Genomic DNA, 72089 nt, shown 5'->3' on the forward strand with positions numbered 1-72089 from the left:
TACATCTGTGCTTTATAAATGGAAAAAGTAAGGTATTTTCACCCACGTTCAGCAATACTTGTCTCTCCCTTGGAAAATATATTGCTCTCATTGAAAAGGCGAATACATGCCCTTATGATTCTCAAGCTTTTTGATCTTGGAAACATTTTGCACACTTAAGAATTATTAAGGACTCCAAAGAGCTTTTGTGTTTATGGCTTGTATGTATCAATACTTACTATATTTATAATGAAAACTAAGAATGTAAAGCTCTATGTATAAATTTATTTTAATGTAACAATAATAAACTTATTACATATTAATGTAAATTACATACTTTATGTGGAAATAACTATGTAATTCAAGACAAAACAACAGATGTTATAAAAAGAGTGGCATTGATTACATTTTTGCAATTTTCCCATTTTTTTACAAAATGGGAATTACCTGGATTCTTATATATCTCCTTCTGATTCCATGATTCGGGATTCCATATTATTTTCCCTTTCAATTAAAAAAAAGTTGCAAAACTTATAAAAGTCTACGGGTTATATAAAATATAAATACAATGGTTGAAATGACTATGTATAATGTGTTTTTATATAGTATATATTTTTATATTTTTTGAATAGCCATCTTTTAAGGGTTTAGTAATAATTCTAATAAAATTGTATATTTGGGGGCAAGACATTCCCTTATACAACATTGTTGCACAAAATTCTATGAGAATGCTCATAGAAGGGTAAATATTTTAATAATATAATATTCTTAGAAATTTAACAATAAGCACTTTACTTATTAATAAATATTTCTATGGTCTATAACTTGTTTATTGGTTCTAATATGCTGGATTCTATGATACTCTAAAAAGAACTAAGATTCTGAAGAAATTAATGTATTTTCAAGAAAAGTTTTGAAAGGTATTTTAATGAAAAATTAGATTTTTTAATATAACCCATGATATATTTAATATTAAATAAAAGTAATTTTAAATATCACAAATTCTATATATTAAATTTCACAAACATATATATTTAAAGAAAAACATAAAAGTGTCTGTTAAATCAACTCATTCATCTACCTATCTCCCTAAGGCTCATGTGTGGACATCAAGATTTAACAATGGGATTGACATCACTTGCTCCAGATGGACTTCTTGGGGATAAGCCCAAACTTCACATATGGTCTTAATTCAGACAGAGGAGGCTTAGTAGTTACAGCATGTAAGAGGGTCATGAGTTAGAATAAGATAGAAATGTTCTTAAATGGTTCAAAGAATTGTAACCAGATGCATATTCAGCATATTAATGATTTTGCTTCCAAGTTTAATTTTACCTGCAATTGTAATTGATTCTACAAGTTTTCCCAATCTCCCACTGATGTACTTGCCATCTGGAGATGCCACATATAGTGACAGTGTTAGCTTTGTGCATAATAAGCAATTGGAAAATGTGCAGAACTTAGTTTTCTCATTTACTACATACATGTTATTTTTAAACCTAAGGAATGACCTTTCAAGTATTCAAGTCATGTATTAAATTAGAGAAAAATATGTCCAAATATCTAGTGCTAATAGTACATAAGGTGACTTAATAGCAGTTTTTATAAACTATTGCCAATAGTCAATTATTTATAAAGCTTAATTGCAATAAATATTTTTCCTTACAATTAATATTTTATAATAAATTTTGAGAATATGATACAAAGTACATATTTTTGAATGTTTTTTTTTATTTTTTTCAACAAGATTTTTTTAATAAACATTCTTGTGTTGTGCATTCTTTATATAAACCACAAGGTTAGTATAGGCAACACATTTCAACTTTAAGGATTTTGAATGGAAAGAAATCTGCTAGATAAAACTACAACATATTCACTAATAAACTGTGCCTGTTTTTATTGATTTTATCTATATGTTTGACAAGTTACTACAAATATTAAATTTGAATAGGGAGCATACTTATATTTTCAAAGGCCTCCCTTTTAAAAGATTTGTACATATTAAGATGTCACTTGAGACTTGTGTTTGAATTCTTTGTGAATACTCAATGATCCATGAGGCTGAATTAAATTTCATGTAAGAAACTATCATATTCAGAGCAACTATATACTGTCGGTTAGACCTCAGTTTAGATAATTTCATATGAAAATCACTTCCAGGGTAAACTTAAAAGCATTTTAAAAATGCTTTGCATGAATTGTCACTATTATAATATGTATAAATTGAAGAGCATATAATGTATATTAATGATAGAGTCAAACCTTTTTTGACCTTTCCAGTTTGAGTTTGTTTGTAGTAACTAAATTCATTTCAGTCCATTCTGCATCATTTCATAGAACAACTGTTAGCTAGAAGATGCAGTGCAGTCACTTGAATTTCAAGGGAGATGCTGGATCAAAATAGCTACGTCAGTATAATGAATGGTATGTTTCTTGAGTTTCTAGTAATATTGATGCCATAAAGATACTATATTCTGTTGTGGAAAATATATGGAGAAAAATTTTAAACTTTTTGTCAGTAATAATCTCTGGTCTTATGATTTCTGGTATCACTGGTTAAATGTGAAGGTGGTGGTAGAGTGAATTAATCATATATACCGGACTGAAATGAAAGAAGATTTTTTGTTTATTTATTTGTTTGCATATTTTGGAGCTTTTATAGGATGAGAATAATTGCTTTTCCAGAAACCTCTCCAATACTACTCCATACAAACACCCAAGAAGAGGGAGAGCTCTGAAGCCAGGGTACTGGATTTTGTGTCCTGTGTCATTTTTAGTAAGTGTGATCTTAGGCAAAGATTTGACATTTCTGTGCCACATAATCTTTTTTTGTAACATGAAGATGTTGGTAATGCCTTTTAAGATTTTTATAAAGGTTAAAGGTGCTTAAAGTGCATAAATACTTTGAGATTTACTGGTACATAGTAAACAATCAAGGGACATGTTATTTAACATATTCACTGGAAAGGAAGCCTTCAAAACAAGTACATTTTACACCATGAGTAATCTTGACATGTATAATTTCTTCAAATGCACTCAGACACACAAATGTGTGCAGTTCTGAAGACTTTTGTGTTTGTATTTTTTTACCTTAACTTTGATTTAAAGAAAACTGAGAAAAATATGAAGTGAATATAACGGTATTTTATCTCAGTCTGTGCATAGTAGTACTTTTCCTACAAAAGTGATTATTTAAAGTGGGTTACTCTTGCACCCTTTATTCTTGTGTGACAAATTACTACACCGAACAACCTGTAATCAAAGAAAGTTCGTACGAGTAGAAATAATAGCTGGATAAGATTATACTGATTGTTTGTTTGTTTGTTTACTTACTTAATTACTTACTTACTTAATATGGGAACCACAGGAAAGCAAGTTACTAAGCTTTTTAACTTGATTAGGGAAAAAGAGCATTAAATGTGAAAAAATCCTAATCTGTTTACCATTGCTACTCTGCATGTAAATGAAAGATTAAACAGAAGTTTCATGAGTAGATATTTTATAATCTATAGGTCTAATTACAATAAATTTAGAAAAGTCAGAAGTGTAATTTGAAAAAAGAATTTTCATAATTACTAGGACATGTAGATCGCCTGGGCTTCTTAAAATATCAGATGCAGTGGGTACTGTTATGTGGATGGGGTTTTAGACAGCATAATGGCACTTTGTGACTATGTCTGATATTTTTACATCACAAAAATTGGAAGTGAATGGATTTTGATTAGTTGCAAAATTATAAAAAGGGAATACAGAAGATAAAGGATTAAATGATGTCTGGAAAGTTTAGAATAATGTAGTATATGTGTATTTTTTAAATTTTTATTTAAATAGAATTCACATACCATAACTTTTACCATTTTAAAATGTTCAACTCACAGATTTTTGATATATTTGCAAACTTGTACAACCATCACTGCTACCTAATTTCAAAATATTTTCATCACCCCAAAGTGAAACTCAGCATTGTTAGTCATGCTCCACTCTCTTTCCCCCGGGCCTCTGCAAATGCTAATCTGATTTCTGTCTCTATGGATCTGCTTACTCTGGACACTTCATAGAAACACTATCATACAATACATGGCTTTTTGAGTCTGATTTCTTTTACTTAGCATACTATTTTCAACAGTCACCAATGCTGTACCATGCGACAAAATATAGTCCTTTTTATGGGTATATAATACTCTGTTGTGTAGATATACCACCTTGCTTATCCGTTCATCAATTGATGGACATTTGGGTTGTTTCCACTTTTTGGCAATTACGTATAATTTTTCTGTGTATATTCATGTACAAGATGCTGTGTGGACATATGTTTTCCTGTTCCTATGAGTGGATTGATGGAGCGTGTATATAGTACCTCTGCTTTACTGTTTAAAAAATCTGCCAAATTGTTCTCCAAAGTGGCTGTACTAGGATTGCCATAGCAGAATACCTCCAACACAATGACTTAGAATAACAGAAATGTATTACCTCACAGTTCTGGAAGATAGAAGTCTAAAATCAAGTTGTTAAGAGGGCCATGTTCCCTTTGAAGGCTGTAAGGAAGTACCTGTCCTTGCCTCTTTCCACTTCTGGTAGCTCTTAGCAACCTTGGCTACAGGAAACTCAGTCTCTGCCTCCATCTTCTCAATGCTTTCTTTCCCCTCTGTGTTTCCTCTTTCCTCTTCGCTTTTTATAAGGATATAAGTTATAAAAGATTTAAGGTCTACTTTAATTTTTTTTAAGTTTATTTATTTATATTGAGAGACAGTGTGAATTGGGTAGAGGCAGAGAGAGACAATCCAAAGCAGGCTCCATAGTGTCAGTGCAGAGCCTGACGTACGGCTTGAACCCACAAACCGTGAGGTCATGACCTGGGCCGAAACCAAGAGTCAGATGCTTTCCCGACTGAGCTACCCAGGGCGCCCCTTGAAGACTCCATTTCAAATAAGGTCATGTTATGATGCTCTGGATGGACATGGATTTTTGAGGGGCACCATTTAACTCCCTGCTCTAGCTGAATCATTTACATTCCCACAAGCAAAGTATGAGGGTTCTTCTTTCTTAATATCTGTTACTCTCTGAATCTTCTTATAGCCTTCTTAGTGAGTGTGAAGTGGAATCTCACTGTGGTTTTTATTTACATTTTCCTGATTACTAATGTTAAACATTTTTTTTTCATGTGCTTATTGTGCATTCTGCTTTTGCTTTGTGTAGTGTTCTATAGGTATGTTAGGTCTAGTTGGCTAAAAGTTTTGTTCAAGTGTTTAATTTCCTTTTTCATTGTCTGTGTAGTTTTTCTATCCAAGTTGAAAGTGTAATATTGAGTGTCTAAATATTTTTATTGAATTGCCTAAATCTTACTTTAATTCTGTTTTTCTTTATTTCCCAATTCTGTTTTTAGGTTGATATATGTCTACAATTGTTATTTCTTCTAATAGATGTTTTATGTTTATAAAGTGTCCCTCTTAATCTTTAGTAACAAGTTTTGCCTTAATTGTCTGATATTAGCATAGCCATCTAGCTCTTTTTGTTTACTGCTTCAGTGATATATACTATTCCATACGTGTACTTTAAACCAATTTTTAAAAATCCTGTTTGGATTAACATCAATTTAATTTCAGTAGCGTACAAATACAGTGCTCCTCCATGGCTCCCTTAACTCCGCACTCCTTTGTGCTATCATTGTCATAAAAATGATATCTTTACACATTATAAGCCATCAAAACAGTTTTATAATTTTAAGGCAGCTTTGTGCAATTGTCTTTTGCATCATACAGGAAATAAAAAAAAAACTACAGAAATCATGTTTAAACTGTCTTTATATTTTTCTAAGTAGTTACATGTGCTTTTTATTACATTTGCTCTTTATTTCTTCATGTGAATTTGATTAACTGTCTGGGGTCCTTTCATTTATACCTGAAGAAATCCTTTTAATTTTGTGAATGTCTTTATCTGTCCTTCATTTTTGAAGGATAGTTATGCTGGATATAGAATTATTGGTTAAGAGTGTTTTCTTGCTTTTTGCTTTTTGGTTCCTCTCCCACCCCCTAGCGCTAGCCCCCAGGAATCTGAATATGTCATCCCATATTGGCCTCCATAGTTCCCGGTGAAAAATTTGTTGTTACACTTACTGAGGATTCCTTTACCACATGATGAATCGCTTCTCTCTTGTTATTTTTTAGATCCTCTGTTTGCATTTGGCTTTTAACAGTTTGCTTATGATGTGTTTATGTCTGAAACTTTAAATTATCCAACTTGAAATTCATTTATTAGAGGCAGAGATTAATTTTATCATGAAATTTGAAAAGTGTGGGGCATTTTTTTCAAATATCCTCTCTGCCTCTTGCTCCCACCCCACTCTCCTGGGACTCGCATCTTATCTGTGTTGGTATGCTTGATGCTGTCGCAGAAGTCTAGGAGACTCTACTCCTTTTTTTCGTTTTCTCTTTGTCTCTCACACCAGGTAATATAAATTGACCTGTCTTTAAGTTTGCTGATTTTTTATTATGCCAACTCAAATATAACATTGACACCTCTGGTAATTTTTTTAAAGATTTTAGTCATTATACTTTTCAATTCCAGAATTTGTTCTGTTCTTTTCATTTCATTTCATTTGTTATGTTCTTTTTCATACTGTTTCTTTGTTGTTATTCGCTATGTAGTGAGGCATTATTCTCACGCTTTCCTTTAATTATTTAGATAGGGTTTCCTTATGTTGTTATATTAGAAATAAATATTTTAATGTTTTTGTCTAGAAAATTAACCTCTGAATTTCCTCTTGTTTTTTCTATTGATTTCTTTTTTCTCTTGTGTATGAACATTTTAGATAGTAGATTCTTAGCATGAAACCCAGACATTTTAAATAATATAACATACAAACTCTTCAAATCAGTTTCCTCCCTTCTTCAGGAATGGTTAAATGTTTTGGAGTTCTTATTCTGTAAACTGTGTTATTCTTTGTCATGTATAATCTCTGAGTGTCTGCTCATTTAGCTTAATGATCAGCTAATGATTGAAAGGAGATTTTCTGCAATGCCTAAAACCACTAAGTCTCTTGGCTTTTCCTGACGGGTTCTCTTTCTGTGTTGAGGCATGCTGTCATTTTTCAGATAGGAATTTAGTTACAACTCTGTCTTAGCATTCACTTCCAGTTGGTGCAGATCCTCAAGATGAGCCAGAGATGAGAGTTTGGGGCCTTCCTAGGTCTTTTCCTGAAAATCATATAGCCTTATACATGTGCATTGAGTTCTTGAATAAATATGTCCTTTTTTTTTTTTAAATCTCCTTGGGACATCAGACATCTTATTTACCAACTTTACCTTTGAAGTTTTGAGTTTGTTGCTTGCCCTAACTGTTATTGCCACCTCAGGCAGCTGCTGTGTTAAACAATTCTTACTGATTGTTTTTGACAAGCACCACTGAGAACAGGCTGTTCACACTGGAGGGGCTCTAAGGCAAATGAAATAAAGGCAACCCTTGTGAGGGGGGCGGGGTGTTTCTAGGAAATTACCAGACAGGTTAGGTAATGATATTTCTCAGGGTGTGAGGATTTGGCGGGGTGTGTCCAATTCATTTCTTCCCCTTTCGGTGTCTGCTAGGCTTTTGGTTTTCACCATGAGTGCAGGTCTGTATATTTTCAAGGTTACTGGGGAACTGAAGAAAGGAAGATAGGAACAGAGCTGGTTAAACGCCACACAGCTTACTTTTCTCAAAGTGATTTTTCTTCAGTAAATGTTCCCTGGAGTTTTGCAAACCATGTGTTAGCTTTCAGAGTTCTGAAAAAGTTACTTTTGGTAATTTTTGTCATTGTTCTTACAGTTTCATAAGAGGGATTATTTTTGGAGTCCATACTCCATTATTCCCTCAGGCATCACCCTATACTACCCCGTATTCCTCCATGTGCTTCATGTCAATATTGTCAAGTAATTTTGTTTAGCTTAACCACCTTTATAATTTAGCTTTGTCAATAATAGACTGAGAGATTGTTAAGTGTTTCCCCCAAACACCTGATGTAACAAAATATAGATTGTGATAAGTTATTCATCACTCTGATATTCAAACAATTTGAGGGAGTTGAGAAAATTATTTTATAGAATCATCATTTTGATCACTAGAAGTTTATAAAGTTGCAGTATCATGAAATAATTATAGAAGCATTTAATTATAATTATTGAGATAATGATTGGTAAAAACTTACACACAATGTTACAAGTTAAAAACCAACCAAATAAGCCAAAGTAAACTAAAACTGGGACATGCCATATCAAAACCTCAATAACAATGAGTGTGTATATATTCCAAGACGTAGTATTACGGCAGAAAGGTTGAGAATCAGGAGCCCTTTGGAAAAAGTAGCAAACCAAGAAGAAGAATAGGCAAAGCTAGAGTAATCTATCACCCAGACCATATTTAGTGACGACTAAGGATAAGAGTTGAAGTGATTGGAGACAGAGTTTGGTCAACAGATAATTGTAAAAACAGTTCACTCTACTTCTGCCATCCTATATACCTTTGCTTTGGACTGATTTTAACTAAAATTATGTATAGATAGATTCTTGAGATTCTTAGATTCTTTAAAAAAAGGCTTTGTTCAGCAGCTGAAATTAATAAGTGTATATGTTTTGTTTTGGTCACTTTTTATTTAGGCTACCTTTGTGAACGTGAATGAAAACAGGTTAATTCATAGTGACTCTTCAGTCTAGCACAGAGATAACAACATATACTATAATCTAATGATAAAACTAAGAGTGGATTGTATTTATTGAACATTTGCTCTATGGCTGGCTATGCTTTAAATGCTTATCTAACTCTTCATAGGAAGTTCATGAGGTGGTAGGCGGTACGATTGTCATTATTTTATGGATATGGAAAATGGGGCTTACAAAGATAGAATAACTTATAAAACCAGCATTCAAATCCATATCTGCCTATTCCAGACCCTAAACTGTTATTCTCTATTATTTATGAACTTTCAAATCAAGTATTACAAAGGTATATGTTTAAATTTGAATTCATATAATTCATAAGGGGAAATTAATTTAACCCTTATTTCCACATCTGTAATTGTGGGAATATTCAACTTCACTGTTTCGTTTTGGAGGATTAGATAAGGTCATGCATATGAATTTTCAGACACAGTAAGGAGTTTATAAATATTTTTAATTTATTCGAAGCAATTTGGACATATGGGGGAAAAGAGAAATAGAAAAATTCAAAAAATTCTTAGAAAAAATTGATTGGAAACCAGTGAATAACTTTAATATTTTCCTCAATACTTCTCCAAAACTTATTTAACTTAAAAAGAACTTATTTATCAACCAGGCCCCTTGTCAGGAAAATAGATTGCTCAATGGATTAGTCAGTTGCTTTCTGATAATAATATTTTGCCTACCTCCTCAATTATAACTTTATTTTTATTGCTTTATTCTTAGGAACATGAAATTAGATATATATTTATTCTTAGATAATCAATAAAACCATTAAATTCTAGATTTATAATTAGTATCCATATATACCATAGAACCTCAAATGTTTGCGATTTACACTGATTTTTATATTTATTTGTTTAGTACAATGATTAAATAAACATCAGGAGGTTATATAACTTTAAAATGCGCTAGAGTTCATACAGGTAAAAGTTTAAAATTACATGTGTGTTATATATATATATATATATGTTTATAAGTATATGTATGCATATATGTATCTATGTACATGAATGTAAATATGTGTATGTGTATACATATGCACACATACATATTATGCATACATATGTGTTTTTACTTACAAACTATTTTTCCCTGTTTAAATAGGGAAAATTTAAAAGATTTTATAGGGCTTATGCCTGAGAATGTGGATTTACAATAAAATTTTCACTAGCACTTTCTATTGTTTGTCCTTGAAAATACTGTGTGAACTTTTTCACATTTAAAAAATAAAAGGGTAAAATTCAAGGGAATGTTTTTTATTCCAAAATTGCTGGAATATGCTGCTTGTTTTTGTTTTTGTTTTTTTGTACTTCTGTTTACTTGACATCAAAATGAGATGTCTTATTTTTCTATTAAATATGATAAATATTATTTGAGTTCAGCTGGACCAATGTCTAATCCTTCAACTTAAGAGTATAGACATCCTTACTTTGTCTTTTAAAGAGTGGGTCTGTATATTGCCATTATAGACTTCTAGGAAAACTAAAAGAGGTTCCTAGTCTTAAGTTTGGAATCTACACTTGACAGTGGTAAGAGAAGAAAACACTTTTCTTGTGTACTCTTGCTTTTCCTCCTTATTCCATTTGGATTTTTTCTGTAACAGATATTGGAAAATATGGGCATTGTGTGTGTGTGTGTGTGTCTGTGTGTATATGTAGTATATATGTATATGATAAACATGTTTATATAGTTTGTGTATGTATACAAATAATTCAAACAATATTTTGCCTCTTTATGAAGAATTATATGTGTTCAGTTAACTAAAATAGATATGAAAACATGGACAGACTCCATAGGCACTATCTTTTTTAGTAAATTCATGGATGGATGGATGGACCGATGTGCATATAAATTAATATAGCCATTGTAATAATATGTATAGGAAAATCCTGAGCAAAGATAAAACATGATTTCTTCTAGTCATTCTGGGAAGCTGTACTGAGAAAAAATTAGGCATCTTTCTCATCTCCTGGGCCACTTAAATGAAGATTGTTCTGTTATTCTTTGTATCACTTATATTCTTTATTTTTCATATTCTATGAATTATTAATATGTTGAAAACATAATGAAAATTTCATGGATACATTGAAAAAGTGTTTCTAGACTAACCATACAGAAACATATTATTCAGAATAGTGAGTTGCAAAATACACTTTTTCATTGTAAGCACTTTTAACAGCAGGCAGAAAATTATGTTAAAAATTTCCCCAATTTTACTTTATTGTTTTTAGTGTCCAAGAGAGTTATATGGTTATTGCTATTTAACATAGGATTACTAAAGCTGTGACTAAGTCTTATCCAGTCGTTTACACATTATTATATTCTCTGGTTGATTGGATAGAAATAAAGGCAAAGTTAGTGAGTTATATTAGACAATATTATTGGTTTTATTATTGTTTTGATACGTTTATGTCACTATCTTAAAAATTATCAGACTAAAAACAATCATAAACTTGTTCCAAAATGCAGTAACAGTGCAATAGGAAAATGTTAAGTGCATATTTATTAAATTACATTGGTTAAAAATAGCACTGCACTGATTATTGTGCTACATAATCATATTTCTATATTTATAAATACTTCTATATCCATTTTTCAATCTATCCATTTGCATCATTGTAAACAAAACAAGGAATAAAATCAGTAAGCCTGAGTACTCTGAGTGAAACATAGGAAGTATTTACAAGAAAGAAAATATACAAGAATTGACATATAGTGCAAAACATAAAAAATTAATGGAGGATAATGGCAAATGGATGATTTATTTATTTCTTTTATCTTATATTTTCATCCATAAAAACTCGATTTTAATGATGCCTATGAAGTGTCAGCTCACCTCCGTATTTCCTCTCCCCCAAAAAAGTAATGAAATGAAATATCATTACACATGGATAAAGAAATGAAATATCATTACACATGGATAATTATCCACGTTAGTTTTATATCATATTAAAAGTCTTTTCCTAACATGAAAGCATTCCTGGATGAAAGTGGGATCTATAACATAAAATATAGTGTGCTTGTGGCAGAAAGAATTGCCCAAAACAGAGTTTTTATTTGAAAATTTATGCCCAGTCAGAGACTATTTCCCACTCTTAAAATTGGATGTAGAAGGAATCATGTGACTAAGTCTTAATAATTGGATTGCAGATAGAAGCTACATATACTGATTCTAAGTCTGTTTCATAAAAATCTTTGACACTATTCTTTATACTCTCTCTTTCCCTTTTCTAGCTGGCTGTAGGCATCCAAAATGACTTTTAAAATCACCTGTTGCTAATGATAGAGAATTCATCCGTGTGAATTCCTAAGTGACCAGAGTAGAGAACCCCGTGTCTTCAACTGCCTGCTTTGAGTTGGACTTCTGGTGAGTGGAAACCAAACGTTCTATTGCAATATTGATGTTTCAGATTTACTCAAATACAACAGCTAATGTCACTGAATTAATACAGACTTAATGCATATTTGATATCTTAATAGTGTTAAGAAGAAACAGTATAACAGAGTTAGACAAGATAGCCATATTAGCTGGGTTTAGTGCCTAACTCTGCCAGTTACTAGTTATGCAATGCTAAAGGAATTAATTTCCCTGAGTTTCAGCTTCTTACTTGTAAAATGGCAATCATAATAGTAATAATAGTAATTGCACATACCTGAAAGTGAAATGTTTACAGAAACTTGGTACTAGCAAAGGTAAAGTGTGTTGTTCATTACCTCTCTTCTGAATTCCATACCCACATTTCAAACTCTCTGTAGGACATATCTACCTGAATATCATTTTGTTTGGCATGTCTACTACTTGCTCCTTTTGTTTGGTGGGCTTTATTATAGATTCAGCTCTGTTTTACTCTTCTTTGTGTCTTTTCTCTCACTCCTATACCTAGAGGTAGAGGGAGTTCCGGGTTGTAAGGAACATGGAATTACTCAAGCTATCTCAGTAAATAGTTATTATTGTGGAATTATTGTGTAAATCCCTGTTTCCTTCTTTTGCAAGCATCCAGTAATAAAGGTAAATATTTCATTTATCTTTATAGCTCCCCTTAATGGAATATTATCTGGCATAAAAAAAGGTTCTCAATAAATGATTAATCAATCAATTGATACATTATTTAAGGGCAAGTTTTCCTTATGGCATACTGGTCTAATATGGTAAGGAATTATTATCCCATAGAGACTCTTCTCACTTCTCAAAAAAAAAAAAAAAAAAAGGAAACAATCTCTGGAATTGTTAGGCCTGGCACAAATTTTTGAATTTGGTCATATACACATTTTATTGTTTCTTTTTTTTATGTTTCTTTTTGAGAGAGAGAGAGAGAGAGAGAGAGAGAGAGAGAGAGCAGGGGAGGGGCAGAGAGAGAGGGAGACACAGAATCCAAAGCAGGCTCCAAGCTCTGAGCTGTCAGCAGAGAGACAGACACGGGGCTCAAACCCACGACTGTGAGCTGTGAGATCATGACCTGAGCTGAAGCTGGACGTTCAACGGACTGAGCCACCCAGGTGTCCCCGCATTTTATTGTTTCTTAACTTTTTTCTTTTTTTTAAGTTTTGAGTTCCTAGTTAAATTTTTAATTCTTAAAGGCAGGGGATGTGTTATGTAGTACTTCTTGCCTGGAGGTCCATGGACCCTCAGAAACCAAACAGAATTGTGAGTTCAGAGGTCTACAACTCTATCCATTTTGAAAACTTTAAAATTAATTTATTTTATATGAATAAAGCATTATTTATTATTTTCCAGATTCTAGAATTGCTTTTATAATATCACTTTAAAAGATATTAGAATTATTAAAAAAACAAAGGCTCATTTAAATAAATCACTTATCATTGTGCATGGCCTATAATTAGCACTCAGTTAATGCAAAGTATTATTATGGTGGTTTTCATTTTTTATCATTTTCATTACTACAGTTGTAGTGAGTATTATTACTTATATTTAGATTTACCATTCAGTGGTTTAACAAACAAACAAACAAATCCCAAACACAAATAATGGTTTATTTTTCTTATTGACACATCACAAGATAAACATTAAGAAACTTTCCTAGATCTCCTTTACAGAATGTAGATCATACTATATTTGACCCACTTGCATTTTATTTTTTTCCAACCACTTAATAATGAATAAGGTTAAACATTAAATATTAAATGTGTAGTTTTAAACATTTATTTTACTGATAAATAAGATTGTTTTAATTTGAGTTTAAAATTATTTTGCTGTAACTCAGATTTTGAAACTATTTTTAAAGCAAAAAAGCATTGGAGTTAATATGATTTGCTCATAAGAAGTTTTGATTCAGGAGGCAAGAACATGAAAGATTTTTTAATGTAAATTCTGTATTAAATTTAGTGGGTGCTTTTATTTGTGATTTCATATGGTTCCACTGAAAAATAAAAATGAATACTATTCCATCATTTTGGCAGATGCTTTAATGCCAGCCATTTAACTATCTTCCTGAGATGGAATGCTTCCTGACCTTTACTCTTTCCACCAAAAAGAAATTGTAAAAGCCCAACAAAAATGTAATTTTCTGGCTTTATAATAGGTGAGGAGAGAGAAGAGTTAAGAGTAGCATCTGAAAATATAGTAGAAAAAAGTAGTATGAAGTGGAGGGTGTTTTTAGATTATCTGAAAGAAGGCTATTTTTGACTGATAACATATCTTGTGGTGGTCCATATTCAAAGTTTCATAATTTATATAGCAAGTCAGCTCTTAAAACTAGAACTGAGCACTGAAAATCCTCATTTTATCAAAGGTACCATATAAGATGGGCAATTAGCCAATTATCCCAGATCATTTTGATGTCATATCTTATTGACTGGTTTGGTATTGAGAAAATCTTTTGAGGTCAAATGTCGAGTTATAATAGGTTATTTGTGATACTTAATTTATTGAAACAATGATTGAGTGTTGCTATTTCCAAATGCCACTAAGAATCCTATGTAATCATCCATGATAGTTTCAAACTGTGGGTAAACCAAGATATATTATAGACAGTTTGAGTTAGTATTAAAACAATATCACTAATTTTTCTTCATGTGATTTTCTTTACCCACCATACTCTGCTCTTTAAATTTAAACCAGGGCATTTGGGGGAAACTCTCATTGTGTTTGAGAAAAATATGCTACCATTTAAGTCATTACATTTTTATTAGGTGAAAGTTATTTAACTGCCAATAAATTAATACTTCTCTAAAAGTAGATCAGTACTGTTGTGAAATAAGAATAAAACTAAGACTAGTGTGTTTATTTCCAAATAACCAAATGATGAAATCTGGTAGTTTTTAGATTGGGCAAACAATTACTTTGTATGTATTCTGCACTTATTTTTGAAATCCGTACTATGGCTGCAACAGCTAAAAATGGACTCTTAGTAATTCCTAATAGATCTTCCAATATGTATATATGGCCACATATATATAACTGCACTTTTTCACATTCTTAGAGGAAGGTATGCAATTATTCTAGAAAACTGAAGAGCTGGGGAGGAGATTTGGCAAAAGAATAACAATGAGGCTTTGATGCATGCACGAAATTTCTTCTAAATATCTTTAATTCCTTAGGTTATCTAAGTTACCTTATAATAGTCCTAGTTAAAAAAAATAGGCAGGAATTAGCAAATAAATTCTCACAGTTTGGAAGTCTGAAATAGAGTTCCATCATGATTTGTTCAGTCTTAAAAAATAAATTACACTTCCTGTAATGGTAGAGTTGCTTTTATTGGACTAACGCTCCTACTGATAGCAATAATAAACTCTGGAAAAATATTCAAAACAATTTTTGAAGGCTTTTCAAAAGCAGGTCAAAAGCAGGCAGAAACTTTAGTAAGTATAACCAACTCTTTTAAGAAGGGAACACATTGGATGAAGTCACATTTATATGGCTCTTTCCAGGAGAGCTCTGCTCAGTCCACATTGTGGAACACTGCATAGAGTTCAAGTAGAGACCCAGGGTTTTATTGGTCTAAGTTAGAGGATACAGTTTGGAGTCACCAAGTGTAGTCACACTTATAACTATACATTTAAATTCTGTACATTTTATTATATGAAAATCATTTCACACCTGAATTTAAAAATGAATTATACAAGTAGTAATACTCAATTCTAAAACTCCTTGCTTTTCAATGTATTTTTAATTGATAATTATTTTTACATTTTTTGCATGTTAAAAATTTTATTTTTATTTATTTGTTTTTTAATTTTATTTAAATCCAAGTTAGTTAACATATACTGTAATAAGTTTCAGGAGTAGAATTTAGTGAGTCATCACTTACATATGACACACCCCGTGCTCATCCCAACAAGTGCCCTCCTTAATGCCCATCACTCATTTAGCCCATCCCCCCACCTCCCCTCCAGAACCCTGTTTGTTCTCTGTATTTAAGTGTCTTATGATTTGCCACCCTCTCTGTTTTTATCTTATTTTCCCTTCCTTTCCCCTTTGTTCATTTGTTATGTTTCTTAAATTCCACATATGAGTGAAATAATATATTTATCTTTCTCTGACTGACTTATTTTGCTTAGCACAATACACTCTAGTTCCATCCACATTATTGCAAATGGCAAGATTTTGTTCTTTTTCACCTCTGAGTAGTATTTCATTGTGTATATATACCACATCTTTATCCATTCATCAGTTGATGGACATTTGGGCTCTTTCCATTATTTGGCTATTATTGATAGTGCTGCTATAAATATTGGAGTACATTTGAATCATCATTTTTATATCCTTTGGATAAATACATAGTAGTACAATTGCTGGGTCATAGGGTAGTTCTATTTTTAATTTTTTGAGGAACCTCCATAATGTCTTCCAGAGTAGCTGCACCAGTTTGCATTCACACCAACAGTGCAAAAGATTTCCCTTTTCTCCACATCCTCACCAAAATCTCTTGTCACCTGAGTTGTTAATTTTAGCCATTCTCACAGGTGTGAAGTGGTATCTCAGTGTGGTTTTGATTTGTATTTCCCTGATGATGAACTATGTTGAGCATCTTTTCATGTGTCTGTTAGCCATCTCGATGTCTTCTTTGGATAAGTGTCTATTCATGTTTTTTGCCCATTTCTTCACTGGATTATTTGTTTTTTTTTGGATGTTGAGTTTGATAAGTTCTTTACAGATTTTGGATACCAACCCTTTATCCTATATGTCATTTCCAAATATCTTCTCCCATTCCATAGGTTGTCTTTTGTTGATTGTTTCCTTTGCTGTGCAGAAGCTTTTTATCTTGATGAGGTCCCAATAGTTCAGTTTTGTTTTTGTTTCCCTTGCATCTGGAGACATGTTAATATATAGTAAACTGCTTTCTGGAAAATAATTGTATGGTGAAGTAGTGTACGGTGATATTGAACCACTAATATGAAAGATAGGGAAAATGCCTTAAGTTTCAATCTCTACCACTGACCTACCTTAGATGAAACACCTACTACTTCTTTACTTCAGCCTCCTAATCTATAAAGGATTGGTGTATTTTTGTTGTAAACTCTGTGTGTATTCTACATATTTTATAAGTATCTGATGTGTTGCACTTCTAATACATTATCATTAATTTTTACCATTTGACTAACTATATACATAGGACAAGCTGAAAAGATGAAATGTTGGCCCCCAAATTAACCCGGTGTACTTCATGCTACTGGTGGATAATTTCCAAGTCATTGTCACTAAACTCTTATTAGTCAATGTAGGAGAGAGATGGGTTTTCAGATAATCATCCAATTACCAAAGACTTCATTATTCTGCAGTAGTCTGGCATAAGGTACATACAGACTTGATGTGCCTTTAGAAATTGAATCAAATATTTATGGAAGTTAGAATGAATAACATCCTGTGTAAAAGATAATTATTTTATAAATATGGGAAAAATTTCCCAGAGTGAGCTGCCTAGAAATACTAATGATGTCAGAATCAGATTCATAAAATTATACAGTCACTCTCCATTATTCCTGCCTTCTGTATTTGAAAATTCACCTGCTGGCTGAAATTTATTTGTTACCCCCAAATCAATAAGTCATCTGAGGTCATTGAGGGGATATGCACAGAGGGATGAAAAATTTGAGTTGAGCTATGGGCACGTTCCCAGCTGAGGTTCAACAAAGTGTCCCTAGGCCTTCTGCTTTCATGCAGAGATGGTCAGAACATGGAGATGACGGGTGGAGGAAGTGCGGTGTTTGAAAGAGGCTCTGGTGGATGGGGTTTGAATCCTAAATCCGGCCCCTCTTCGAGGGGTGGCCCCAGACAAGTCACTTAAGACTTCTCTACCTGGTTTTCTCTTTTGCAAAATAAAGGCAAGAGAATCTACCAGGATGAGTTGATTTTGAATTTGAGATTATAATCTATGTGAAATATATATATATATATATATATATGTGATATGTAAATAATACATTTATATAATATATAATATTTATATAACAATAAATTTATATAACATATATAATATGTAAATTATATAATATATAAAATATATTTCCCTCACCTCAGGAAGAATGGTTTAGCATTTGCTGATTCAGTATTAGTAGTGACTTTATAGAGCGTAACCAGCATGAATAACAAGAATCCACTGTATTTTTAAAAACTTAGTCCATTAATGTCACTCTATTTTTTGATGTGTAGATTTTAATGCTCAATATGTATAAATCTTCACAAGCATATCTCCTTTAGATCCCCAATTTACTGAAAATAAAATATTCATGCTATTTCATTTATTTTACATAAAATAAAACACAGCATGACACAGTGGATATTTAGTGACTATAATTTGTAGGTTATAACAAATGTAAAGAGGAGTGAGAATCACCAAGAAAGCACCAAAAGAAGTAAAAATGTAACTCTATGAGAAAAAGAGACTTCACTTGTGATGATGCATCAGGTGTATAAACTGGCCTACAAACGTTTGTGTAATTGTTCCCAAAGCTACCCAGTATTTGAGTGTGCACTTTTCCACTTCCTGTAAGACAGGGTTATTTTCAGCTACAAGACTAATGTCTATAATCACACCACAAAAAATAAAATCACTCATTCTATTTAGCTCTCCTTAGGGAACTCTTAATATTGCTTTTACAGGTAGCAGGGTTTCATCCTCTACCAAAAATATAGACAGCCATACTTTATCCCAAGCAACTTATAAGAAGGTTTCCATGGATACAAAAATTTATTTTTCTGGAATTTTTATCACTCATTCAAAACCACCACTAGGGAATTAGAAGGTTGGAGCTAGTAGAAAACTTAGAAGACCATTCCAGATTTCAGTTACATCTCTTTTCTTACCATGGATAAGTAACTCTCTCCATGGATAGATAAGCAATGTAAGACTTAATTTATACAGTCCTTGTGTTCACTGCTTCCTCTTGCATCTGAGACCTTGCTATGGAGTATAGTCTAGAAACTTTCTTTCATAGTGCCATGTGTTTAGTTACTGTCCAATTTTCAGATATTTACAACTCTAAATTGTGTCATACACAAAGTCACTGAGAAAATGGGAGAATAAAAATGCCTCTCTTCAGTGATTCTAAATGGTGATATTTCATTGTGCAAAATGTATAATGCTGTTAATCCATATCCTTTATGTATCAGTTCATATAACTACTATCATTGTCAACTAATTATCTGTTTGCTTCCACTTTGCTCTTCTTTTACTTAAGCCTGTATTCACTCATCACCTGATCCATGTCTCTCTATTCTGATACATTCCAAATCTTTCTAACATGGCTATCTCTATGCTAATATATGATCCGAAGGGTAAGCAATGCAAGTTGTTGGCCCAGATTTGTGGTGTGATTCCTTGTATCAGTAGATCTAGTGATAGTCATTGAAATTTTTCTATTGCCAAATCTATGGTAGTTGCTGAAGTTATGGTGATGAGAAAAAAAATAACTTGTTCTTTGATTTTGTAATTTAATGGATACCTTCATTAACCAATTTATGGTGAGAACATATTCTATGAGAAGTTGACTTAGGAGGGAAAGTTGGAGATATTTCCTGAGGAAGCGAAGGTTGATGTGAGATCTGAAAACAGAGTAGGAATTAACCAGATGAGAAGGGTTTTCAAATCTTCCTCATAGAATTAACATGTATAAAAGCCCAAGGACTGGGGCTCCTGGGTGGCTCAGTTGGTTAAGCTTCTGACTTCGGCTCAGGTCATGATCTCACGGTCTGTGAGTTCGAGCCCCGCGTTGGGCTCTGTGCTGACAGCTCAGAGCCTGGAGCCTGCTTCAGATTCTGTGTCTCCCTCTCTCTGACCCTTCCCCATTCATGCCCCGTCTCTCTCTGTCTCAAAAACAAATAAACATTAAAAAAAAAAAAAAAAAGCCCAAGGATTGAGGAGATAATTTGAGGAGGTTAAATTAGGCTGGAGAGTTAAGCATAAATCAGATTATTCAGAGAATTGTTCTCTATGTTAAGAATTTACTATGTTTCCCCTAAGTAAAATAGAATATTAATAAAAGATTTGTTAGTAGTTTCTTCACCTCTGATTGATTGAAACTACTTTAAAACGTTTTCACATCTGAGAAAGCAAAACATGCTTTAAAAATTGGTGTATCCATTATGTAAGTGTATGTTTTTACTTCATTTTAAAAATCTGCCATATCAAATATGTTTCATGTCCTTTACGCTTTCTTTGTGTGAGGGTTAGATATGGTTAAGAGGAATAGGGCATTGCTAGCATTTTTCAGGCCCTTTTTATGAAGAAATATGACAGTCCACAGCAACTGGAATTTCTGGTGGCTTGCTGCCCAGGTGTTTGCTTAGCCTGATCTGAGGAAAGAAATAAATTATTGGATCTGAGTAGCTAATAGGTTTAGAAATTTTTAGGAAAGTGAAAATAGTGCTTCTTAAATATGAAAGGATCTTGTTGTATGCCTTAGTGAGAAAAACAAAGAATACTTTTCCTTAAAATAAGTTTGTTTTATTTGCAAAAAAACTAATGGATTGAAGGGAGCTACGTGCATTTTATCAATTTTATTTCAGTTATTATTTATGCCTAAATAAATTCTCCTTCACAACTGCGATTGACTACCAGCATTGAGAATGTTGCCAACGAAATGATAATTTTGACTCAAGCACTATAGGTAAGAGCAGGGTATGTGCTAAATTGGGGTTGGGAGGGGGGTTGAAGCATGGGACTAGAGGAGGTGGACTTGAGCTAAATGAAATAATTGAAAGAAAGACAAAGGTTATTTAAAACAGGCTTAACCATAGATGATGGAAAAAATCTAAGCAAAAGAAAAATAATCAAGAAAAGGTTGAAAAGAAAACAGCATGTATGTGCTTCTTGGAAGAACTACAATAACTACAATTTGAGGATCTATCTGCATAATATACATAAATATGTGCACATATATACATACCTAAAATTAATTAAGTCAAGTATTTTAGCAGATATGGAAGGAAAAAGACAAATGTTGCAATCAGAGGAAAAGTTTGGGTTTAAACTTTATGATTCATTGAATTAATCATTTATTCACTTCATTATTACATTGCTTATAATGTCTTGGGTTGTATACTAAAAAACAAACATAAGCAAAAATTACATTTCATGTATCTGAAAATTAAACCACAATATACCTATGAACATCAAAGGTCAGAAACTTGCTAGATGAAAATTTAAGAAGCTAAGTCATATTAAAGAGATATGCATAGCCTCCCCTATTATGAAACCCCCAGCCAGAGTGATACATTTGTTAAAACTGATAAACATACATAGACACATCATTATCACCTAAAATCCATAGTTTACATTAGGATTTACTCTTGGTGTTATACATTCTATGGATTAGGACAAATGTATAATGATAGGTATTCACAATTATTGTATCTTAGGGAGTATTTTCACTCCCTAAAAATGCTTTGTGTTCTGCTTAGTTATCCCTCCACAACCCCTCTCCCCTAACTCCTGGTAGCCATTGAGCTTTTTACTGTCTTCATAGTTCTATGTTTTTTAGAATGGATATAGTTTAATTGTATATATATATATATGGTTGGAAACATGCAGTGTGTAGCCTTTTCAGATTACCTTCTCTCACTTAGTAATATGCATTTAAATTTCCTCTGTATTGTATCATGGCTTAGTAGCTCATTTCTTTTTAGTGCTGAATAATATCCCATTGTCTGGATGTACCATGGTTTATTTCTCCCTTCACTTACTGACGGACATCTTGGTTGATTCCAAGTTTGGCAAATATGAATAGGGCTACTACAAACATCTGCGTGCAGGTTTTGGTATGAATATATGTTTACAACTTCTATGAGTAAATGCCAAGGAACATGATTGCTGGCTCACATGGTAAGGGTATATTTAGTGGTGTAAAAAAACACCAAACTGTCTTCTAAAGTGGATATATAATTTTTTCATTCCCATTACCACTAAACAAGAGTTTCTGTTGTTACATCCTATGAGGATTTTTTTTTTTTTAATTTTTTTCCCAACGTTTTTAATTTATTTTTGGGACAGAGAGAGACAGAGCATGAACAGGGGAGGGGCAGAGAGAGAGGGAGACACAGAATCGGAAACAGGCTCCAGGCTCCGAGCCATCAGCCCAGAGCCTGACGCGGGGCTCGAACTCATGGACCGCGAGATCGTGACCTGGCTGAAGTCGGAGGCTTAACCGACTGCGCCACCCAGGCGCCCCCCTATGAGGATTTTTAAGAAATTCCCAACACTATTCATTTTCTTGATCCTTCACATTAAAAGGAACCAAAAAAAGCAAAATAAAAGCAAACTCTACTTCGATGAGATATAATCTATCTACAAAGAAATGCTTATTTTTTAAGTTTGATGAATTTTGACAAACTTTTACACCTATGTAACCACCACCATAATCCAGTTAGAGAATATTTTAATCAACCAAGATCTATTCATACATTTCTGCAGTGAACTCTACTCCAGTCCCAGGCAACGTCTGACTTGCTTCTGTTACTATAAACTAGACTTCGTATTTTGACACTTTTGTAAAATTGAATCATACAGTATGAACTCTGTTAAATCAGACTCCTTGCATTCTGTTTCTGAGATTCAGACATTTTGTGTGTGTATCAATAGTTCACAACGTTTTTTTTAAATTGTTCATTAGTATGTGAATACAACACAATTTGTCTATCCATCTACATCCTGACATATATATATATATATATTTTCAGTCCAGGGCTATTATGAATGGAACTGCTATAAATATTTGTATACAAATATTTTTATGGACATAAATTTTCATTTTGGGAGGAAGCTAATATGTCAATGTGTGAATGACTAAACCCTTTTAATTACATTATCTTACTTTTGTAAAACTCTAATCTTGGTTGTTTTAAAAATAGAGTTGGACTCATAATTCAACCTTGATAATTCACAAAATGACTTCATTTTTCACTTAAAGTAAAATGGAGCCTCTTCATTTGGTTTTTAATGCTTTGCAGGTTTTGTCTCCAACTGCATGTAAAGTTATAGTTTCATCCCTCTTCTCTCTGCCCACTGTGCTTTAACTGTCATTGCTCCTTTATTATAAGTTATTTCTCACATGGGTCTTTGTGTCAAATGGCCCACTTCTGAGAATGCTCTGCCATCCTATGTTTGCCTGACTGGCCTCTTTTTTCCTTCACATCTTACCTTAAATAGCATCTTAGCAAGGGGACTTTCCTCCTTTCAATCACATCAGCTTAATGTCTTTCATTGTGCTTTTTATCTTCTGATATATTTGTTGTTTGATTGTCTATTAGTTTACTGTAATGTTTTACCTACTAGAACTAATGCTCCATGAAACAAAAGATTGTATGAATTGTTTACTGTACTGTCTTTAGTGTTTATGACATTCCCTGGACCATAGTTGTTCTTCAGTAAATTATTTAGAGAGCAACTGAAGAACATAACATAAGCTGACTCTTAATTTATGACCATAATCCTCGTAAGGACCGGCAATATGGCTGTAAATTCTTAACAAAATATTATCCCACATTCTTTGTGGCATAGACAACTAACTCTCCCTGTATGAATTCTTGTCATTATCCTTTAGTATTAGAATCCCCCTCCCTAAATTTTAAATAGGGACATAGTTGCTTAGCTTCATTGTATTTCTCAGGCTACTCGTAGAGGTAATCACATGAGCAATTTTTGGATAGTGAAATGCAAACATATCCCCAAAGACAAATTACTCTGGACTTTCACTTTACCCATTCTGGCATGATAGACAGTGATAATGACTTAAATAATAGAGAAAGCTATGTATTGAGGATGGTAGAGTTGTACTTTTAGCTGATGTCTCTAAAAGACTGTAGTCAGGAGAGTCCACCCACCTGCCCAATTTTTTTTTTAATTTTAGAAAGGGAGAGAGAAAGGGAGAGAGAGCACGAGCAGGGAAGAAGGGCAGAGGGAGAAAGGGAGAATCTCAAACAGGCTTCAAGTTCAGCATGGAGCCCAATGCAGGGCTCGATCCCATGGCCTAGGGATCATGACCTGAGCTGAAATCGAGAGTTGGACACTCAACCAATTGAGTTATTGGGCACCTCTGCTCAGATTTTTATATTGGAAAAAATACCCCACACTAATTGTGGTAGTTGTCCTATAGTAAAACATGTACCAGAGATTTGGAAAAACCTATGTAATAAGGAGTGGGCAGGGACTAGCGGGCTGCAGTGAGAACAGTTCTTTAAGGAGATGAAGGATCTAGGAGGCTAGAAATTTGAAAGTAATCAAAGTACATTTTGAAATCACCGCTAGCAAATTGAGTGCATGGATTATGGATAAGGGCTCTGAGCAAGTTGTTAGATTCTTTAGAAATATAGTCTTAACCAAAAGTCAGTTGATGTTAATAAGTAAATAAAACGAAGGGTTAAGAGTAGTATAGCCAAATGTTTAGACATCAGTGGAACCATGGAACAGGATTTCTTAAAGGAAAGTAGAAGCAGGAATCAAAAGTGTGTGAGAGGAACTTCGAAGGAGGTAGCATCATCAAGAGTGAGCTAGAGTTCAGTTAAGACCAAAAGGTGAGGGAAACTTGTTAAGAAGGGCTTAGGGACATAGGAAATGTAGTTAATTATAGGATGATAGTCCCAGAAGACAGAGTTGATGGATTTGAGTTTGGGTGAGAAAGGAAGGTCATGTCAAGGGTAAGGAAGCACATATCAATCAGCATTGACTGATACTAACAGGTTTAAAGGGCATGAAAGATTTAGTCTCAGCAGCCTTTCTTGACTGTGGGTACTAAGTATTGTGGTCAGAACATTGTCTGAATTGGCTGGGCAATGGTATATCTTGAAACCACTAAGTACACTGATAATGGACCCAGAAGCTGGAGATGCTGCTTGCTGTGTGGGCTGGATGATGGCTGAGAAACTTCTCACTCACGGGATGTATTTAAGTGAGTGATGTATATTTGCCAGTAGTGACTTTATATTTGAATATATGAATTATGAATGGATAAGTGCCTCTGTGTATGATCTCAGTGTAAAGATGTCTGTAGATTATATTCATGAATTTGTCTGGAGCAGCCCAGCTAATTAAAGCAATACACTGAGGAAACCGAGTCTACAGGTTCATTTCCTGTGGGTGCTTTTTACATCTGCAGAGTACACAACACATAATAGGGCCTTAATAAATGTGTGTTCATTAAATGAATAAGCGACTAAAGCATCTATGGGATAAAAGAGAGCATGTCTTTAAAAGTACCACCACTGTCTAGGCCGTTATGCACAACGTGTTCAGAAATCCATGTTTGATCCAGTAAGGGAAATTTTGTAAGAAAGTGGGACAGATCAGCAGAAATTACCAATACTCTCAGACAAGCAACCAAAGGACACATTCTTATAAAAGAGTGTGAGTGATAACGTCTAGTGTAATGAAAAGAGGAAATGCTTATGTTTTAAATTCCCCATCATCGTGTCAAAAATATAAATGTGGTCATAAAATTATAAAATAAGGTGTGCCTGGGTGGCTCAGTTGATTAAGCGTCCGACTTTGGCTCAGGTCATGATCTCATGGTTTGTGGGTTCAAGCCCCGTGTTAGGCTGTGTGTTGACAGCGTGGCGCCTGGAACCTGCTTCGGATTCTGTAGCTCCCTCTCTCTTTCGGTCCCTCCCCCACTCACGCTCTGTCTCTCACTCTCTCTCAAAAAAGTAAATAAACATTAAATTTTTTTAAATATATAAAATAAATATAATGATGAAGTTTAATATAAAAATAAAACTAACCAAAAGCCTTACCCTTTCAAATATTTGATAGAAGGATATTCTCTTTAAATTTGAATTAAATTTGAATAATGTTCAATTAAATTAATTTATAGTTATTTTGCTACTTTTTTTCTTATCTCCTTTGTATTATGTACCTTGTGAAAATACTTAATACATTTACATATTTTTCTATAGGATGTAGATTTTATGTAAACTACAGAAAATAAAATTAAAGCCTTTGCTTAAGAAGTGGATAATATTTTTATGTGAATTCTAAAATATTTTTCTCCTGGTGAGTTCCATGTATAAACTCTAAATATCTCCCTGGGTTGAACAATACACATATGTAATTTAACATGTTCTTCATAGAAATGCAAAATTCAAGAAAAAAATGCAGAAGAAAACAAAACTATTCTTAATTATCTCAAAGAGAAAATAGTTTTAACTTTTAGGTTTTTTTCTCTTACTTTTCTCTGGCATAGTATGTTTTACTAGGGAATATAACATATATATATATATATATATATATATATATATATACACACACACACATATATATATATATACACACACACACATATATATATACACACACACATATATATATATACACACATACACATATATACTTTTGTATCCCACTTTAAATTACAACATAAACAGATTTTTATTAATACCATTGGAAATGGTTACATACATTCCATTATTCATTTAAACAAAATGCTTAGACACTAATCTAAGTGTAGCAATTATAAAGGTAAATAAAACAGATCAAGTCTCCACGTTATTTTCATTAACCAGTGTCTTCATTTTGGAAAATACTTTAAATGACAATTAATCAAAAGGAACATAAACTTACCAAAGCAATATGCTTATATTTGAAAGCCTAGAGACAAAAAAAAAATTCATATCAAAGCTTTTACATATTAAAGCTTTTCACATAACTTCAGTGTAAATATTAGTTTACTTTTACTTCATTTTATTTGAAAGACAAAGTTTTATTTCTTAAATCTAAAATTAAACAAATAAAACCCCAACCACAAACAAAGACAAGCAGAGACTTAATTCTTAAGAATCACTAACTTGATTTTAGATTCCAACTTTTTTTTTGAATAAATAATGAGAAACAGTAGTGCCCTGTGGCTTCCTGTCTAAAACATTTTTATGTTCATATATCAGCCAGGCTGTCATTGTCTTACATCTGTTATATTGCAGCAACATTATTCATTATAATTCTTTGTTTGTTCAACCAAAAGGCTCTTTGGGTTTGGTTTTACCCCATATTTTAACAGATGAACTGTGTTATCTATGCACAGAAGTTATTTTTACGCTTTACTTGTGAAACTTAACTGCTTGCATGTGCAAAAGCAAACAAACTGTTGCATTCTGCCTCAGTGCCATAAAAAACCTGGACCATCTGTAGCTCATCACTTTCTTGGTCAATTATAGATGAACAAAGTCCTGAAATCCTGAATAGGTAATCCATCAAATACAACCAAGGGCATGAGGCTTTCTTAGAGCCATTTCCCAATCAAGGTGGAAGCTGCTATTGTTTGACCATGCTCCCTGTTTTATTTCCTTGGGCATGAAAAGACACGTGCAAAAGGCATTAGCCTCCTGAGGGACTCAGTATGGTCATTTCAGTTTCTTAATTAGAAGAAGCTGAGAGTTAACATTAAAAAAAAAGTGCCATGTTACACAGCAAAGATTTTATGATTTCTCATGGAGGGTCCCTTCACTAACTTTGTGATTTCACTTAAAAGAACCTGAACGTTGGAAAATTAGGAACATTAAATGTTTATTGACCACTATGAAAAGCTAAGTAGAACAAACTGGCTTTTAAATGCAATTGGTTTTATGTTATTAATAATATCTAGCTTTATCATATTTTCACCATATTTTATATTTATCATACCATAATAATTTGCCATATTATATTATTATTACAGAAAATATTGCAGTTGTGCAGTTTTGAAGTTATAAAATTTATTTTGGTGTGAGAATAGGTGTTGGAAATTTCTTTAGAAAGGTATTTTACATAAATCAAATATGAAGAAGGAAGATGATTGCATAAAGGATGAAAGGGATTTATATGTTTCCAAAATTTGCTTTATGGAAAATAGTTCCTGAATGGTGTGTGCCAGTTCTGACTCCCTTCACACTATGTTCACCAAACAACCTAGCTTTCTCGTCCTCAAGTTCCTTTTATTTATGCTTCTTTGCATTTGGCAAAAATTTTTTTGCCCTGGGCATTGTCATTGCTGGCCACTTACTGACATTTAAGACCAAACTTGAAAGTAAATCCTGCCATGACCCCAAATCAAAAATCAGACTTTTAATCTCCTCTGGCCACCTGTTATAAATCATATCAATCTGGGTGGCTTTTCTCCCTCCCTTCCTCTATGCCTCCATCCTTTCCTTCCTTCCACCCTTCCTTCCATTCTTTATTTTCAGCTTCTATCACTATTAGCCTATATTGTATATTTACTTCTATTTGCAGACCAGTCCCTCCACCCCATGTACCTGCTCTGTATTTCTTGTTTACCACTTTATTCTTAATATATACAGTGCCACTTGGTATATAAATATTTGTTGAATAAATAAAATATAAAAAAGAACAAATAAATTCAAACACAAATTCTTACATCTTTATCTTAAAGAGACAATAAAAGAAAAGATTGTCCCTGAATCTCCTATATTTCAACCATTCTGTATATACATATATATGATATTCTGGTTGGAGTGCAGTGTTGTCTTTTACTCAGCTTTGAGTTTTCTCTCTCATCTTAAAGTTATTTAAAACATAACTGCTATCAGTATATTTTTTTAATTTTCAGATCATTTTCATGTTTATCTATTTGTAACTGACTTTAATGCTCTTTTCTCATTGTATTTACTATGTTCAGAAAGTGTTTATTGTATAGATTTACGTTTTGAGATGCATGGAAACTTTATTTTTGGTGTAACATGTGGTCATGTTTGGTAAATCTTCCTTATGTCCCTAGAAAGGATTATTCCAATATAAAATAAAGTTCAAAATTTACTTATTGGATCAATACTAATAATTATTTTATTCATATCCTTTGTATCTTATTAACTTCTTTTCTACTAAAACAATGTTTGAGAGGGGTAAACAAAAATATGTATTAATACTAAATTTCCTTTGATTTCTTTGTATACTTTCTGTAGGTTTTTCATGGTGCATTTTCATATTATGATATTTGGCTTTCAAACTTTCATGAAATCAGATCATCCTGATGTCCTAGACTTTTTGTGCCTGCCTGTGTTTCATTTAACACTTGTCCTGAATTTAAACTTGCCCGATATTTATATGAAAGAAAATCCTAACCTCTTTTTTTCAGTATTATCCTGTTCTTTTCATCTATTCTTGTAATTTCAAACCTTCAAATCACTGTTTTATATCAATATCTTGCATATAATGCAAAGATGCTTCTCTTTTCTGGATGCCATAGGTGAGTTTATCCCATCTGCATTTATATGTAAATTTCTTCATTTAAATTCTGCTTCTTTATTTTGTTTTTATGTGAATTCTTCCTTTCAGTGCTTTAGCATTTGCGGTATTCTAATATGTGGTCTGGTTTTTATTGTTTCCCTTTTATTTTTGCTTTATTTTCCTGTGTTTTATCTTTCAACCTTCTTTAGCAGGTACCTATCTGCCTTTATAAAATATACTTATAAAGCATACTTATTCGCTCATTAATTTTTAATATTATTAAAACCTCTTTATGAATTATGTGTGAATTAATTTTTTTCTTTTTGCACTTTACCTTCTTTATACTTCCATGTTATTATTTTTATAATTATTCTAAATTTAGAGGTATACTTTTCATTCTGTTCTGTAATCATTATTCCCATAACTAAATCTATGTGCATTAAATTATTTAAATCTATCAATATTTACTGCCAGTACATTTCCTATAGCATTAAATGAACCCCTCAGAGGAAACCCCAAATTTAGCATCAGACCCCAGTAAGCAGGGTGTAATGATTTCTACTTATTAATTAAATAAATAACTCTAATTGACTAAAGTGATAGTTCCTAAACATAGTTCCTAAGCGAGCCATGCCAAGGTCATTGTTCATGGAGAAGACATTGAAAAACCATTTCTGGAGTGATCATGCCATCCAATTTTCCTGAGACTATTCCAGTTTTAGCACATTTAGACTTAGCATAGTCTCATATCTGAGGAACCTTTTCAGTCCTAGGAACACTGACACGATTAATTACATTACTGTTGCCCCTGTGTAGTTACTGCACTTTGGTTATGAGCCTGGAGCCACTGTTTCAAGACCACCAGTCAAACTGATGAAACAGCAAATAAAACCAAGGTCTTGATCTGTCCATCAACAAATCTGATGGCAATGATCTTCTGAGAGTAAGGTCTACAGCTTTACATCTATCTTCTACATTCCACTAAGTTTCTTCTCATGTCCATTCCAACTCAGAGCCATACAGGGAGGGAGATTCTAGGAAATGTTCCCAGGCCAGTCACATTGATACTGCATGATCCAGCACACCTAAGAAGAAGGACATGAATAAATAGGAGTAAGTGACTGTTAAGGATGTAAGGAAAGGGATTTATAATATCAGAGTCTACTAACATAGAGTTTAATATTATAATACTTATAATATTAGAGCTTATAATTATTAGGGTTCATAATTTCAGAGGTACAATGATTTGGGATAACAAAAAATGTCAGCAAATGACAGGGAATTAGGAAGCTAAGGTGTAGTTGAGCTAAAGTGTTGAGGATTGACAAAGTCAAGGAAATAGCAGGTAGAATTCACTCACATGATTGCTGATTTTATCTTGAGCAAAACAATTACAAACAATTAAGTTTAAATATATAGTGGCTAGAGAGCAGTGATTAGGAAGGGTAAAGAGTGGCACAATGTGATGGAGAGACAATGAGGGTTCAGGAGACCAAAGATTCCTCTTCTCTAACTCTATAAGAAAGGACAGCTCTCCCTTCAGAGGGGTGGTGTTCTCAGCATGGGCCTACTTTCTTGGCAAAAAAGTTGAGGGAAATTTTTAGTGAGAGTTTACAACTGTAAGCACAAGTCTTAGTCATGAAACAGATGTTCTTATGTATATAATAGGAAAACTTGGATGGAAGCCTGCCATTGAGATGCTGGGTTGGGGCAGAAGTGATTAAATACTTAGGACATTTAGGCAAGTGAGAATAGATACAAAATAGGCCTTTCGACTTGATCAGGAAATCAAGAATAACCAAAATGTGAGACACACTTTCTTAAAAATTTTTTAATATATATTTATTTTTGAGAGAGAGACAGCATGAGCAGGGGAGGGGCAGAGAGAGAGGGAGACACAAAATCTGAAGCAAGCTCCAGGCCCTGAGCTGTCAGCACAGAGCTCCCCATGGGGCTTGAACCCACGAACCAGGAGATCATGACTTGAGCCAAAGTTGGACACTCAACCGACAGAGCAATCCAGGTACCCCTGAGACATACTTTCTTTATGTAAGCTTGAGTTTTAGAGATAATAATAATAAGTTAAAGGGGAATAATATTTTTCCTTATAGATGAGGAGGCACTCAAAATGATATAAACCCTGTGTGGTCTCTCAGGATTCCACACTGCAGGTTCTTGTGCCTACTGGTAGAACATTTTTCACTCCTCTGAAATGAGTCAACATTGGTCCAAATTAATTATGTGAGCTCCAGGAAGGGGCATATAACTTATAGGAATTGTCTGTGCTCAAGTCAAGAGGCAGACACAGTGTCCTCCTGGCTGGCTAAGTTGGTGGTTTTAGAGGTTTGCCCACAAGCCATAGTCACAAAGCCTGGACAGAAGAATATCCACTATGATTTTATAAACACTAAATAGCCTGTTAAGAGAAGATTTTCTAGATATGTAAGACATTGGAAGGTCTGTCTAAGTTAAGGAAATTTTCATGGAAATACAAGTCTGAGGCCTAGAAGATTTCAATCTGACATGGCACAAAAAATCTTTGTCCTATGTAGAGTGGCTTTTAGATAGAAAAATACCCTGGTAAAAAAAAAAGTTACACCTGAGGTGGATGACTTAGCTTAATATTTCCAAAATATTTATTTCTACATTCTACATAACATAGGTAATGTATGCAGATCATAACATCAGAGTCTGATGAAGCAAAAACAACAATGCATCTACTACCAAGGCCAAAATATAAAACAATATCATCACCTCAAAAGCCTTCTTTTGTGTTTTCTCCCAATCATTAATATTCAAAGGTACTCAATCTCATGTTATTGTTATAGGTTAGTCTAAATAATAAGAGGATGAAAATCTTTCCAAATCATTTTATGAAACCAATAGTACCATGTTTTCAAAGTCAGACAAATACTGTATAAGTAAAGTAAGCTGCAAAACATTATGCCTCATAAACATCGAGATGTGAACACCTGTGGCTTGAGGTTGCTCAAGCTCTATGATCAATGGAAACATATTAGTGGTACTTGTAGATGGCAAATTTATGGCTGGGAAAATGGCTAAATGCATTAGAAAGTAAATCAAAGAGAAGGTAAACAAAGAACTCTGTACATTGGTTTCTTTTGTCTGTTTTGGTGAAATGGAAAATAAAAGAAAAATAGCTCCAGGCTTCCAGGGCTATCTGGTTATGGTTGGTGATTCAGTCTAAAAATGGGAGAGATGTGTCCTTAAAGGGGCAGATGCTTCTCATGATAGTAAGTGATCCTGTCTGGGTGGTCATTAATAAAATGATTGTATAGTTTACAACTGCAGCTAATTAATCAAGAGACTGTTGAAATATGGGAATATTCAGTCAATAGTTAAGTCACTTTGTTGACCTCTATAAACAACCTTTTACTGAGATATTTTTACTGAGCCTCTGTTGAAATGGATTTTATGTATCAGTGATAAGCAAGCTATTTACCTCACCTTAGATACTGTCAAAAAAAAGAACTTGTTCAGTCTTTCTCGGAATCCACAGTTAGATGCAGTTTTTATAGAAATATGGATACATGGAAAAAATGCCAACAGAGTGGGATAAAAATGTAGGGTTCAAACATGTGCCTTGATGTGTCTCCTTTTCTACCTTTTGATATTGGTAGGTTTTTCTTTCTAAGGCTGGTAAAATATTGAAAATGAAGTCAACTCTGGAGTTTTTATATAATGTGAGTAAAGTTTCCCCTAATTCTATGTCTTTGACCCAAATGATATTTGATGCTGTGATAAAAGAGGTTCCAACACAGCTCTTCATGAGATTCTGTTTTTTTGTGGGGGAGGGAGGTGGAATAGAGAGAATAATGTGAAAAAGTTGTTGCCAATCTCTTTGTTCATCTTTAACCAATGGGGATGAATGATGAGAAAGTATTTAATATGATTCATTTATCTTCTCTTTTTTTCATTCCATTGCTAATTAGCCATCTGAACACTGGTAAAGTTATTGAAATTTTAATGGATTACTATAAGACATCAGGTAATCTTGCTGTCCTTACAACTCCTCAAAATGTTAAAGAATTTTAACGTATAAACTTGAGGATATGTCATGATCTGAGGCTGTCATAAAAGGAGAAACTTCCTTTTTAGAACCCATGCTTACGAAAATGGGTGCAAGGCAAAGGAGAGGATTATGATCCCAGTGACAGGATGCAAGATCTCTTGGTGTAACTCCCAGCGGAGAATCTAAGGCCATTTGCATGAGTGTGGATAAAAAGGGCTGAGGATTGTGAAGAAACTTCATAGGGACTGTGAATGCTGGTGCTGATTAATCTGACCAAAGTACAGGTTCCAGCAAAAGTGGAAAATTCTCATATAACTTTGATTGGAGTTAATAGAAACATTCTTTCAACAACAAAAAACATATTGTCTCTGACAGTTCCAAAGTTATTGATTGAGATGCTGGTTTCTGGAGAAATCACATAACACATTTGGGAATTTCATTAACTGCTGTTCACAAAGTTACCAGGAAAAGAACTGAATTTAAGAAGGCTCCGAACAAGAGTAGGCTTTGTTAAAGTTTTAAAGAGACATCACACAATCAATCCCTTTGGTACCTTTGGCCGCCAGTGCTCAAATAATATTGGAAGTGTCTGTTATGCTCAGTCATGCTGATTTGAGCCTTTGACAGAAACATGTTTGACTCCGAATGGTGACCATTGGGACTTTAGACTAAAAACTAACCTGATGTTTCTTCAAGTTATACTCTCCTTTGAATGGCCTACTATTGGGCTTTAGTTGAATTTGATTATACTATGGAAGAACATAAAATTATTTTGACACCTGAAATTATCTTTAGGTCCTAGGCTATGTCAAAGCATTAGTCCAACAGAAAAAGAAATTTTACAGTAGTGTTTCCACATATTACATGGAAATAATTAATTTAATAGATAATTAATAATAATAAATCATTTCCATATTACATGGAAATTTATGTTGAAGAACATGTGATGGGTTTACCTTTGAGTGTACTCCTTCTTATGACTGGTTATCAAATGAAGTAAAACAAACATCATGGTTTAGAGATGCTAAACCCTGGGAATCTTATGAGTTGTTCTTCATCCAACATTGAATTGGAATGAATTCAAATTCATTCCAACTATTTCCTAAGTTTTCTAGTCATTTTTCTTTGTTCCAAATATATGTAAAAATGTATTGCTTAAGTTCTAAATATTTGGGATGAGGATCTAGTTATCTTCTTATTAGTTTCCAACTTAATTCCCACTACGGTCAGAGAGTATACTCTGTATATTTAAAAAATGTTGAGACTTTCTCTGTGGCTCAGCAACTGGTGATTTTTAAATGAATATATAATTAACAAATTTTGGGGGTCATTTTAGTTAGCTATAGTTACAAGTTTGCTAGTTATGGGATGCCTGGGTGGCACAGTCAGCCAAGTGTCTGGCTCTTGATTTCGGCTCAGGTCTCAGTGTTGTGGGATCAAGCCCGCATCAGGCTCTGTGCTGAGCATGGGGCCTACTTAAGATTTCTCTCTCTCTCTCTCCCCCTCTCCTCTCCCCCACTCGTGCTCTCTCTCTCTCAAAAAACAAAAACAAAAACAAAAACAACCAAACAAAAAAACTAGGGGCATCTGTATAGCTCAGTTAAGTGTCCAAGTCTTGGTTTTGGCCTAGGTCATGATCTCAGGGTTCATGAGATTGAGGCCTGCACTGGGCTCTGCACTGCAGAGCCACTTGGGATTCTCTCTCACCCTCTCTCTCCGCCCCTCCCTGCTCACATCTACCCTCTCTCACTCTCAAAATAAATAAGCCTAAATAAATAAATAAAACAAAATTTCTAGTTATGTTTTTCAAATTTGCTACACCTCTACTATTCTTTTCCAGATTGATGTTAATGAGAAAGGTGTATTAAAATCACCAACAGTGAATGAGTATATATTTTCTAATTCTTTTTATCAGTGTCAGTTTCCCTTTGTAAAGTTATATTATTGAGAATATATAGATTAAGAACTATTTTCTCTTACTCATGAAATGAGCTTTTGTAATGTGATAGGGCCGCTTCACAATGGTGTGCTTCTTATCATTAGGTCTTCTTCCTCTGCTATGAGACAGGCGCATCAGCTTTTTCTTGACGTATTTGCATGCTACTGGAGTTTCCATACTCTGACTTATGTCATCTCTTGCTAAGAAACAGAGATGTAGACTTGACTTGACTTTCTTTCTAACAATTCCTTCTCTACAATGGATACAATACTTGGAATCACTCAGAATATTTACATTTCATGAAATGATCGCTGCAATTAGTTTAAATCTGTCAGCTTTCTTCTAGTTTCTGTTTGCTGCAGCTGTTCTTTGTTTTTTCTGTTCTTTTTCTTTATTTTGGGGTAATCAAGATTTTATTTTAAAGAATTTCATTTTTCTCATTAACTTCTTAGTTACATATTAACTTATGATAGTCTATAATTGACAAGAGACATGTTAGTGTCTGTTTGAAAGTTTTATTCTAAGCATTTTCTGAAAAATGGAAAGTCATTAAATATCTTAGCTTATTTTTTACTCTGAATATTGTGCTATTAGTAATAGGTATTTTAATTTTACATATAGTTACAAATACATATTGGACTATTGTTATTAATATTTCTATTAATATTATAGTTTTTGAACAGTGAATATGTTTTTATAGTCATTCACGTTTTTATTTTTTTCAGCCACCTTCATTCCTTTCAAAGTCTATCTGGAATCATTTTTCCTTCACCTTGAAGAATTCTCCTTCATGTTTCTTTTAGTGCAAGTTAACTGACAATAAGTCCTATCAACTTTTGTTCTAAAAAATAATAGTTTGGGGATTATTTTGAAAAAAACTTAAAGGATTCATGTTGGCAAAATTTTCTTTTCTACTGTCACTTTAAACATTTTAAAACATTTTTCTTTTGGTTTCTGTAATTTCTTTTTAAAGTCAACTGCCAGTCTTAATTTTTATTCTTAAAATAATAATAGTATTTTAATTTTTCTAAATGCTTTCATTTCAAAGTCTTGTCTTTGAACACGATTTCCTTCTTTATATCATCATACATCTATATTTAATTATAACCTAATAATTAAGAATTTGATTATAATCTATATTTGATTATATTTTTTCTTGCTTGAACTTTGCTGAGCGTGTTATCACTTCAATTCAATCATGAATTGATGTAGGTGGGACTTAGTTGATGCTGTAATTTGCACATCTGGCTCAGTTTTGTTTCTCATGTAGTACCTTCAGCTTTTTGAATTAAAATATAATGGATTATAGGGGCGCCTGGGTGACTCAGTAGGTTAAGCGTCCTACTTCAGCTCAGGAAATGATCTCACAGTCAGTGGGTTCCAGCCCGACATTGGGCTCTGTTTTGTCAGCTCAGAGCCTGGAGACTGCTTCAAATTCTCTGTCTCCCTCTCTCTCTGCCCCTACCCCGCTAATGCTCTGTCTCTCTCTCTCTAAAAAATAAATAAACATTAAAAAAAATAAAAATATAATGGATTACAATCTTTAATTTTCAGAGGTATTGTCGTTTCTTTGGAATACTAATTAACTGTTTTACACTCTTTGCTTCCATAGATCTCTGGAGTGTTTAATCATAAATAAAAATATACAAACATATATTTATAAATATACATATATAAATAAATTTCTGTACATATTGATTTTATAAATATTTTTAAATGTATGTAACATTTTATTTATGAAATATATAATTTTATAAATTTAATTATTAATATATTTACATATATTTTATACATACATGTAATTTTATCTACTTCTTTCTAGTTTTTGCAGTAGCATTAATCTACTATGCTCAACTACATCCTTCCTATGAGCAGAAGACCCCACTATTCTGGGCTAATATTTTGAAAATAACAGTATCAACAAACGCATCCCAATGACCCAAATTTTATGTGTAAATACTCATACAGTGGAATTTCCCATATTAAAGCAACAAGTAATTATTTGTGGAAGTTTTATAAATATTAATTATTTTTTTTTAACGTTTATTTATTTTTGGGACAGAGAGAGACAGAGCATGAACAGGGGAGGGGCAGAGAGAGAGGGAGACACAGAATCGGAAGCAGGCTCCAGGCTCTGAGCCATCAGCCCAGAGCCCGACGCGGGGCTCGAACTCACGGACCGCGAGATCGTGACCTGAGCTGAAGTCGGATGCTTAACCGACTGAGCCACCCAGGCGCCCCTAATTATTTTTTAATTACTGGTCTTTATGTACTAGTCCTGTTCCACCCTTCTTTATAACCTTAATTCCACAACACTTTTTTCCCATTCTACTAGAGTCATATTGCTACTAGACAAACTAGATACAGTGCTAGGATACCACAATTCTCTTGAAAATAACATCTACTTGGAGGTATTTTTGGAGTAGGGAGGGGGCAGACAGAGAGAGAGAGAGAAAGAGAGAGAGAGAGGAACTCAAAGAGGCTCCATGCTCAGCATGGAGCCCGCCGCAAGGCTCAATCCCACCACCTGGGATCACGACCTGAGCTGGAATCAAGAGTGGAACACTCAACCGACTGAGCTATGCAGGCATTCCCAATGCCTTATATTTGAAATAAAATACTTTAATATTCTTAGGAAAAATATTTTAATATATTGAGGAATGTATTTAATATATTGAGGAATATATATGTATGTTCATATACCTGACTGCATTCTCATGTGGATTAAGGATTTAAAAATTAGAAATTTATTTTCCAAATTCACAAAAATAGTAGATACTTAACAAATATTAAACTCTGAAACCCAATATCTAAACTTGTAATTGGGAAAGTTAAATATCTCATGGAATTAAGAGACATTTTAGCCAATCAATCTTAAAAGTGCAGAAATAGCATAATTTGAGGCATACTTGTGAAACCATAAAACTTAGTACTCATATTCTGCTTTAAATTAGTAAATGGAATCCTATACTCATTAATAGTCTTTTCTTCACATTAAACACTAGCATAAAATGTATCATATAATAGCAATCTTGTCTGACAATATCCTTATTTAATTAGAAACATCTAGAAGCTCTTGAATAATACTAATTTTATTTCTCTGGAGAGGCAATCTGATAAAACAGTATAGTATAATATAGTAAAATTGACATTACTCAATATCAAAAATGTGATTTAGGAGGAAAAGAATCAGGTTAAGTCTATGAGTTTTTAAAACCTGGAGATATTACCACTAGAATCTTTATCACTGGCCTTGGAGAGAAAACTAATGAAAGCCCCATTTTCCAGCTTTGCCTTTCCTTACTTTAATAAGAGGTAAAATGCTAAAGAAATAGTTATGTCAAAAGCCGATGGCAAGTAAATTAATATAATCTCCCTCCAGTTATCAACTGTCAGATTTTCTGAAAACTTGTGATAATAGGATCAGTTTTAGCTATTCATTCCAATAAAGATAACAGTGTGGTTTAAAATATGTAAAAAGTGAACGTATTGGATCAAAAAATAATTCTTATGATTAAAATAGACTTTAGGAAGAAAAAATCCTTAATTGATGTTATATATGAGAAAATTTAAGTGATTGCCACACATACACGTTCAAAGATGTCTAATAAAAACATATTAATAGAAAAGTTTTATTAGAATTGGATAAAAATTCAAATCCCTACAGAGGTTACTATACATTTTAATTATTAGTCTCAAAGAAGTCATGCATATATGTTAATCATTTCAAAATTAGTAGTGGCTGAGAGTCACAGAGAATTGATGTCCTTGTTATTCAAGTTATTTTCCTATGTGGTATTAACAGATTTTTATTTTTTATTTACTCTTCTCTGTTTATTTACTGTAAAGAGAATTTTTAGTTAAAAAGTAATATTAATGAGGGGCACTTGGGTGGCTCAGTCAGTTGAGCGTCTCACTTCAGCTCAGGTCATGATCTTGTGGCTTGTCAGTTCAAGCCCCACATCCGGCTCTCTGCTGTTGGGCAGAGCTTGCTTTGGATCCTCTGTCCCCCTCTCTCTGCCCCTCCCCTGTTCGAGCTTTCTCAAAATTAAACATTTTAAAAAGTAATATTAACAATCACTTTTACTATCTCTCAAACATTACCATATGCTTTAACTATATTTATGTTAAATCTAACAGAATATTACTGATTTTTAGTAGTTTTTTTACATTCAATATTTATTTATACTTACACTCATATGTATCTTAGGTTGCTCTTCCTGAATTTTCATACTTTGGTCTGGGATTCTTTTATTTCTTCCTAAAAGATTCTTCCTAGACTTCCTTTTTTAGTGCATATCTACTGGTATTGAAGACTTTTAGCTTTTGTTTGGCTGAACATGTCTTTATTTTGACTTTGTTTTTGGAAGACTTTTTCTTTCTGGGTGTACAATTCTTTTATATAATTTACTTTAAAGATGACATTCATTAACGTAAGATCTTCAAAATTTCTGAAATTTAGTTTTCAGTTATATTTTTGTTCTTTAAAAGTATCATATATATTTTTTCTTGGCTTAGAAGATAGGTCTCCTTGCTTCTGGTTTTCTTTGTATTTATTCTGATTGATATTTGCCAGCTCTTGAATCTCTAACTCAGGTCCATTTTAAAATTTTCAGAAACTTTCAGCTCCTACTGTCTCAAATACTGCTTTAATCTCATTCACTCCCTCTCTCTTTTTTTACTCTTCTGGGATTTTGTTTAATAACATGAAAGACGTTTTCACTCTTCCCTTATATCTATATTTCACACTCTTTTTTTTTTTCTATTTGTATGCTTTCCTTATCTGTGCTCCTATCCAGATATTTTTCCGGTCTATCTCTCAGTTTACTTATATTATGTTCTGCTGTCATTAACTTATTGTTGAATCTATCAAGAACTTTTTGGGTTATTGTATTTTCCGGTTCTACATGTATTTACATTTGTTTGTGTAGGTTTTGATTCTCTGATGCTATAAACCATCTTCATTTCTATTTTTACATATTTTTCTCTGTTTTTGTACACATTTTAACCATAAGCATTTACAAGATGTCTCTTCAAATTCCCAAGTCTAGAACTTCTGGGTAGTTTTGTTTGTTTTCTTTTGACTTTAGGTCATTTGGCTCTCATGCAATGGGTAAGATGTTTTCAGTGAATGTCAGGCCTTATGCATAAAATTCTATACAGTACCGAGTGATTTTGTTTTCTTTCTACACAGAGGATTTACCTTTACCTTTGCTTAGAAAGATAGAGGTAATAATTGCCTTCTATCAATCCAGACCACAATGAGTAAGACTTGTGTCATATTTTGGGTAGGTTTCTACTCTCTGTTCTACCTCTAGTCCCAAAGCCTTCTAGGCTTAGTTCTAAGTGAGCCTGGGGTGTCCTGCAACTCTGATGTGCATCCATACTGCACTGTGAGTCAGGTCCCTCAAGTATCTTTTGTTGCCTTTTGGGTCTGAAAAACTGTTACAAGATCTTTTTCCCTCTGTTTATTAGTATTGGTCTATTCCCCAGGCACTGTGCTGAAATCCTTACCTTTTGCTCTGGTCTCAAATTTGGAAACTGGCCTGAGAGAAATAGCTGCTACAGAATGTCATACTGGATTCCAGCACAACTCCCATTTTCTTAGAATTGTGTTCCATCGAGTCTTTGTTACCTTTGAGGATCTCTGATGCCTTCAAATATATTTAATTTGTTTCCTAACTTTTCATATAACTGGCTTCTGTTGCTGTCCACTGTAGAATAGTTCATCTGCTGCAGGATAATCTATATTTTCCAAAAGCAGAAGTATGTTTTTGTGAGTTGATCAAACCATTTAAATGATAATTTAAATATTCTTTTACAAAAAAAAAAAAAGAGGCTGTTTGCTACCTTTGAGGACAAGAGTTTTAGGTGTCTATCTGCCATCTCAAGTATGTACTTCAACTATTTTCAGTTGCAAGGGACCAGGTAAAAACTTCAACTACATCTGAGAAAATACCGTAATTATGCAAATTTCTCATGAAATGAGTGGCTCTGCTGAAAGAGGAGTCACCATATCCTCCCAAATAATGTGCATTTCTTTCTACACACTATGTATTCTTTCTAAAGTATAAATAAACATATTTATTTGAATAATTTGATTAAATAGAGCTTGCCATCTAAAACTGCAATTTTTAAAGAGTTCTAAAATCTATTTGAAACAATAATTTGAGGGGTGCCTGGGTGGCTCAGTCAATTAAGCGTCCAACTTCGGCTCAGGTCAAGATCTCAACGTTGATGAGTTTGAGCCCCATGTTGGGCTCTGTGCAGGCAGCTCAGATCCTGGAGAATGCTTCTGATTCTGTGTCTCCCTCTCCCTTGGCTCCTTCCCCACTCATACTCTGTCCCTCTCTCAAAAATAAATAAACATTAAAAAAAATTAAAACAATAATTTGTGTTTGTCCACCTCATAACATATATAAAAGTAAACTTGAGCTATGCTTCCTTTCTGAAAGTAACAGAAACCAAATGAAAATACAAGGGGCATGATATAATGGTTTAAGACTTAGTGTATAGAGGTCTTTCTAAGTAAGACAGGAGATCCAGAAGCCATCTTATACAAAAGTGATAGCTGTAACTATTCAGATTACCCATATGCATATTACTTTCAATTCTTGGTGTCATAATTGCTTATTCTCCGGCTTCCAGGGATATTTTTCTCCTCTTTACTGCTGACATTTGCGCCCAAAGTCACATAATTAAATTGTTATCACCAAAAGAGTAAATTCCAAAATCTCAAATCCTCTAGGAATCACTGGAAACATCACTGAAATTATTCCTCAAATCAATTATATCTTCAAACTTATTGATTCAATATTGTTTTCACTATTATATACTACTCTGGCTTTCTCGAAGTTTCAAGAATGCAGTATCTGCTCTACCCTTTTCGTTTCTTTCTTTCTTTTTTTTTTTTTTAATGACCCAAGGCGGCCCTCTACCTTTCCAGAGAGCTACAGGTAACCCATATCTGCTGACTGGCACAAAAGAAGAAAGGTTTTGAGCCTGTGATCCTTCCAGGTAACCTTTTCTGAGAACTGCCAGGAGGCTGACATTGCTCACCTCCTCACAGAACTTAAGAAAACCAGAAACTTGGCCAGCAGAGGGCGCACAGAAAACCCACATGACTGGGTGCCCAGGCAGCCTGCTCTGCATTAGAACTTTTCTCACAGGCTTCCATATGAACCTCACAATAACTCCAGAGGAATTGTTAACATCACCACTTTTTAGGTGCAGAAACTGAGGAAGAGAGGGAAGCTACTTGCCCCAAGTGACACAGACAGCAAGCGACAGATGTTGAAATTTAAAGGTACTGTAACATCTGTCTGCCCAAGTCAAGTTTAAGGCTCCCTGACAGCACCATCTCCACATGGCAGGGTCAGGAGCCCTCAGTCGCTCAGCTCTACCACAGATCAGTGTGTGAACACCAGGCCTTAGTGTCCTCATGGGTAAGACGACCAAATGAGATGAGGTGAACATGGGTGCCTGGCAAGCTACCTCCCTGTGAAGGGAGGTTGCCTCATCGCTTCATCGTTGTGTTGTCTCTGGTCATGTAGGAAGGGGGTTCCTGGCTCCTGTATTGCATTGTGCCTCTTATGAACGGAACCAACCACACAAGTCTATCCCTTTTAGATACTTCTTTGTAAATAGCCTCAATACCTTTGGGCCACATTGCTCTATAAAAATCAACGGACAGAGAACGAGCATCATTAACAAAGAAAACTGCATACTCTGTATGTGGAATTTATGTTAAATTAGTAAGCCCACACCTCAAGTGAGCCCTCAATCTTCCCAGTCTTCAAGTCGTATAATCTTCCAATAAGTGTGGGCTTCTATGCTCACAAATTATGTCTGCATGTGAGTTAAGATTCTCCAGAGAAGGAGAACAACAGCATATATACTTCAAAATGTATATATATATATATATATAGAGAGAGAGAGAGAGAGAGAGAGAGAGAGAGAGAGGGGCAGAGAGACAGAGGGAGGGAGAGGGGAGAGGGAGACATATTTAGGGATTGGCTGATATATTGTAGGATTTGGCAAATTTGAGATTTTTAGGCAGGCCAGCAGGTTGGAAATTCAAGTAACAGTTGATGTTACAGTCTTGAATCCAACATCCACAGGGCAGGCCATTAAGCTGAAAACTCAAGCAGAGTTTTTATGTTTCAGAACTTGAAGCACAATTCCTTCTTTAGGCAACTTCACTTTTTGCTCTTAAGATCTTCAGCTGACTTAATGGAGCCCACCCACTTTATGGAGGATAATCTGACTAAAGTTAATCTAAAGTTAACTAATTATAAATATTAATCACATGTGTTTACTTTCACAGTCATGTATAACCCAGTTTTGACAAAATTGGGCACCACGGCCCAGCCACATTGACATAAAAAATGAAGCATCACAATGTGTCTCTTATTCATTATTATTATTAATTGCTTTCTTATTCACTCACACATTCACACATGTACTGATAATTTTAATTATTGTATGTCTTTTCCTATCATATATGTGATATATATGATACAGGTATAAAATTTGGTGGAATATATTAGATTGTAAATGGTGTATTTTAATGAGAGAGAGAGGGGAGAAAGTGAGAGACAGGAATATGCATGAAACCAAAGATCTCCTGGTAACTGTAACATATTCCTATGTTGGGAGAAATATATACTTAATACTTATGTCATAGATACATGCCATATAATCTATTAATATAATAATGCAGAATATAATATATAACAACACAGTATACAATATATATATGTATATTACTTTCTTTCCCCAAATGAGAATTAATAAGATTTAAATTTTTGATCAAAATTAAAGAAATATTTTTAAGATCTACATAAATAATGATCCAAAATTTACTGAATGCAACAGCTAAAAGTAGTATGAATAAGCAAGGGTTATCAATGGTTATGTAAACAAAGTATTTAAATGCATTCTGGAACAATAATCATTAAAAAATGATGTTGATGTAATGGAATAAAATGTTTTTTTTTTAATTTTTTTTTATTTAAAAAAAAATTTTTTTCAACGTTTTTTATTTATTTTTGGGACAGAGAGAGACAGAGCATGAACGGGGGAGGGGCAGAGAGAGAGGGAGACACAGAATCGGAAACAGGCTCCAGGCTCCGAGCCATCAGCCCAGAGCCTGACGCGGGGCTCGAACTCACGGACCGCGAGATCGTGACCTGGCTGAAGTCGGACGCTTAACCGACTGCGCCACCCAGGCGCCCCATGGAATAAAATGTTTTGAAGAGACAAAAATTACTAAGATCAGTGCTGAAATTATAATTGTGTTTGGAAAGCACAGAATGGAGTTATCTCTACTGGGCTGCTAATATTTCTCTTTTTAACTTTCCCTTTTAATTAGCTTCAAATCATAAAAATAAAATAATTTCATCATTAAGTAGGTTTAATATAGAAGATTTTTTTGTTAAGAGGTACAGACTGAGGAATCCTTGTTATGCCCATCTATAGATTCATAAATCTTGGAAACTTTAAATGACACATTCCAACCCAAATAACTTTCAATTGTTTGGCAGATGTTTATATTTAGAATCTCATTAATAATGTTAGATTAACAAATTAACTAAAACTACACTAGTTAAACACACTTTAAATATCACTGCTGATATGAACCACTGTTACTTTTGGGTCTGTATTTGGTTGAAAGTCTTATATAGCTCATCTTTTATGGGCCTGGAGATGCCTATGAAACACGAATTCATGAGTTAAAGGAAGGAATTTAAAGTAGAACAAGACTGCAAATAATGAACAGAAACTTGTGTTTCAGATGTAAAGAAGAAATATATACATTTCACTTGGTTTTATATTCTTATATCACTGATCACACTGAAGAGAATATCTAATTCTACATTTTACTATAATAGCACTATGCATTATTTTTATGTTTATACTGCTAGGAGATTTTTGTTGTACAGTTACAAGGTGAGGATAATGTAAAAAACCTTTTAAAAGTATGCTCAGTGCCATCTTCCTAAATAGGAAAACCTTTCCATGTCTGAAGAATAGACAAGCTGGTAGAATGAGGTTTTCACTCCCATTTTAAAGGGGATGATTATAGAAGCATAATATTGAGCTAGATGGCGGAAATCAGACAGATTAATCTCATTACTAAAAAGTCAACAGGAAGGAATAAATTACATAAACAAAACATCTGGATTATTGAAGAGAAACTAATTAACATAGTAAGAAAAAAATGTGCCTGCCCTCTGAATTATGAAGGCACATTATAAAGGGTATAATCAGAACACTGAAAATGATTGCCGACACATTCTTGTAGCATACACATGTTCTCCCTAAGGAGACATATAATTACAACAAATTGTATTCTAAATATGTATCTAATTTTGTAGGCATGAGTTTTCTTGTGAATTCAAACGTTTTTAAGTCACCAAAATGTGTCTTTTAAAAGCTTAAATTATTTGGAGAACCATGGCTTAATATTTCAATTATTGACCAAATCACTAAGTAGTTACTAAAATAAACTATTTAACATTGTTCTTGAGAAGAGATGTAAAGCACTATTTTATACTATAATAATATATGTTTGAATTTAGAAGTATAAAAAGCAGCCACGTAATTAAAGAACCTATTCACACTATGACGTGAAGATGACCAAATACTCTATCTCATTTTTTTCATAGGTTATTAAAGCCAAGAAATAAATACCACCAGGAATACAATAAAATTCGGTTTCTTGAGTCTCCTGTAGCAAGGAAAATATATCCCAGAGGAAATGAGGATGTCTTAAGAAAGTTGGAATAGGGAGACCTCTTCTAGGATTTAGGATTGTGGTAGAGAATTTTAAGGAGGGATTAAATAAAAGAAAGATACTGTCAAGAAGTGAGGGCAATACAGTTGGATTTCTTAGTAAGTTTCACATATAAAACAAGAGGCTAAAAGTGGGACTATTATATTTGGTTAGCTGGAAAAGAGAATTATTTAGTTATTTTTGTAATTGCCAAGTGGCCCTCTGTCTGTCATACTGTGAATATGATTGTAATGTTGACTTTTTTGAGTTTCACAGTTTAGTTTCCAGCAATGCTATTGTTTGCTAAGAAAAAAATCCAAATTACCAAAATTCTTTGTATCTCTTGGCTAATTTTTTTCCCAAGATAAATTAAATAACAAAATCGTGCTATACTGTATATTTAAGCACACAAACACTTCTATATTATATTGTAGAAGCTATTTTTCCTTTCAATTTGTATAAAACATCTGCTTGAAAACTATTTTTGTGAAAGTTATTTTATGAATGAGTGATGCAGGCATCAATTTTCCCACATGGCTAATTTCTATTGGGCCATTTATTGAAGGCCCTTCTCTGTATTGCCACTTTTTCTTGCAGATAAAGTACCCATGTAAGCTTGGGTAAGTCCTATGGTGGGCATGGAGTCTACTTAAAAATATTAAAATATATTGGTTGCATAAATTATTGTGAACTGACATCTGTACACTATTAGTTCATGAAATTAATAAACATGATACAGGGGCGCCTGGGTGGCTCAGTCAGTTGAGCGTCAGACTTCAGCTTAGGTCATGATCTCGCAGTTTGTGGGTTTGGGCTGGTGTCAGGCTCTGTGCTGACAGTTCAGAACCTGGAGCCTGCTTCGGATTCTGCGTCTCCCTGTCTCTCTGACCCTCCCTCCCTCACGCTCTCAATCTCTCTCTCTCTCTCTCTCTCAAAAATAAATAAACATTAAAAAATTTTAAATAAATAAAAGTAAATAAATAAACACGGTATACATCAATAATGGTTAAAAGTTTTCTGTATTGGTATAATTCAATAATGGTTAATACTCTGTTTTAGACATTTTTTGTCAGATTTATTTCTCGATGTTTGATATTTTGATGTCACTGTTCCATGATGTAATAAAGCAGGACATCTAATTGAGCAACATCGAGATAAAGAAGTAATGTAGTACCAGGACATGGAGCCACCAGTTATCATTTTGGTTTTTTTCTTTAAGTTTTTATTAAATTCCAGTATTATTAGTTTCAGGAGTAGAATTTAGTGATCATCACTTACATGTTACTTTCATTCATTGTCTTATATTTTGTTCTCAGATTAAGTAATGTCCTCACTTTTATTCATAGTTATTTGATGTTCTCTATACTTTTACCAAATAAGCATGCGTTGCTGAACAGTACAGTTTAATTTGTTCTGTATTTTGCAATTTCTACAAATAGAATTATACAATGTGAAGTATTGTGCTCAATATTGTGTTTAGTCCCTTCTATGCATTTGTAGTTTTATGAAGTTTTTTCTTTTTTCTTTCTTTTTTAAAAATTTTCATTGCTTTTAGTTTGAAATATACATAATTTATCCATTCAGACCAAATTTCCATAATTTATCCATTCAGTTTGGGGATAATATAAATAATGCTGTTATTGTACTTTTTGTGTATTTCTCTGGGAAGCCATGTGCATGCATATCTGTTGAGTATATACGCAGGAGTGTAATCTCTCTGACATAGCATGTGTTTATTTCAAGTAGATAATGCCAGTGGGCTGTCCTCACAGGTTATGTACTTTTATATTCCTGTTTTAATTATGAGATTTCCAGTTTCTTCACAACTTCACCAACTCTAGGTCCTGCAATTGTTGTGGGGGAGGGCATTGATTTGGGTCTGCCCATTTACTACTAAAACCGAGAATATTGTTATATGTTTACTGATCATTTGACTATCTTCTTTTGTAGAGTGTCTTCAAGTTAATTGTCCAGGTTTTTATTTAATTGCAATTCATTATCTTTTTCATTTTTAACATTTTAAACATAAATCTTCGGTATACCAGCCTTTATGACTTGTTTGTGTTGCAAATATCTTTCCCACTGTTGTTTTTCTTTCTACTCTCTTAATGGTGAGTTATGGTCACATGAAGTTCTGTTTAATTTAGTCAATCTATCAAGTTTTTAATTTATAATTAGTATTTTATTTAAGAAACTCACTGCTTCGAGATAAAAATATTCTACTATGTAAACACTAAAAGCTCTGGTTTTTTTTGCCTTTTACATTTTGGTTTGGAATCTAACAGAATTAAATTTTTGTATATGATATAGGGTAAAGACCAAATTTCCTCATTTTCCATGTGACTATCCAATTGGCCCACACTGTTTCTGAAGACATGTCATTAACTACTCTTCTCTATGCATATTCGTGTTTATTTTTTTCATAAATCAGATATGCAGTCATCTATTTTTGGACTGTACTTTATTCTAATGGTCTTTCTGCCTATTCTTGCACCAAAACTATACTGTCTTAGTTGCCAACATTTTATGGATTTTGATATTTAGTTAGATTGATCATTCCATCTTGTCCTGTACAATTGTCTTGGCTATTATTAATAGTCTGCATTTAGACTTAATTTGAATCTTAGAATATCTTATCCATTTTAACACACACAAACACATAAAAAGATTTCCATGAATATCATTGCACGTCCCTGGTTTTGTAAATCTGTCTAGAACAAGTTAAAAATTTTATAAGTTGAGTGCTATGAACTGTAGGCATGATATATCCTTCCATTACTTATATCTCCTTAGAATCCTTTTAATATAATACTTTGCAAATATCTATGGAAAAAATCATACACATTTTAAGTTATATTTATTCTAATTTTTTAATGTTTATTTATTTATTTTGAGTGTGTGTGTGTGTGTGTGTGTGTGTGTGAGCAGGTGAAGGGCAAAGAGAGAGGGAAAGAGAGAATCCCAAGCAGGCCCCGTGCTGTCAGCACACAGCCTGACATGGGGTTCAATCTCACGAACTGAGAGATCATAACCTGTCCCAAAATCAAGAGTCAGACGTTCAACCAGCTGTGCCACCCAGGTGCCCCTAAGTTATATTTTTCTTAAATATTTGACATGTTTTAATGCTACTTAAAGTGGCATGTTTTTAATTTTAGCTTTCTAAATCTTGTTTTGCTATTTAGGTCCTAAAATTTAGGACCTTCTTAAAACAAGGTTCTTGCTCTTTTCCACACGTCTTATCATATGCCTGCAGTCAGTCATCCTGGACATTATCTTGTGGATATGGCAATGGAAAACAGTAAAATGAAGAATGTGCCAATTAGCAAGTGCTTTTCAGGCCTCTGATTATGTTACTATTGACAGGTTTCCATTGGGCAAAACAAATCACACAGAAGAGCTCTCCCACTTTCTTAGCCAAGCAGTTTTTAAGTATGCATCAGTGAAATTAATCTACCTGAATTCACCTTCTGGCCACAATTTCTTATATCTTCCCCATATGTAGTGTGTGTTAACACCTATCCAGGGACCATAAATATCTCATCAAATCCTAGCTCTGAACTTGGAGTCTAAGAACTTGTGATGTACATTTGGTCCAGATGTAGCACCAGGTGTGCTGCTCCTCTTGATTTGGACACTTACGAAAGTAAGAGACCACTTATCTGTGCCTCACACACCCAAAATGCAATGGCCACTAAGGAGAGGATAATTTATAAGCGCTCCAAGTGAATAGGAGAAAAATGGGAGATAGCTGTTGTCACTGGCCCAGAGCTATTCTGCAATCCAGCTGGCACATTTGGCAGGTACCCAAACTATGGGGGCAAGGAATGTTCAGCCTCTTGGAAGTCGCTTCTCCAGTCCATTTTTCTTTGTAACCTTTGATTCTATCCTCTGGGAAGTCCTTCTTTTTTTACCCTTCTTCGCCACTTCTGAATGAGGCATTGGGCTATATGCTCTTTATGCAGCATCCTTAGTGTGCTTCCAGCCTGGAGAAATTGGAGGCCTAAGGTATATTTCCATCTTGAAACTTTAGTCCCTTTTAGTCCAAGGTGGATGAACATTTGCTAATGCAGTCCCCATGAAATGTGTTTCTTATAAATGTGAATTCATTCCATTCCAAGTGTCAAAAGCCACATTCACAAACTTTTAAAGTTGTGCCTCTCCCTACATGTCTAACCATTGCCACTCCTGTGCTGCTGGAGACAACAGCCCTAAATCTCTAGAAATGCTTTGCCTCACAGGTCATAGTCCTTTACCTTTTCCAATGGTATTGACAAAGGAACTGACAGCCCTGCCTTCCACGTGGGCTTTGCCCCCAGATTGAGAAATCTTTTTTGTTGAAAGAGGCTAGACATAAGATTTTATTTTCCAACCTAGACTGTTTTGAGCTCTTTTTATTTCATCTAAAATTTGCTTGCAATCTCTCTAGTTCCCTTTTTAGCTTTCCTCTTTCTTCTGGTATCTTATATTCACCTAGTAAAATCCACACGCTATGCCAACATTCTTCTCAGAAATCTCACTGCTCAAATTTTGAAGTTTATTAGGGACCCTTTTCTGTCCTTCAAGATACCACACAGAGCAATCTTCTCATCTGTTTCACAACTGTATCATATGTATTACAAGTTTTCCAGCCCTCTGTAACAGTTTTCTTACCACTTTTCAGCTCTGGCAACTAGTCTCTTTAGTATTTTGCCAGCTTCTGCTAGTGACCTGGTCTCAAAACCCAAACCTCAGAGTTTTTTATTGTTATTTTTTCCAGTAGCACCACACTCCCTATAATAAATTTCTGTCTGATCTAGCCTATAGCAACATAACAAGCCCCTCAAAACTCCTTCTCTCTCTAATGTGTGTTTGTTTCTCTGTCAGCAGTTCTCAAAATGTGCTCAAAGGTCTTTTGGAATCCCGAAGTCTCTCAAGGGTCTATAATGTCAAAATTAGTTTTACCATAATTCTAAAATATCATTTTCCCTTTTCACCCAAAAATGTTCAGCAGAGTTTTTCAGAGGTCAGATGAAATGTGATGACATGCTTCTTCTAAATGTTAATGGAATGGTTAACTGTGTATTCTTGTTTTTCCCATAATTTTCTAAGTGAGTAAGTTCAAGGTATAAATATGGCATTTTCAGAGACTAATTCAGTTTGTCCTCAGTATTTTCTGTGCTCGGTATTTTTGTGCTCTGCTGAAATGTGTTTGCTTATATTTGACATAAACTCTGTAACCTTATTATGGTCCACAAATTTGGAATTTTTAAATCCCCATGTGGCTCCATGAAGCAAAACATGAAGAAAGTAAGCTTCCCCTCCCCCACCCTTGTGCTCTTGATTGGTTATAGTATTTTAAAACTTTAAAAAATATTTAAAATTTATCCAAAACTGATGTCACCTTAGATTTTAATAATCTAACATTCTAATTTTCTTGTTAATCTCAGACTCTTGTAGCTTTAGTCCACTCACTATTTCTGTACTATCGTTCAAGACAACAGGTCCATGGAGAAATGCATCATGTTTCTGAATTCAGCTTCTTCTCAGGGAAAACAATCAAAACCATCTGAAAACAACTTAGTTTTAATATCCCTTTACCTTAGTCCGCCTTTTACATATGAGATTGAGAAATACTTCATATTGATAATGGATATATTGTCAGAAGTTGTTTTTTTTTTTTTTTTTTTTGGTCTCATATTTTTTGGGGAAAAGATAAAAGCACCTGAAAGCAATTTTTAGTTAATTGGTAAGGCTTTTATAGTTAAAACTTTAAACTTTATTTTCCATTTTCTTTAAGTAGGACCTACTTTTGTATCTTTGTGGAATATGTACAAAAGATAAAATGACAGAAAATGGAATTATAAAAGCCGAAATATATTACTCTCCACATGTAAAATGTGTTTGGTTGATTCCACCTATTAAATTTTATCCTAGTATATTTGAAAATGGATGAGACATTATTTGCTTTTTAAATATGCCCATCAAAGAATCTGAGAAGAACCAATCTTTTACTAATGGACACCAAATTAAATATGCTTCTTATTTCACTATATGCCACTATAATAATGCTGCTAGGTTTTACTTTATGATTTCACCATAAAAATCTCAAAATCTTTTGCAACTCTAAATGCAGTATACAAATGATATTGAAGTTTATGTTACATAAATTTTGTAAGATTGATGACATGGAAATTACCTGAAAATGATTCATATCTTTTAAAAAATTAGTATGTATTTGGGTATCAGAATTTGCTCACAAAGAATTAGGTCAGAGCCAAATTTGTTCATGTCGTTTTTCTCTTCAGCTCATTCTTTAATCCATCCTCTTCTCTCTCTCTCCACTTGTATCTCCTGAGTCCAAATAACCATGATTTCCCACCTCACCCAGTGTAGTGCCCTGATAACCAAATTTCCTGAATCTACTTACTCTCTCCAAGTCCTACTCTACATGTAAGAGTGATATTTTAAAACTGCATTTTGTTTATTTCATTGCCTCCATTTCTCAAAAATTTACTTTAAATGATATATATCAATCAAAATTAGGTTTGGCCAAGCATACCCATTACAATAAATTATAGCAGTGTCTAAAAAGAAATAAAATATCATGTTTTTTCATAAAATAAATTTTGAAGTAAAACTTTTAGGGCTGATTTGTTAATTCCACGATGTCATCAAGAAACCAGGCTCTTGTTGTTTCACTCTACCATCTTCATTTACTGAGTGTCTTTCACAAAAACCACCTCATAATACGAAATGGCTGATATAGCACCAGCAATTGCATCCATATTGCAGGAAGCTGGTAGAAGAAAATTTGTCCCTCACAGCTGAGTCAGATTCTTTTAAACAGGCTTTTTACATTTCATATAAATACTTTGTTTTACTGTGATTGGGTAGCATTTAGTCACATGATTACCTCATGCTACAAGAAAGGCTGGGTGAAATCTTTACTATGTTTTACTACAATGTGAAAAGGGATAATTGACGGGCAATTAATGATGGCTACTACAGTTTCCATTTTTCCTAGAATAAAATTAGAATCTCTACTATGGCTTGTGAAGCCCTGGATGTTCCAAATCTTGCCTCATTTCACACATCATCCCTCCAGTAGCGCTCTGTGTTGAAATTATATTGACCTTCCCCCAGGTTTCAAATATGGCACATACACTCTTAATACCTTATTTTCTATTGCTTTAAAATACTTACCCTCACTTAAAAAAAAATTCTGCTTAACCTAAAGATCTCCACTAAGCACATTGCTCAAGAGATTATTCCTTGATCCTTCTCCTTACACAATTAACTCTCCCTGTTGATTATTCCCATTATCATGCATAAATTTTCTTTATAACACTTATTTTAATTACTCATACATGATTGTTTGATTATTTGGTCAAAGAGATATTGATTGTCATGAGAGCAAAAATTATATTTTTTGCTCATAATTATTTTTCTGGGTTAATTAGATTGCCTTGTAGTTATGCAATTTGATAATTAATTGATTGGATGAAAGGCTGAAAAACAAATGAACAGAGCTTGATACAGTACTAACACAGTGAATTACTATTTTTTGGAAGATTATATATTTTTAAAAGTTAAATAGACCTGTTTTTTTCCAAATGATGGAGAATATCTATTGCTATTTTACTCTCCTCAAATCCTAGTGAATTTACAAAAAAATTTAAACTTTTATACACTATGAGGGAAATTAGACAAACACTTTAAACCATGAATCAAAATGAGGGAACATCTTGAAAAAAGTAGAAGCAGTATTCTTCCTGGAATACTGAATATCATAGATTTTGGGAAAATAAGTAGCCAGGCACTTCAAAAGATAAGGAATAACCATAAAGAAGACAACCTGAATTTTCGTATTTAGTAAATTTTAAAATGCATATCGATGAAAACTTAATTTTAAAATCTGAATTTAAAAAATGAAACATGTGAAGGATTCAGACAAATGCCTTATGGATTAAAAAAATACAGATAATATATCTTTCAAAACTACCTTAAAATAAAGGGTGCCTGGGTGGCTCAAGCAGTTGAGCATCTGACTCTTGATTTCAACTCGGGTTATGATCTCTCAGTTTGTAGGACTGAGCTGACTGCACAGATCCTGCTTGGGATTCTCTCTCTCCCTCTCTCTGCCCCTCCCCTGCTCTCTCTCTCTCTCTCTCTCTCTCTCTCAAAAATAAATTAATAAACTTAAAAAACCCTTAATATGAGGTAAATGTGTTGATGAAGTCTCAAAATCTATAACAGTAATGACACCAAAAGAAATACAAATAAGTAGAAATCAGTAAAATAACACAAGAGAAAAATTAAAATGTTGCAGAGATTAAAAACATTAAAGCCCTGAATTATAAATATTTATATCTTAAATAAAATTCAGGATGTTTAGAAATTTTACAAATATCATAAAATTAAACAGAAAAAAGCAATTTAAATATTTGTAAGAATATGCGTGCTAGATGATTCAGACTTGGAAAACCTAACTACACACACACACACACACACATACAGACACACTCACACACACACAGAGTGAAAAGGCTAAAAGAAAAGGCTAAAAGAAACTGGAAAAAAGATAAGAATAACTAGAACATAAAATTAAGATATTCTCAAATGTGTCTCAAAAGAAGAAAGGCTTCAATCTTGTGACAAAAAGGGCACAGCAATCATTGATAAATTTTAGACTGAAAGATTTCAAACAAATCCTATTGTTCTACAAAACCTTAAGTGTACAAGGTGACTTGATCACATTCCTATTGTTCTATTCTACTAACTACAAATCATCTAATTTTTTTTTAATGTTTATTTATTTTTGAGACAGAGAGAGACAGAGCATGAACGGGGGAGGGTCAGAGAGAGGGAGACACAGAATCTGAAGCAGGCTCCAGGCTCTGAGCTGTCAGCACAGGGCCCGACGCGGGGCTCAAACTCACGGACCGCGAGATCATGACCTGAGCCGAAGTCGGCCACTTAACTGACTGAGCCACCCAGGCACCCCCAACTACAAATCATCTAATGAAAAGCCCTCAGAGGATGAAGAGCTGTTGGTGCAGGAAGGCAGGGCATATATGTTCAAACTAGGCTACTTCTACTTCTGACTTCTATTTCTGTTGGTATACCACAGATTGTTACATGTTTGTCAAAACAACAAATCCTCAGATTTTGGGACAGATAGAAATTGAGCATCTAAGACTCATAGACTGGTTATCTCTAGGCATCCTGGTAGAGTAGACAGTTAATCCTGAGCTGGAGACCAGGACAGTGATAAATAGGCCATGACGTCCTGACCTTGTGGCTTCCAAGACCATGAAGCTAACAGACCAAGAGCCACAGGTGCAGAGCATGGGTTCTCTTCTTCCATCTCTGCCCCAGGGCATTTGCATTGTGGTTTTAGCTTTCCACCCCAATGAAGAAAGGCAGCCTGGACAGTTCTGGACAAACCTTGTAAGGTCAAAGATTCCTTCTCCCAACCTGTGGGAGGAGTCCCCCAAAAGGATTGGAATCAACGTCCATTAGAGACCACCCCACTGTATGATACAGCTCCTCCTGGGCCAATAAATATCTAATTCCGAAACAACCTAGGGGCTGGTTCTACTTCCCAGAACCTGCAGGCTCTCCCTTGGAGAGTGTACTGTTGCTTTAATAAGCTTGTCTTCTGCTTTCACTTTGCACCTAATTCTCTAATTGTTTATTGTGTCAGTGGCAAGAGCCGAGACACAACCCTTTCCACGCTGACAATCCTTTTTACTCCATTGTGCCATAATTATTTTGCACTAAAGAGTTCGGAAGCACAGAATTAGACAGAATATATTGCTAATCTTGGACAGATGAGATGGGCTTATAGAAAACAACACTACAGTAAAGACTAGCCCACAGAGAATGTTGAATGAGAAAACTTGTTTGAATGTTGAAGAGAAAATATGGTCACCTGTTACATGGACCTCCTAGAAACCTGGAGTCACCATCTCTTATGATGAACTTCTGGGGTACCTGCTGGTCTATACCTAGCCTTCTAGTTGCTAAGGGAGTAATATATAGGATTACAAAGACAGAAAGGCTTTTACTTTGTGCTTAAAAAGAGAACTGATGCTTCGAAGATTGCTGTACAAAAAATCCATAAGCAAAAAGGAAGAAAGGACAAATGAGGGAGGAAAGGAAGGAACAAAGAAAGAAAAAAGGGGGGGAGGGAACGAGAGGGGGAAGGAAGGAATGAAAGAAGGGAAAGAGAAACATAAGGAAGGAAAAAAGGGAGGGAGGAAAGGAAGAAGGGAAAAGGCTGAGCATGAGATTATATTAATTAGATTGTGGAAACAGCAAGGAAACATTTGAGGTAGGATGCATTGTATCTGTTCTTATATTAGTGATGTATATTTTTGATTATGACTATCAGTGTAAGCAGTAATCAGAAAAGGAGGACATAACTATGTAAGAATTTATAAATGGAGGGGGTAAATAGGAGTTAATAATAACTTAATCAAAATGACAAAATAGGGAACTCGAATAAAATATGAGCATCTAGCAAAAAAATAAAGAGAAACCATGAAGTAAAATTTATAGTAAACCAATTATATTACAAACAAAGATGTAATTTTTAACTACAATTAGAAGAAATGTCAGAGGAATAGGTTTTCTCATTAAAAGATGAAGACAGATTATACTAACATGCAAAACTTGGTTACATAATTTTATTTAAAACCTCAGAAAGATGAATAGGTAAAAAAATAGTTATTAGAAAAAATATAATTAAAAAGAAAGGGAAACACAAAACAATTAAGTGAATAATTTATGTTTTCAAGATAAAATTTGCTTACAAAAATAAGTATAATGAAGATATGTTATATAAAGATAAGTGTATTATATGAAAAAATATAACAAATGTAAAACTATATGCATCAACACACATGGAAAATAATTGAATAAAATTCCTTAGAAATGAAACAACTTTTAGAATTACAAAATTATAAGAGGATATTTAAGCAAATTCAGCATCACAAAGATATGATAGACTAAAAAAAATGAAGTAAAAGATTTAATGCTTTGACTTATGGAGATTTAGAAGTATTCAGAGAATATACTATTTTGCGAACAGTGTGCACTTTTCACATGTACATAGAATACTTAAAAACTGAGCTCCTATACTGACGTAAAGGAAATGATGCATGTAAAAAGGAGCCCATTTTACAGCACCTACTGATCCAACCCAAGTATATGACACTACTCTAGAGCAGATACTATTCTAGCCATTGAACGTATTAAACGCTAATACTTGCAACAATTCTATGAGATAGGTACTATTATGCCTTCTCATAAATTAGAGAGCTGAGAGAGGGTCACTAAACCACCCAAGTACACTCAGTCTGCAAATGGTAAATGTAGAGCTCAAACCTAGGTAGTTATACTCCAAAGACTTCACTCTTAACCACTATTTTTAACTGAATAGTAAGAGGTTAGGCTACGTCTGCAGAGTATTTTTTTTCCCTGTGATTACCATAACAAATGCCTTCTTGTGTGAGAGCATGTTACTCCTCAGCAAAACTCTTGTCCTCCCTTTCTTCCTGGGTGCACGGCTTAAATGCATCTTTTCAGCTTCTTTTGCATGGATTGTGTCATTGTGATTGAGTTCTGGCTAATGGAATGTGAGTGAAAGTAGTTGTGCCAGTTTCAGACCAATCATAAATACCTCCCACTTTGCCCTCACCTGCTTTGAACACATGCTGAGTTAAATAATCCCAAAGATCTATAAGAGATCGCAGCCCCAGATTGAAGGAATCTGGTCCCAAAAGGATTGCACAGTGCAGGACCCCAGGGCATCTTGACTTCTTCTGAGTAAGAAATAAATTTTTATTGTGTTAAGCCACTGAAATTTGGGAGTATTGTCAATTGTGATAGCAGTTAGCTTCCCACAACGAAATACTCTCCCGTAGGTATTTTATTCCAGTGAAATTCTTTCCATATGGAAGGATATTTCAGGAATGGAAAATAATATTCTCTTCAAGCATTCCACAGCTTTTGCTAATGGAAACATATTGAACTTAATCAATTTAGACATGATCAACTAGCAATGTGGCCATCTTCCTTGGAGGAGTCCAGCAGTCTGTTAGATAGTCTTTTCCATGAGTTCAAGAAGAGACTCTGTTAATATCACCCACTGCTCTTCTAAGTCCCCTTCCTAAGACCACCTGTGACTAGTGCAAGTGTTTCTGAAATTATGTCAGAATAATGTGTTAACTAGGATTTTTCTCCATCATTGTATGTCCGCAGTCAAGATTTTACATCTTTCAATTTCTCATCTAATTTTTTCAAACCCCATTGTCCAGCATAGTCTAGCAAAAGCTCTGCAAAACATCAAATTATAATGTTAAAATATTCTAGTAATAAAATGTCAACCATAAAATACCTTATTAAAAACCTAATCAAATTCCTGGGGAAAAGGAATCTAAAAACTCAATTATCTTGCAGATGAAAATATAATAATGTCAAACATGAAGGAATTAAAATATGAAACCAATGTTTAACCATATTTGAGTAAAAAAATAAAGAAATTTGAGTCTATTATAATTTTACCTTATGCTTTAGCCTTATCCTAAAAAGTTCTTGCTAGCTAGGAGGAATCAACTCTTTTCAGAAGTTGCTTCTTGGGCTGTTTTCTCTGGGAATGGATATAGTTTTCTCAAAATCTTTGCAGTTGGTTTACTTTAGTTAAAAGTTTCTGATAAGTATTATGTTTTAAAGAGTTCAGAAAGGGGCGCCTGGGTGGCTCAGTTGGTTGAGCGTCCAACCTTTGATCTCGGCTCAGGTCATGATCATTCAGTACATGGGATCAAGCCCTGCATCAGGCTCTGTGCTGACAGCACAGAACCTGCTTGGGATACTCTCTCTTCCTCTCTCTATGCCCTTCCCCTGCTTGTTCTTGCTCTGTCTCTCTCTCTTTTTCTCTCTCTCTCTCAATAAATAAATAAACTCAAACAAATAAAAAGCTCAGAGAGTTAATAAGACATACTTGATTTTTTTCAGCTCTGGTACCACTCCTTGCCAAATGTAGAAAATAAATCAGTTTCCAATCCCTAGCACAGTAATCCAAAGTAAAAAAAAAAAAAAAAAGTGCACATCAAGCATTCCAACCTAGTGTTAATCCAATAGATTCCAATAACCGTAGCAGAGACTCAGAATCTGAAAGAATGCAGAGCAGGAAAAGAAAAAAAAGTCAGATTTACCATGTGAACTCAAACTCAACTAGCAGGAATCTCCAAGCGAGTACTTAATTTTCATATTACAGATTTCTAAATAGTGGAATTAGGATGTTTCCCCTATGCATGCTCTTTGTTCCCTCAAAGTCTAGAGATATTGCCATCTTCTTCTAAGTTTTAGAAATGAATAGTAGTTGCAGGTAATATATTTTCTCTGAGTGGTTTTTATTTCCATCCCGTGTACTCAAATCTTATTTTTATTTCCTCTTTACACTCCACATTTTTGCAACTTCCGTGTAAATTGGGGGCTTTAGATAATGGCATCACTTCCACACTTAGCTGTGAACATACATGTTTATTCCTGTGCTATGATGGCTTACTCTTCTCTCTGGCCATGAGTTAGTTTAGCAGTAAGATTACCTTTATGTTGTAGATGCTAAGCAATACAGAGTACATAGACTGTTACTGTTGAGACTGTGAATTCAGTTCCTTCATCCAAAGTTCCCTTCGTGGCCCAAACACAATGGAATTTGAAAACCACAGATGCGTACCTAGGCTCACAATAAAATTTTTCAATAATTTCCCTAGTGTTCGTTAGCATAGAAAATTCAGCCGTTTTGAAGTTTAAAGGCTACAGTTATGTTGTGTCAATTGATATGTAAAATGATCTAAGTCAGGTTCACCCTTGTCTACAGTATTAAGTCAATGTTTTTGATGTAGTTCAAGGTCAGCAGCCTGAGAGATGTCTGCTCAAAATCCATGCTTGTTAAAAATATTTGTCTTTGCTGTGGTCAGTGCCATTGACTTTTGCATCTTAGGCTTTTTCAACCCAAAGTTCTGTGGTTTGCTTGCTGGACCTTGATCAGTCGGTATTTCTGAGTCCATCATATGGCCAACTTTTATGTTCTTTGCCTTGGCTGTCTTCCTCAGTTCCTTCCCAGAAGCAAACACTGTGTGGGGTTGGTGCCCCTAATCTCCTCTGCACATTGTTCGATCAATCAATATATATTCAATACATATATTCAATATATGTGTGTGTGTTCTATAGATAGATAGATAGAATATCTATCTATAGATATATAGATGTATATAGATAGATGTATGTATATATAGAGAAAAAATATATATTTATATACATATAAATATATATATTACATATACATATATATACCGATAAAAATGTAAGTCTCCTAGATATTAACTTGTGTCCTCAATATCCACAAGTGGTAACAGGAGAAGGTTGGACTTAAATAGATGTCTCTTTTGTTCCAAAGGTCACGAACTTTCCACCCTCCAACTTTTGATCAGTAATCCCAGGAATAGGCATGTCAATACTTATATACTAGAAAACTTTAGACCGGGTATGTTTAAAATGAAAAATCAAGATTAGTTTTATAAACCACCATTTAACCATCATCACCTTTTAAAATTAGGAACATATTATCAGTCTTGTTTAATTTGCCATCTAACTCAATCCTCAATCCTTTAGATTTTAAAGAAAATCAAAGATGTCATATTATTTTTACCTAGTGTCTTTTTTAGGTATCCCTAAAAGAACTAATGTTTTGACATAACTATGATAGTATTATAAAACAGAAAAGTAATTAACAATAATCTCTTAATATTTAGGCAGTAATAAAATGTCCTGGATTATTACATAACAACCTCTAACTATATTATTTGTCAACAATTCCTTTGATAATTAGATTTGGGATGTCAAAGTTCCTGTATACTCCACTATCTTCTCTTTGACTTTCCGTTCATTCTTGTGGATGAATAGTCACATAGACTAGATTTATTTTATTATTTCCATATTAATGCAGAAAAATACAAAATTGCTATAAAGAATTACCAATTTTATTTTTATTTTATCCAGTATTACATTTTATAATGATAAAAGTAATATAAAGAATTACCAATTTTATTTTTCTTTTATCCAGGATTTCATTTCATAATGATCCATTATTCATGAAAGATTAGTTTTACCATAATATAGATAAAAATGCACCCTTATGCAGTCATTGACTCCCAATAGATTCTTATGGTTATACCTATTTTTACATTAAATTGTTGAAATAGTAGCATATCAAGAGATTCAGTATCTCTCAGACTGAAATATAAGAAAAACAAAAAAGAGTTTCTAAAACGATAGTCTGATATACACAATGGAGTACTACGTGGCAATGAGAAAGAATGAAATATGGCCCTTTGTAGCAACATGGATGGAACTGGAGAGTGTTATGCTAAGTGAAATAAGCCATACAGAGAAAGACAGATACCATATGGTTTCACTCTTACGTGGATCCTGAGAAACTTAACAGAAACCCATGGGGGAGAGGAAGGAGAAAAAAAAAGAGGTTCGAGTGGAAGAGCGCCAAAGCATAAGAGACTCTTAAAAACTGAGAACAAACTGAGGGTTGATGGGGGGTGGGAGGGAGGGGAGGGTGGGTGATGGGTATTGAGGAGGGCACCTTTTGGGATGAGCACTGGGTGTTGTATGGAAACCAATTTGACAATAAACTTCATATATTGAAAAAAAATTTTTAAAAATAAAACGATAGTCTGAAAGACTTATCTTGGTACTGTTTAGTATTGCAACTAAAATGTCAATAGATGTTCACACTCACATTTGAAATTGTCCTATTAGTGTAACAAAATATATTCTAAATGGCCAAAGTGTTGCTAGAAATGCGAGAGTAAAAAAACATTGAAAGATAAATAAAAAAAAAAAAAAGAAAGAAAGAAACTTTAGTCAGCTTCCATGTAATATTTTAGGAATAAGAAAGAATGAAATAAAATAGAAATATGGATTAAAATCACAAGTGTTAAAGATAACTGAATTTATCTATGTGACTAGATGAAAATACCAACTTGAGACATAGAACTAGATAAGAAAGATGAAAAAACTAATCCCAGCTGCACTGTAACCATCAAGATTGAGCAGTATTCTACCTTATAATTGAGTCTCAGTGGCACAGTTCTTACATAGTTCACTATGACTGTTCCAATAAGCCCCTGTTAAAGTTAACAGACTTGAACTACACTGAAAATTCATCACCTAGAGGTGAGTATTGGATTAGTAGAATGGAACAAAAGAAAATTTTCTGTAGAAAGGGGATACACAATTCTAAAAATTAATCAGGATTTTACACTTGATCCTTACACTTAATCAGGATTTTAATGTCAGTATATGGCCTAGAATGTGTTCTAAAGAAAATTAGTGTGTCAATAAAACTAAAATATAGTGCAAGAATCCAGATATTCAGAAGTCATTTTGTCCTCTATATTTATGGTACATAAATCACACAACATAATTCTGTATTAAAGGAGTGCTTAAATGTGAGTGTGTATACATATATATATATTTAATTCATTATTCAATAGACCATGTATTTTGAGACATTTATATTAATGTTGACAGATTGTATTTCTATTATATTTTTTAACCAATGTTTTCTCAGCTAAAAGAGGCTTAGCTTAAAATTGAGGAGAACTAAGCATTAGAATGAAATCTCCTGGGGCACCTGGATGGCTCAGTCGGTTGGACATTCGACTTCAGCTCAGGTTATGATCTGTCGTGTTTGTGGGATCGAGCCCCGTGTTGGGCTCTGTGCTGACAGCTCAGAGCCTCGAGCCTGCTTTGGATTCTGTGTCTCCCTCTCTCTCTCTGCCCCTCCCCTGCTTGCTCTCTGTCTCTCAGTCTCTCTCTCAAAAATAAACATTAAAAAATTAAAAAATAAAAGAATAAAATCTCCCGGAACCTGAAAGTCTTAACCATACTCAAAAAAAAAAAAAATTGCAAAAAAACCCCACCTTTATATATTGACTGCAGTTGATTAAAGATAAGGTTATTAAAAAGATTACCCGGAAGTAGAGTTTAAATGAGGGCAACCTGAGAAAGTAAGATAAACAACAGACACATGAAAACATGTTCAACATCAGTCATTATCAGGGAAATGCAAATCAAAACCACAGTGAGGGAACGCCTCACACCAATCAGAATGGCTAAAATTAAAAAGATTTTGCTGAAATAAACTCATAAAATAAAACACATATGACCATTGGTAATTGTGAGACTACTATTATTAAAAAAATATATGTATCAGCATGTGTGTGTGTGCGTGTGTGTGTGTGTAGAGAGAGAGAGAGAGAGAGAGAGAGTGTAAAAACCAAATACAATTTCAATCTCCTTTATCCTGATTTAACATACACTCAAATTTCCTTGAGGCCCCAAACGATTAAATCATGGGTTCTTCCTTAGAGTATTAATCTACTCAATTGAAATGTCAGCTCTTATTTCATATTTTTTTTTTGCTTTAAATATCTTGTTAAATGTAAATCTCCATAAGCAAACACTGAGCAATCCTTTATTCAATAAGCAGGTGTTATTAGCACCCTCATGTGCATGGCAGCTTACTTATTAGTCTTTTGCAAGATGCACAAAGATGTAAAACTAAATAATAATACTGGTTTCATGTCCATTTACTTTTTAGCCCAGCCTTGTAGAAAGCAATTATGGAATGTTAAAAGGGGATTATATGCGATAAGCAGAAGGTAAAGAGAAAAACATTTAAAAAGAGGAATAATTAGTTTTATTTTGGTACAACACACTAATATTTAAAATAGTGAAGGATACATTAGAAATTAGTTTTCTGATGAAATAAGCTTGAATGAAATCTTGTTGGCAATTAAAATCAAATCAAAGCAATTAATGAATATGTATTATGTGTCAGACACTCTGTCGGATACTTTTGATTAGAGAATAGGAAAAACATATCTTCATAGACATGTAGTCAATGAAAGAGAAACAGTCATAGATAGATAACTATAATATAAAGTAGTATCTACCTTAATGGAGTTATTTGTTGAGAATACTTTACAACCTTGGATTTTCAAAATGATGTATCAACAAAATAACATTTAAACTGCACTTTAGATATGAATATAAAAAGGAAGTTGAAATATAATGGAAAGTTGGGGAAATGGAAGGTGGTAAAGTTTTTTAAATATCTAATAAAGAAAATGGAAACATTTCTTACTCTTTCAACTCTAGTAGTTGAGACAAGTAAAACATAATTTGCATAATTATCATACGTACTGGTACAGGCAGTCTGATTTAATTCTGAAATTCATGTTATTCTTGGTGTTTTTATAGATAATATTTCGTAATCAAGTCATATTTCTGTAATCAAGTCATATTAATCCCTTCCCTTTGTTTTACTGAGAGCCCAGTGTATACAGAAACCATTGGCTTCCTGGTCAATACACATTGCTTCCATTTTTGTGTAAAAACTGTAACTATTTAGGGGAAGAGATAAAGTTTTCAGCAGAATTTTGAATGAAAACAAACATTTACTTTGGGTTGAATAAGACCTTTTCATTTAACAAGAATAACTTAGCAGGTTAAGACAAAATAAAAGGACAGAGACAAAGGGCATGTATGGAATCCTTTATGCAGACTCTCCAACTAACCACAGAAACAGAGTTAGAGAATGTGAGGACTAGTTGAGAAATGTGCATCCTTGTAGCAATAAGGACATGGATTTATCCATGACCTCTACTTTTACAGCCCATCTCCAGCGAATTTATAAAACAAATTTGTCTTTGAAATTCTTATGTCTCATTTCTCTTCCTCCCTGAGGTAGCATACTTTTCCATTTCCAACTATTTCCCATCCTTAGTGAATCTTCCACGGAAAAATTTGATGTTATTCTTCATTCCCTGATTTTTCTCCCTTTTACACATTCCTCAAATCATTAAACAGCTACCCTCTTAATCAGAGCTAAGTCTGGACTGGCTTATTTCACTATACCAGAGCCTTTAAGTCCTCAGTCTGTCAAACAATGGGCTAGAATAATATTTTTTGGTTTTACAGGAGAAATTCTTAGAAATGGAGTATGGTAAATATTTTTGACATCTGTGTAGGAGAATGAGCTACTTTCCTGTATTGGTAATTTTGATGAAATTGAATCAGTGCTATATTGCATTAGTTCTCCTCCCCACTATTATAAGATATGGGTTCTTAATAGGATAATTTTGTACTGTATTAGATAAATTTAATATTCATGCATTATGAAGAAACATTGCTAATATGATAGAAAACTGCTAGGAGGACCAAATGATTTCATTAAAACTTAAATAAAGCTCACTTTGCATTTTTCCCCTCCTTGAATACATGTCTATACTAATCAGATGGTAGGAAAGGCAGATTGGACCCTAGAGACTAAGTTGTACATAATCCATATTCTCACCACAATCGGATGTCACCTTTCAAGCACAAAATCTTTCTACTGGATCGTAGTTGGAAATTTTAATATAGAAATATTTAGGATGTTTTAATTTAAAATGATCATCACTTGCTCTACTTAGTCCTGGCCTTGCTAATTTATGTCTATCATAATTGCAGAAAGAAGGCATTTGTGAGCAATACAATAACTCGCTGAATCTTCATGAGCTCTGAGTCAATAAAATGATGACACAAATTTCACATTCTTTTAATGTGACATCTGCTTCATCAGTTGAAAGAATTACACCCTTGCTTTGAAGGAGTCTTAATGACACAGACCAAATCTTAATAGATAGTAACTAAGATGAACACACTGTTTCATTCCATGCATAAAGAGAACACTATTTTAATTGCAACGGAATTAAAGTGTATGCTGGGTTTTGTAGATCTTCAAATATTTTATTTAATTTAGGTTTAATAAGATCACATGTAACTCTATAAATGAAAAAATAAGGCAAATTATTGGCAACTAAAATGAATAAGTACATTCATTTGTTTCAGATTTTATTTTACAAAATCAAAGATTAAATCATTTTTCTATCCTTACTATTTCAAAGGTTATTTGGCTTGCTTGATTCAGCTACTGCACAGTCAAAATGCAGAAAAATGTATCAAAAATAAGTTTTAGTTACTATCTATCACACTGACATTTATTAAGAAAATAATGCAATTGGGAATATACCCAAGTGACCAATTGGCCATTTGTCCTTTAGAGTATAGGAAACTTTTAGTACAGAATATTAGGAAGTAGTAGACATGTGCTGATTCTGGAAACAGTGCCTAATAGACTTTGTGGAAAGTTGTGTATATTTTAGAAAACCATCAGTGCATGGTGTTTTTCCAAAGTTTAGAGCTATTCAAGTTTATTTCTCAACTATAATTTTGTATAATATATAACCATTCTGCTGAGGTTACTAATCAATGAACAACAGAGAAAATGATAGACTAACTATGTTGCATTCACAATGATTCTTAAGATTTTTAGGTCCTTGGGAACTATTCAAGATGGGTTTGACTACTCTTTAAGACATAGGCTCTCAAAATTATTTACCTAAAAAAAAAAAAGAAAAACGAGACAAGCACATTAACACAACATAAGGCTTAATAGTGCCAATGAAGAAAAATATATAGATATTTATTGCCTACTAAGTCCAGGTACCAAATCTTTACAAATGACACATATATAATATACTCACACTTGTTTGTACATTGATGGACAAACACTCCAATGGAAAAAAATCTGATAATGGAAATTAAAATCAACAATAGCAAAATTTCTATTGCCATTTTATTGCTACTTCAACTGTCACTTGGACATTTCTTCATGCATTCCAGCCAAGGAAAAGTTAATCTGATTACAATGAGAAACATAATTACATTTTTAAAAATTTCTCAAATAGTGTTGGAACTTTTTAGATTTCACCTATTATTATTCAGGAGAATCTACTGGATTTAAACAAATCAGGTATTACCTATATCTTAACTATTCTCAAACATTCTGTTTTTTCACACCCAAAAAATTAACTGATCATTGGTGCATGATATCCAAATTGCTTACTATCTTACTCTCAATGCTTTTATGCTTCTAAAAAAATTGACAAAATTATTTGAGCAAAGAATGTAAGAAATATTTGTTTTAAGCTCTAGAAGAATTTACTAAACAAAATACAAAATCAATTTTATTTATCTGTTGTATAGTTGAGCTCAACTATAAAGTTTGATCAATATTAGGAGTATGAAATCAAATACAAAAAAGAAATGTTTTTAGGGATAGAAGACAATACCATATACAGGAATAACTTTAAAATTTATTCAAAATAGAAACAGTGCAAATGTGAAGTTAAATTATAGATTAGTCAACAGACAAGTATATAAAGAGGTTGCTACACTTACAGGTCTATTGTAATTTCATTGTAGCGATAAATTTTGAAAAAAAAATATATAGTTTGAGAAAATAATGAGATTCAGGAGAAAATCCAGTCTATCTCTCTATTTCTTGAAGAATAAATATGATAGGAGAGGAGTTAAGATGGTGGAGAAGTAGGGGACCGTGAGCTTTCCTTGTCCATTATTGTGGTCATATCACTTGAAACACCCAGACAATCGATCTGTGGAGTGACAGAAGGATCTCCACAATTGGAGGGAGACAGCATAGCAGGTGTGAGGTGCATAGAAGACAATTGGGGGAGAGAAAAACCACAGACTGGGGAGCAAGAAGCACTGAGTGTTGAAGGCTTTTTCTTCCCCCAACAGTATTTGGAGTTCAAACTCTGAGGTTTTGGAAGTGCGTGACTCTCCACAGTGGAGCTGTGACACACGCTCCTGGGAGGAGGGAGCTGGCCCCAGAATGCACAGCTTGGTAGAGGGATCTCAGAGGTGCATTGAGAGAAAACATTGCCCTTGCTGGAGTACTTCTGGAAGTGGGTATATTGCCTCTCCAAGGACAAAAGACTGCAGGTGCTAGCAAAAGGCCTTCATCAGCAGGGGAGACAGCTGCATCCAGAGGGAATATAACCTTTGCTGCTTTTAGTGGTGCTACACCATAGATTCTGTGCACTGTGCAGGTGTGGGACTGTTTTTCAGGGACAAAAGATTTCACACAGCTTGAAGAGTCTCTTCTCTGGAGGAGGGAGGCGGATCCGCATGGTGCCAGGTCCTTTAAGACTTCAGGTTTTGAATCCCGGCCATGCACCAAATTAAAAACACAGGAGAGCTATGGTGGAGGGTGAGCTGACTGCCCTTGTTATTCTTTGAGGGCTGCCTGAATAGTGGGGAGTGTGAGATCCTCAGTTGGGGATGAGAGATTGGGGTGGTGCCATTTCCCCCTCTAACATTAACAGTCCTGCAGTAGGACTTCAGAGAGCAACACAGCAGCCCCCATGGAGGCAGGACTGGCTTACACTAAACCGCACCCCTCATTTCTGGCAACTGCTTATATATGGGGCCAGACTCACTCTGAGCCAACACAGAAGGCTCTCCTCCAGACGACCAGCACAGGCCACAACCCCACCCGGCTGCCACCCATGTACCAAATGTACTAAAAATCAAGTGCTTCAAAACACCTGCAATTCTGGTGGAACTAGGATCAGGTCTAATTTTTTTTCTCTTCTTCTTCTTCTTCTTCTTCTTCTTCTTCTTCTTCTTCTTTCTTTTGGAATCAGGCTCAGAGTTTCTTGTGTGTGTGTGTGTGTGTTTTCATTTAGTTTTCTCTTTATTTGGATCACACATTTTTATTCCTTCCTTTCTCTTTCTTTTTTTATTTTCTTTTTTTTTCCTTTTTGTTTCTTTGAAATCAGAATCTTTTGATTCTCTCTTTGGGCTTTTTGTTATTGTTGTTTCCTATCCTTTTACCTTTTTTTGAGATCAGGCTTTTTTTCCCCATTTTTTTTTCCAGGCTTACTTCTAGGCTTGCTTCCAACCAAATCTAAGCACACCTAGTTAAAGGTCCAAACACTCCCAAGTAAGTGGGAGTAAGTGGCAAAGACCATCCAAAATGCAACAGCAGAGTGCACACAGCATACCAGAAACACTTCCTGAAGTTCCTGGCCCTGGACAGTGTATGACCCTTTTTTAATTTAGCAGTACTCTCAGGTGCAGAAAATATAACAAGCTTTTAAAACATGCAAAAGACAGAAACTTAGCTAAAATGACAAGATGGAGGAATTCTCCCCAAAAGAAAGGTCAGGAAGGAATCATAGCCAGGGACTTGTCCAAAACAGATATAAGAGATATACTTGCACAAGACTTAGGACAACAATCATAAGACTAATAGCTGGGCTTGAAAAAAGCAAGAAGACAGCAGAGAAATCCTTCTGCAGAGATCAAAGACCTAAAAGCTAGTCAAACTGAAATTAAAAATGTTATAACTGAGATGCAAAACCAACTGAATACAGTCACAACAGGTATTGAAGACACAAAGGAGAGAATAGGTGATATAGAAGATAAAATTATGGACAATAATGAAGCTGAAAAAATGAGAGGAAATTGTTATCTCACAAGGGGAGACATAGAGAACTTAGTGATTCATAATATGAAACAGTATCTGTATCATAGGAGTCTCAGAAGAAGAAGAGCAGGAAAGGGGGTCAGAAAGTATATTTGAATGAATTATAGCTGAAAACTTCCCTAATCTGGAGGAAAAACAGGCATTCAAGTCCAAGAGACCTGGAGAACTTCCCTCAAAATCAATAAAAACATGTCAACAACACAACATATCATACTGAAACTTACAAAATGCAAAGATAAAGAGAGAATTCTGAAAGCAGCTAGGGACAACAGGTCTTTTACCTACAAGGGTAGACACATAAGATTAGAAGCTACCTGTCCACTGAAACTTAGCAGACCAGAAAGGAGTGGCCAGAAATATTCAACATGCTGAATGAGAAAAGTATAGAGTCAAAAATTCTTTATCCAGCAAGGCTGTCATTCAGAATATAAGGAGAAATAGTTTCCCACTTAAAAATTAAAGGAGTTTGTGACCACTAAATTAGCCCTGCAAGACTATTTAAGGGGAACTTCCGTAGTGAAGAAAAATAAGAAGACCTAAGCAACAAAGACTACAAAGAACCAGATAACATCATCTGAAACACCAACTCTACAAGTAACACAATGGCACTAAATTCATATCCTTCAGTAATCACTCTGAATATAAATGGACTAAATGCTCCAATCAAAAACATAAGGTGTCAGAATGGACTAAAAAAAAACAAGATCTATCCATATGCTGCCCAGAAGAGACTCATTTTAGACATAAAGGCACGTGGAGATTGAAAGTGAGTGGATGGAGAACCATCTATCATGCTAATGGATGCCAAAAGAAAGCTGGAGTAGCCCTACTTATGTCAGACCAACTAGATTTTAAAACAAAGACTGTAATGAGAGATGAAGAAGGGCATTATATCATAATTAATGGGTCTATCCATCAAGAAGATCTAACCATTGTAAATATTTATGCTCCCAACTTGAAACACCAAATATATAAATCAGTTAATAACAAACATAAAGAAAGTCATCGATAGTAATACCATAATAGTAAGGGATTTTAATACACCACTTACAGTGATGGACAGATAATCTAAGCATAAAATCAACAAGGAGAAAACAGCTTTGAATGACATACTGGACCTCATAGACTTTACAGATATATTCAGAACATTTCATCCTAAAGCAACAGAATACACATTCTTCTCCAGTGCACATGACACATTCTCCAGAATAGATCACATACTGTGTCACAAATCAGCCTTCAACGTGTACAAAAAGGTCAAGATCATATCATGCATATTTCAGACCATAATGCTATGAAACTTGATATCAACCACAAGAAAAAATTTGGAAAGCCCTCAAATACATGTAGGTTAAAGAACACCCTACTAAAGAAAGATTGGGTTAACCAGGAAATTAAAGAAGAAATTACAAAAAAAAAAATACATGGAAGCAAATGAAAATGAAAACATGACAGTCAAAACACTTTGGTATGCACCAAAGGCAGTCCTAAAAAGAAAGCACATTGCATTTCAGGCCTATCTCAAGCAGCAAAAAGTCCCAAATACACAATCTAACCTTACACCTAAAGGCCCTAGAAAAGGAACAACAAATAAAGCACAAAACCAACAGAAGAAGGGAAATCATAAAGATGAGAGCAGAAATAAATGATATATATTTAAAAAAAAGTAGAACAGATCAATGACACTAAATCCTGGTTCTTTGAAAGAATAAAAAGATTGGTAAATCAGTCTAGCCAGACTGATTTAAAAAGAGATAAAATCATGAATGAAAGAGGAGAGATCACAACCAACAACAGAGAAATACAAATAATTATAATAGAATACTATGAGAAATTATATGCCAATAAACTGAGCAATTTGAAGAGATGGACAAATTTCTAGAAACTCACACCCTACTGAAATTAAAACAGGAAGAAATAGAAAATTTGAACAGATGCATACCAGTAAAGAAACTGAATCAATTATCAAAAATCCCTCAACAAAACAAGAGTCCTGGGATAGATGGCTTCCCAGGGGAATTCTAGCAGATATTTAAGAAAAATTAATACCTATTCTTGTCAAAATGTTCTAAAAAACCGAAATGGAAAGAGAATGTCCAAACTATTCTATAAAGCCAGCATTACCTGGATTCCAAAACCAAAGACCCCACTAAAAAGGAGAATTACAGTCCAATATCCCTGATGAATCTGGCTGCAAAAATTCTCAATAAGATTCTATCAAATTGAATTCAACAGTACATTAAAAGAATTATTCACCGTGATCAAGTGGGATTTATTCCTGGGCTGCAGGGCTAGTTCAATATTTGCAAATCAATCAATGTGATACACCACATTAATAAAAGAAAGGATAAGAGATATATGATCCTCTCAATAGATGCTGAAAAAGAATTTGACAAAATATAGCATCTTTCTTGATTAAAACTCTCAGAAAATGTAGGGATAGAAAGAACATAACTCAACACCATAAAAGTTATATATGAAGGACCCACAGCTAATATCATCCTCAATGGAGAGAAACTGAGAGCTTTCCCTCTGATAACAGGAACATGACAGGGATGTTTACTCCCACCACTGTTGTTCAACACTGGCAGTCCTAGACTCTCA

Source organism: Panthera uncia (genome assembly GCF_023721935.1).
Source record: "Panthera uncia isolate 11264 chromosome A1 unlocalized genomic scaffold, Puncia_PCG_1.0 HiC_scaffold_16, whole genome shotgun sequence".
In the NCBI taxonomy this organism is placed as follows: Eukaryota; Metazoa; Chordata; class Mammalia; order Carnivora; family Felidae; genus Panthera; species Panthera uncia.